The sequence below is a fragment of the Salvelinus alpinus genome, chromosome 23 (assembly GCF_045679555.1).
Source record: "Salvelinus alpinus chromosome 23, SLU_Salpinus.1, whole genome shotgun sequence".
NCBI classification, from domain to species: Eukaryota; Metazoa; Chordata; class Actinopteri; order Salmoniformes; family Salmonidae; genus Salvelinus; species Salvelinus alpinus.
Window position 1 is genome coordinate 19,615,375 of NC_092108.1, and position 66,385 is coordinate 19,681,759.

Consider the following 66,385-nt stretch of genomic DNA (forward strand, 5'->3'; position numbering starts at 1 on the left):
AGGGCAATAAATTACAATGTCTGTACTGTGAGACGCCTAAGACAGAGCTACAGGGAGACAGGATGGACAGCTGATCATCCTCACAGTGGCAGAGCACGTATAACACCTGCACAGGATTGGTACATCCGAACATCACACATGCGGGACAGGTACAGCATGGCAACAACAACTGCCCGAGTTAAACCAGGAACGCACAATCCCTCCATCAGTGCTCAGACTGTCTGCAGTAGGCTGAGAGAGTCTGGACTGAGGGCTTGTAGGCCTGTTGTAAGGCAGGTCCTCACCAGACATCACCGGCAACAATGGGCACAAACCCACCATCGCTGGACCAGACAGGACTGGCAAAAAGTGCTCTTCACTGACGAGTCGCGGTTTTGTCTCATCGGGGGTGATAGTCGGATTTGCATTTATCGTTGAAGGAATGAGCGTTACACCGAGGCCTGTACTCTGGAGCGGGATCAATTTTGGAGGTGGAGGGTCCGTCGTGGTCTGGGGCGGTGTGTCACAGTATCATCGGACTGAGGTTGTTGTCATTGCAGGCAATCTCAACGCTGTGCGTTACAGGGAAGACATCCTCCTCCCTCATGTGGCTCATCCTGACATGACCCTCCAACATGACAATGCCACCAGCCATACTGCTCGTTCTGTCCGTGATTTCCTGCAAGACATGAATGTCAGTGTTCTGCCATGGCCAGCGAAGTGCCCGGATCTCAATCCCATTGAGCACGTCTGGGACCTGTTGGATCGTAGGGTGAGGGCTAGGGCCATTCCCCCAGAAATGTCCGGGAACTTGCAGGTGCCTTGGTGAAAGAGTGGGGTAACATCTCACAGCAAGAACTGGCAAATCAGGTGCAGTCCCTGAGGAGGAGATGCACTGCCATACTTAATGCAGCTGGTGGCCACACCAGATATTGACTTACTTTTGATTTTGAGCCCCCACTTTGTTCAGGGACACATTATTCAATTTCGGTTAGTCACATGTCTGTGGAACTTGTTCAGTTTATGTATCAGTTGTTGAATCTTATGTCCATACAAATATTTACACATGTTAAGTTTGCTGAAAATAAACGCAGTTGACAGTGAGAGGACGTTTCTTTTTTTGCAGAGTTTATAATCGCTGCCAGTGGTGGTTCTACAAAGTATTGACTCAGCGGTGTGAATTCTCACATACATTCGATATTCTCTTTATTTCATTTTCAATACATTACAAAAAAATTTTTTACATATTTTTTGACTTTGTCATTAGGGGGTATTGTGTGAAGATGGGTGAGAAAAAAGTATATTTAATCATTTTGAATTTAGGCTATAACAACAAAATTAATGAATACTTCCTCAAGGCACTGTAGGCCCTGTCCAGAAGAAACCCTAACCCATCCTCCCTAGGCGGCAATTGGGTAGATCTGAAACAACTTGATAGGTGTAAGCAATAGGGTGAATGCACTTTAAATTAAATCTCAGCTCTGTTAAAAGTACACTCAAGAAAATATTTTATTGATCATAGTGATTGAGTATTATTAAAACAGGTTAATATGCCCCACAAACATTAGACAACTACAGATGTAGGATGTTAATTTGAGCCAGTTTGCTACAGCAGGAAAATAATCCTGCAGCTACAGGTATTGAGAATTATTATGTGGATTATAATTAATGGATATTTTTTGTAGGGGTTAATACATTTTACATTAGGGCAAATCAAGTCTGATATTTTTTAGTTAAAATTACAAACTTCAGAAGCCTTTTTAAACCTTGAGTACACAACAAGTTTGCATTTCCTCCTGTGGAGGAAAATTCTCATCAACCAAAGAGGGATCAAATTAAGATCCATCTGTATACAGAAAGCACTTTAATTGCTGAAATTAGTCAATTAAATCAATGATGAGCGAATAGTCAGATTAACTGATACCTGACATGGACATGGTGGTGTAGAGATCGGAGTATTGTGAACTAAGAGGTTGTGAGTTCAAATCCCAGGTGAGTACATGTTTAATAATAATTAATGTATGATTGAACATGCACAATGTAATCATGTATGCCAAATATGTAAGTTAAAAGCACTGTGTGTGAATATCCTTACCAACTGTCACACCCTGACCTTAGAGACTTTTTATTTCTCTATTTTGTTAGGTCAGGGTGTGATTTGGATGGGCATTCTAGGTTGTCTATTTCTTTGTTGGCCGGGTATGGTTCCCAATCAGAGGCAGCTGTCTATCGTTGTCTCTGATTGGGGATCATACTTAGGCAGCCCTTTTTCCCACCTTCAGGTGTGGGATCTTGTCTTTGTATAGTTGCTGTTTAGCATGTTGTGGAAAATTGCAAGATTATGTTATAATGTTTGTATTGCATTGTAATGGTTGTTTTATTCGACAGAATAGAGTATTGTGTGTGTGTTCCACTGAGGATGGGCCTCTATGAGATAGCACTGACAGAGGAGATTTACGATGTCTTTGGGTTATAAAACCTAAAGAGCAGATTGGATGAGGTAATGGTTTTGTACTATGAAGTACCAGGAACGAGATTAGAACCTCGTCTGAGGGACCAAACTCAACGATAATTAATAGTGAATGTTATCTGGCTAAGGGATACTCCTTTCTCAAGAAAAAGTATTTAATTGTGAACAGTTCCTAAGATCTGTGATTCGTCATGTAAGTTGAGAGGGGTGTATCTTGGCTATAAAAGATCTTTGTACTTTTATGTTGGTACTTTTCAATGGTTCATTAGAGATAGCGCATCATTGAAAGTCAAAAAGAGCTATGGCAAAGCTCATATTATTAAAGATATAATTTAAGTATAACTCTGACTGGTGTGTAGTTTGTAACTCTCCTCATTTGGTAAAGCAGAAAAATGCCACCACAAGCGCTACAGAGCTTTACGTTCGTTTTGTTTTTTTGGCATCATTTGATAATAAAGTAAAATGTACGCCTACAACGCTGCACCGTGGTCTCCTAACGACGAACGTAACACCAACAGAAAAAAGCTATCAATGGTTCACTAATCAGGGCAACAGTGATGTGTATAGATGTTTTGGGCAGACACATACATGTTCATGAAACGTGTCTAGAACATTAATATCTTACGTTCTAAGAACATGGCAACCATGTTCTGTGGATGTTGATGGAATATTCTCTTAACCCTCAGAAAACTGGACATGAATGTTCATGAAACGTTCCCATTAAACATGTCTATAACAATATCTTAAGTTCTGAGAACATGGTAACCACGTTCTGGGTGAGTTCTATTTGACATTAAGGGAATGATGTCTTGGAAACATTCCTTGCACGGGAACATTCCTATGAAAATGTTAGTTAAGGACTTAATGAGACTCTTAAGGGAACATTCTCCAGTGTTTGTTGTTAGCTGAGCATGCAGTAACTGTGTCCACAGGGGATAGCCACTTGATTTCCTAGCACATCTAGACACACTGGACAGAGAAATTGATCCTGGTAGAGGAGTTCCTCTGCCTGTGCCATTTCAGAGAGTACAGGAGAAACAGCCAGAGAGAGAGAGAAAGAGAACCGTATTGATTTCTTTTGATAGTGAAAATTGAGGAATTATATTGTACTTCCTGGTTCAACCAGCAGTTACAGGAGGTGTGGTTACTGTGTAACAAAGAAAAAGGAACTTCCGGCCCTGTTCGTGTGTGCGTGAGAGACAGTATGACATTTGTTCATGTCTATTTCGCAACAGACTGGACTTTTGCGCACTGGTGTGCTGTTGCCACTGAGGTTACTTGTGATACTTTTGATAAAAACATACCACAATAAATGTGTTTTAAAAACACAAATGTCAGTGCTATTGATATTGCCCTTAATATGACCATTTCAAATCAACATAATGGGGATGTGATGACAGTCAGATTAGAGAATGGGGGAACAGGATAGACGTTTCTTTTAATTTCACAAGAAGGTATTTGCAGAATTTGCATTGAAAATATTGTACTTTGTTTTGCCAGCAAAATACAAATTATATCAACTCTACAGTAACTAAACTACACTTTAACTCTTCAGTAATAAACAAATACAAACTGGGGTGAGCGACATCTGAGACTATCAATTATTATTAACTTCACCATGAAACTAATTTTCACACATGCTAATGCCTTTCTCTCAGCTGTTATTTCACTTTCATTCCATCTGGCACAATTTAACGAAGACTCCGAAACACATAAACTCAAAGCCAAGATAGAGGGGCTGAGTGAATGTGGTTTGGACTCTATGGAGCAGGGTCATTGTGTCAGAGACGCTGTAGAAACACAGACTTCCTGCCCTGTGATCCAGGTACACTCCTATCCTAGAGGAGGTTGAAGTGGGTATTCTAGTGGCCACGTTATTGTGCCAGATGGTACAACCTTTTCTGGAACAGAACAAACTCCAGGACTTGTCATTGCGTCCAAAGTGGGAGTTGTTGCCCTCTCCTCTCCTGGTCATCTCTTTGTACGCCACAGCCATATTGATGCCACTCCCGCTCCACTCGGCTTCCCAGTAGCAGCGCCCTGACAGGGCCTCAGTACACAGCACCTGGCTCCAGTGATCAAACCTCTCTGGGTGCTCCAGGCAGGAGTGGTCCCTGGCCCTCACTGTCACCACCTTGTTCTCCTCAGACACACTCAGGTCCCTGTGGGCTGTCCGGGGGTCCAGTGTGAGCTGACAGGAATCTACGAGGAAAGAAGATGAAGGGTATGAAAGGAGGAGTCAGTGTACTAAACTATAAGAAAATAATGGTAACAAGAAGATGAATGGAATCCATAGAGCACCACCACGATGCAGATTTAGCCCTGAGCTAAGAGCAGATGTAGCGCTATTAATGGAGTTGAAACTGACTTACAGTATAAGAACTCTGGTCTGATCCGGGGCTCTGAACACTGCAGGAGTTTCACTGTGCCCGCTACAGATGAATACGAATTAGACATTGAAGAGTAGTAATGTTCCATAGAATAATTTTTTTTTTTTACTTTTAAAACAGCTTTAATGCAATATAGAGTGAATTACAGTAAAGTGTCCAGTCTCACCTGCCCTGGATATTTTGGGCCATTCCCCTTTGAACAGGTCCTCCAATCTCTTCTGGAGTGCTGATACCGAGGCTCGAACTTGACCAAAATCCACCAGAGGAACCACTGTGATTCTGGGTGTGTCTGTGAGTTCAGTCGATTTAGAGATTGACTGGCAGTTCTAGAATCCAGGAGAGAGGAAGACAAAGTGTGGGACAGATTACAAGATACAAATAAATAAAAACACTGGACACCTTAATTATACCGAAGCCAGAGCAGCAGTGATGCTACCTGTAGAAAATAGATATGATCCTCTGTGTGTGAAAGCTGCTCCAGCTCACAGTCTTTCTTCCTCAGCTCAGCCACCTCCAGCTCCAGTCTCAGTATGAGCCCTTCAGTCTGACTCACTGCAGTCTTCTCCTGGGCCCTGATCAGCTCTCTCACCTCACAGCACCTTCTCTCTATGGAGCAGATCAGCCCAGTAAAGATCTTCTGGCTGTCCTCCACTGCTGTCTGTGCAGAGTGCTAGTGGGAGACAGTGTGGTCAAGATATAACATTTAGCCAAGTATGAACAAACTCCCAAAACCTCCCCCATCCACTAAAATATTAGCTTATTAATACTTGAAAGTCGCTTCGGACTTGGCCATGGCTGCCATTGCTCTACGGATCTCCACAGTGCATCACCTTTAGTGACTGCAGAGCCTGTCTCAGATCCAGCAGTTCGTTTTCTTTGGCTTGCATTCTCAGTTTGGATTTCTTCCTCGTCTTCCCCAGCTGCCTCTGCAGGGACAAGAACATGCCCACAAGCCTACCTTAGTAAATATTTGGGGCTCATATAAGCAGGGTATTGATCTTATGGCGAGTCGTTCGCTTTGTCAAATTGAATATTTAGCTGGTCAAAGCTGTGAGGTTGTTTAGTCTCCATAACACTCAACATATATTATTTTTTACATTCTACATTCCTCAAATGAAAATAAGCATACTCAAAATGGACACATTGAGTCATAAAATGACCTACACATTCTATAACCCGTAACAGCTAGGCTATGGATGAAGGGAAAATGTATACTTCCCTTAAGAGAATCATGTTACACATTGGCACATCATTTCAGTCATATAGTCAAAAGAGATGAGGTTTTGCATGTGGAAACAGTGTATGGTGCCACATTCAAAGCAACTGACAACCGATGACAGGCACCTGACACGCCTTTTCCAGGATAGGATACCTTCCTCAGATCCCTGGTTACATATAGGCAGGTGTCCGATAGAGTTAACATTTGAATATGGGAAAGGAAGTTCTATTGATAGAAATGTACCTCTAACCTTTAGATTTTATGGCCTCAACTCTGATCATTATCAGGGAAATGTTCACATTGTTCAAATGATATCCATCACTCCCAGTATAGAAGGAACCAAACATACCGCTTCCTTATAGTTATCAGTCATAGGAATGGGCATAAGTATTTTTCATGCACATAGCATACTTTCAGAAATGTACATATTCTGTCATGGTTAAACAACTGAGGTTGAAGGACAAGAGATTGTTTTTCAGTCCTTACCCGTTTCTTGGTGCTTTCTGCTGCAGCTGAGACGGTAGCATGGCTCCTGTGTTCATCCATCACACACAGCAGACAGACACACTGCTGATCAGTACGACAGTAGATCTCCAGTAGTCTATCGTGATGAGAGCAGATCCGCCCCTGCAGTGGCATGGTGGCGTCAACCAGGGTATGCTTCTTAAGGGCAGGAGATTTGTTGTGAGTGTGGAGGTGAGCTGCACAGTAAGAGGCCAGACACACCAAGCAGGATCTGGTGGCTTTGATCTGACCACCGAGGCAGATATCACACGCCACATCTCCAGCATACCGGCAGCGTTGACCAGAGGGTGCAGCTTGGAGTCCTCCTGTATTCAGTTTCTCCACCATCTCAGCCAAAATGGTGTTTCTCTTCACAATTGGTCTTGGAGTGAAGGTCTGTCTGCATTGAGGACAGCTGAAGATGTAAGAGGAGTCATCTTCACCCCAGCAGGCCCTGATACAGCCCATACAGTAGCGGTGTCCACAGGGAAGAGCTACTGGCTCCTTCAGTATCTCCAGACAAATTGAGCAGCACAATTGCTCTCTATCCAGAGGACCTGTTTGTGCCATTCTCTATCAGAGAGACAGGGGGAGATTGTATAAGCGTCTCTGGAGCCGCCTGTGGCATCCCTTTTATAAACCTACATACTGTATACAAAGCAGCAACCCACAACCACACCTCCCATAGCGGTTTGGGGTGTGTGTGTGTGTGTGTGTGTGTGTGTGTGTGTGTGTGTGTGTGTGTGTGTGTGTGTGTGTGTGTGTGTGCGTGTGCGCACATTTGAGAGAGATCGAGAGAGAGAGAGATTGAGAACACCTAAATGTTAGTTTATTTTATTCAATTAACAAGGACAAAGACAGATATACATAGGCTATAATTCAGGGATCATCAACTACATTCAGCCGCAGACTGTAGACTGCAAGAAGCCCAAACAGATAACATTTGACTCAAACATAATAATTTTAAACTTAGCTTACATGTGTATACAATCACATTACTCGCTCTGTTATATGTGGAAATCATTTTGGAACAGATTTCCAAAATTAAAAAACAGTTGAAGTTGATTTGCTGGTGTTTTTAGTCCTTTATGTCAAATCATTTAAATTTGGTGGGGGGGGGGGGGTTTGCTCAGAAAACTTGGGGGCCAAATAAAATTTGACCCGTGGGCCCCCAGTTGACAAATCCTGCTATAATTTATCACATTGCTTTTACTGAACACTGGATTGTATGTTCCCATAACACTGATGTGGTATGCACAGTCTCAACAGGCACAGCGGAATAAAAACATGTCATGTTTAGTAACAGCAGGAAGTAGTGAGGACGATGCAGCAAATGGATGTCTCCCTCTATGACAAAGTGGACATTCTCATCCACAAGAGCAGACTGTTACAGCAGTACAAAGCAATGGGCCAGATTAAGAAGAATACATTTTCCTAACGTTTTGTTTTTATTCTAAGATGTTGTTTTTGGAGACGCCATAGCCTACAGAGAACGGGTTATAACAAAACACATAAGTGTCAAACAGTAAGTGTTCATTACACAGTGAGTTTTAATTCAGTTACCTTATGCATATATTATTTCAACATACAATATACTCCTGACATGTAGCTTGGCAGAATATGAAAATATTTAAAAAAGTGTAAAAACAGGAATGTAAAATTAGCAAAAAACCTACACTAACAGAGTATATCTTTACATTAATTCAAACACAATTTGTTTTACATCATGTCTTGAAAACATTTGGAGCAGTGTACCAATCTTCTAAAAATTACTCAGGGGTTTGATTGAATTACTTGTATCCCTTCGTAACTCATCTTAAACAAACTAGGAAGGTGTGAGTTGTTCTGTAAAATCTACCTACAGTTTTCCATAATGTAAAAAGTCATGCTTATTAAAAGACCATTGAAAGTTGTAAGACTTTACATGATCTATAGTAATGTCAACATTCTCAGCAGATCCATCCTGTCTTTGGAATACTGCATTTATGTGTCAGATAATCAGAGCTCAAACCTAGAAAACATCTGGTCCATCTGATCATAGTTCTTGGGTCTATAAAATCATCATTGTGTAAGGACTTTTCCTTTTGCATGAAATAAGAAATAATTTAGTGTCTGTGTGGAGGTGACTAATGGCTGAACATTGATATATAAATGACACAAAATACAGTAAGCAGTTTCTTTGTTTCTCCCTCTTTCTTCACCTCTTCATTTCTACTCCTCAACTTCTTTCCATCCTACTCAAAATCACCTACCTCTTCTCGTTCTTCCCCTCTATACCTTTTGCTCACACAGTAATAAACACCAGTCGGGCAGAGTAGATCAGGTCTGCCAGGTAGAGCACAAAGTTGACTGCAGTGAGCACAGCCACAGCCATCTGCTTGTCCCATGCACACAGCCCTTGACTGTTACCACAGAAAGTGGGCCTGGAGGAAGTGCCCCCGTGCTTCCTGTCAAATGTAAAAATGGGCCAGATGATGGTAGCGGAGAGGTACATGATGACAGCGAGTAGGGCGTAGGCAGACAGGAAGCGGGCGAAGGGGAAAGGCAGGCAGCCGGTGCACTCGCAGATACACAGCACAATGATGGCCGCCGACAGGATGAAACAGATGCAGTAGACGGCCAGGCACCACCTCAGTGCATCGTGAGAGTTGTAGGACACCGGGTCGCTGATGAAGACAAAGATGACGCAGGCCACGAAGGTTTCACACACTTTCAGCAGACCCGGGGCAGTGGCCATGTAACCTGCTACCTCACCTGGCCGGGCTTTGCTGATGCTCACCTCACTCATGTAAGCGATGGTGGCCAGGCAGGAGAAGACGGTGGCCACGATGCGGTAGTTATGAGTCTCGTTGCGGGAGGTCTGGCCCTTGAGGAAATAGAGGGGGAAGATGATTGAGGCGGAGAGGCAGAGCAGGGAGGCATAGCAGGCGAAGGTGATGGGGAAGTTTTTCCAGGAGACGGGGGCACGGGTCTGCAGGCCAAACAGCTCTACCAGCAACACCAGCAGGGTCCCAGCGAAACTGAAGGCCCAGCAGAACACACACCAGTCCCCTGTACCGTGCTTGAGGTCGGCCCCATGGATGGTCACAGCAAAAGCCACACAGGAGAAGACCAGAGCACACAAACGCACCCAGAACAGGGGGTTGGAGTGCACCACCACTATCGACATGATGGGATATGGATGATGCTTGACAACTAGGACGGGTTAGACTGAAGTGAAGGGCTGAATTGGCCGGAGATGTAGGTGTTTCTGTGAAATACCCTAGGCCTACAGTTCTTGGTGCATCTGTGGCAGAAGGATCTATAAGGAGACACAGAATAGAGAGCAGCTGTCAGTAACAAAGAACAAATTGACAGCATGCATTCATATAAAAGAAATCTCATAGCAAGTATTGATTCCATTATGATTTTCAACGTACATTCTTGATGATATATCATATTTGGACTCATGAGGGCAACAGTAGCAATGTGTCATTATCTCCATCTCAACATGTAAGTAAAAAAAAATTAAAAATCATATGTTGATACCTTGTACAAGGAGAATCAAAAGTATAGGTTCTCTTCAGTTTTATACTCTGAGTGCTTTATCAGCTGAGGGATTCCTGTTCTGTGAGTCAGTGAGTTCATGTCACTGGACATTCCTTCACCCCCCCCTTTCAGACAGAGGTGGTGCTGAGACCTCTACCCAACCTCTCAGCCAATCTGTCACCAGCCTCTGCGGAAGGGCCTCATCCACTAACAGTCCCAACATCCAGAGACACTCAGGGCTGCTCACTCACACTATCCCCCACAAGTGATAGTGAGTCCATGTTCCCAGTTTACATACTGTTGAAGGACTCAGAGACACATGTTTACATTAATAAAATAAGTTGTTCAAACAGCAGGGGACAGAGAGTGGGAGGGATATGGAGAGAGAAAGAGAGGAAACAGACAGATGAATTAAGATTTGAAAAATGGACAAACTCAAAGTGAGAGTGACCAAAGGAGTCAGTCAGAAAAGGCTAGCTGAAGTAAAAGGAGGAAAAAAATTAGAAAAAAAAAAAGATAATAAAAAGGGGGAAAGCCCTGTGCCTTAACCTCAGAAGGACACATTTTAAACACGGTGAGGAATAGCAGAGCAGTGAGTCACCTCCCTCCCTCTCTGCCCCTCCCTCATTCTCCCTTTCTCTTCCCTGTAAGATTTTCCAACTCGTTGAGTTATCCCAGATGTGCAGACTGCTGCCGAACTGCAAACTGAGTTAAAGGTGCCAAGTCCCTTCTACCTCTCTCACACACACACACACTAGAAAAACCATATGGAAGGCAGAAATGGAAAATCCATCCCCTCCCTGCCATTACTTGAATGTTAGGAAACTTGGTAAAAGACCATAAAGTCCCTGAATGGAAAGCCACCTTATAAGGGGTGGCATGGAAAAGACTACATTATCATCCAAACAGAGGGACTTCCCTTTAGAGATACACTCACAGTCCCACACTCAGCCTGGACAGGAGAGAAAACAGGATATTACAGTCAAATTAACTCCCTCCCTCCCACACACACACACTTGAGGGTGAGGAGGCTCAGTGTTTGTTTGCAGCCAGGGTCACGAGCGTTGTTATGACAACATGGTTAACTCGATTTCACCCATAATTCAGTTAAAGAGCTATGGGCTCCCAGGCTGGAGATGTTCACATGTTGTTTCATCATGCTCCATAGTTCAGCTGCAATAATAAGGGGAACTATTTGCTTCCACGTGTTCTGATCAATAGTAGACTATATTCACACAAAATACACTAATATATGTATGTATATGTAAAGTTGAAGTCGGCAGTTTACATACACCTTGGCCAAATACATTTAAACTCAGTTTCACAATCCCTGACATTTAATCCTAGTAAATATTCCCTGTTTTAGGTCAGTTAGGATCACCACTATTTTAAGAAATGTGAAATGTCCGAATTAATAGTAGAGAGAATGATTTATTTCAGCTTTTATTTATTTCATCACATTCTCAGTGGGTCAGAAGTTTACATACACTCAATTGGTATTTAGTAGCATTGCCTTTACATTTTTTAACTTGGGTCAAACGTTACGGGTAGCCTTCCACAAGCTTCCCACAATAAGTTGGGTGAATTTTGGCCCATTCCTCCTGACAAAGCTGGTGTAACTGAGTCAGGTTTGTAGGCCTCCTTGCTCGCACACGCTTTTTCAGTTCTGCCCACAAATTTTCTATAGGATTGAGGTCAGGGCTTTGCGATGGCCACTCCAATACCTTGACTTTGTTGTCCTTAATCCATTTTGCCACAACTTTGGAAGTAAGCTTTGGGTAATTGTCCATTTGGAAGACCCATTTGCGACCAATCTTTAACGTCCTGACTGATGTCTTGAGATGTTGCTTCAATATATCCACATCATTTTCCTGCCTCATGATGCCATCTATTTTGTGAAGTGCACCAGTCCCTCCTGCAGCAAAGCACCCCCACAACATGATGCTCCCACCCTCGTGCTTCACAGTTGGGATGGTGTTCTTCGGCTTGCAAGCCTCCCCCTTTTTCCTCCAAACATAACAATGGTCATTATGGCCAAACAGTTCTATTTCTGTTTCATCAGACCTGAGGACATTTCTCCAAAAAGTACAATCTTTGTCCCCATGTGCAGTTACAAACCGTAGTCTGGCTTTTTTATGGCGGTTTTGGAGCAGTGGCTTTTTCCTTGCTGAGCGGCCTTTCAGGTTATGTCGATATAGGACTCATTTCACTGTGGATATAGATACTTTTGTACCCGTTTCCTCCGGCATCTTCACAAGGTCCTTTGCTGTTGTTCTGGGGTTGATTTTCACTTTCGCACCAAAGTGCGTTCAGCTCTAGGAGACAGAACGCGTCTTCTTCCTGAGCGGTATAACGGCTGCATGGTCCCATGGTGTTTATACTTGCGTACTATTGTTTGTAGAGATGAACGTGGTACCTTCAGGTATTTGGAAATTGCTCCCAAGGATAAACCAGACTTGTGGAGGTCTACAATTTTTTTTCTGAGGTCTGGCGGATTTCTTTTGATTTTCCCATGATGTCAAGCAAAGAGGCACTGAGTTTGAAGGTAGGCCTTGAAATACATCCACAGGTACACCTCCAATTGTCTCAAATTATGTCAATTAGCCCATCAGAAGCTTCTAAAGCCATGACATCATTTTATGGAATTTTCCAAGCTGTTTAAAGGCACAGTCAACTTAGTGTATGTCAACTTCTGACCCACTGGAATTGCGATACAGTGAATTATAAGTGAAATAATCTGTCTGTAAACAATTGTTGGGAAAATAACTTGTCATGCACAAAGTAGATGTCCTAACTGACTTTCCACAAATTTCTTGTTAACAAATTATAGTTTTGGCGTGGTTGAAAAACGAGTTTTAATGACTCCAACCTAAGTGTATGTAAACTTCCGACTTCAACTGTATGTATGTATGTATGTATGTATATACACACACAAAAGTACAGTACTAGTCAAAAGTTGACACTCATTCCAGGGTTTTTCTTTATTTTTACTATTTTCTACATTGTACAATAATAGTGAAGACATCAAAACTATGAAATAACCCATATGGAATCATGTAGTAAACAAAAAAGTGTTAAAACAAATCTAAATATTTTATATTTGAGATTCTTTAAAGTAGCCACCCTTTGCCTTGATGACAGCTTTGCACACTCTTGGCATTTTCTCAACCAGCTTCATGAGGTAGTCACCTGGAATGCATTTCAATTAACAGGTGCGCCTTGTTTTAAAGTTAATTTGTGGAACTTATTTCCTTCTTAATGCGTTTGAGCCAATCAGCTGTGTTGTGACAAGGTAGGGTTGGTACACAGAAGACAGCCCTATTTGGTAAAAGACCAAGTCCATAACATGGCAAGAACAGCTGAAATAAGCAAAGAGAAACGACAGTCCATCATTACTTTAAGACATGAAGGTCAGTCCATGTGGAAAATTCCAATTCCAAGAACTTTGAAAGTTTCTTCATTTGCAGTTGCAAAAACCATCAAGCGCTATGATGAAACTGGCTCTCACGAGGACCACCACAGGAAAGGAAGACCCAGAGTTACCTCTGCTGCAGAGGTAAAGTTTATTAGAGTTATCAGCCTCAGAAATTGCAGCCCAAATACATGCTTCACAGAGTTCAAGTAACATACACATCTCAACATCAACTGTTCAGAGGAGACTGTGTGAATCAGGCCTTCATTGTCAAATTGCTGCAAAGAAACAACTACTAAATGACACCAATAAGAAGAAGAGACTTGCTTGGGCCAAGAAATATGAGCAATGGACATTAGACCGGTGGAAATCTGTCCTTTGGTCTGATGAGTTAAAATTTGAGATTTTTGGTGTAGTTCCCACCATGAAGCATGGAGGAAGAGATGTGATGGTGCCTTTACAGTGACACCGTCAGTGATTTATTTAGAATTCAAGGCACACTTAAACAGCATGGCTACCACAGCATTCTGTGGTGATACGCCATCTCATCTGGTTTGTGCTTAGTGGGACTAACATTTGTTTTTCCAACAGGACAATGACCCAACACACCTCCAGGCTGTGTAAGGGCTATTTGAGCAATAAGGAGAGTGATGTAGTGCGGCATCATATTACCTGGCCTCCACAATCACCCGACCTCAACCCAATTGAGATGGTTTGGGATCAGTTGGACCCCAGAGTGAAGGAAAAGCAGCCAACAAGTGCTCAGAACAGGTGTATAAAATCGAGCTCACAGCCATGCAATCTCCATAGACAAACATTGGCAGTAGAATGGCCTTACTGAAGAGCTCAGTGACTTTCAACGTGGCACTCTCATAGGATGCCACCTTTCCAACAAGTCAGTTAGTCAAATTTCTGCTCTGCTAGACCTGCCCCAGTCAACTAAGTGTTATTGTGAAGTGGAAACTTCGAGGAGCCACAACGGCTCAGCCGCGAAGTGATAGGCCACACAAGCTCACAGAACAGAACTGCTGAAGTGCGTAGCGCATAAAAATTGTCTGTCCTCGATTGCAACACTCACTAGTTCCAAACTTCCTCCGGAAGCAACGTCACCACAAGAACTTCGAGAGCATCATGAAATGGGTTTCCATGGCCAAGCAGCCGCACACAAGCTTAACATCATCATGCGCAATGACAAGTGTCGGCTGGAGTGGTGTAAAGCTCGCCACCATTGGACTCTGGAGCAGTGGAAATGTGTTCTCTGGAGTGATGAATCACACATGGTCTGGACGAATCTGGGTTCGGCGGATGCAAGGAAAACGCTACGTGCCCTAATGCATAGTGCCAACTGTAAAGTTTGGTGGAGGAATAATGCTCTGGGGCTGTTTTTCCATGGTTCGAGCTAGGCCCCTTAGTTCCAGTGAAGGGAAATCTTAACGCTACAGCATACAATGACATTCTAGACGATTCTGTGCTTCCAATTTTATGGCAACAGTTTGGGGAAGGCCCTTTCCTGTTTCAGCATGAAAATGCCCCCCCGTGCACAAAGCGAGGTCCATACAGAAATGTTTGTTGAGATCGGTTTGGAAGAACTTGACTGGCCTGCACAGAGCCCTGACCTCAACCCCATCGAACACCTTTGGGATGTATTGGAACGCCGAGTGCGAGCCAGGCCTAATCGCCCAACATCAGTGCTCGACCTCACTAATGCTCATGGCTGAATGGAAGCAAGTCCCCACAACAATGTTCCAACATCTAGTGGAAAACCTTCCCAGAAGAGTGGAGGCTCTTATAGCAGCAAAGGGGGACCAACTCCATATTAATGCCCATGATTTTGGAATGAGATGTTCGACGAGCATGTGTCTACATACTTTTGGTCATGTAGTGTATATCAGAGCCCTCATATTCAAAAGAGTCAGCTATAATCGGTTTACATCTTCCCCGTTATTCTGGCAGCTGTTGCCTACCGTTATCCTCCCGTCATTCTGGTTGGCCATTGACAACCACAGTCCGAGGTGATGCGAGAAGTGCAAATTGTGCCGCGCACTGGAGTTTCTCAGTGTTACAAAAAAACGAGTGTATCCACCATCAAGTCATTCATAGAAAGCAAAAACATTTCAATGTCAAACAAGTTTAACAACAACGCAGCAGTTATTTTCTTGACTATCCTATCTTGTGTCCCAAATACTGCTAATAATAAGCAATTTTCTTGATACCGTGCAAAAGTGATGTTTTATTTCCAGCGCTCACGGTGAAAATTATTATTTTCAATAGACTGTGTTAAAACTATAGAAAAGCATGCAGGTAGGGAAAGTTTCAACTGTTTGTAGAACATGCTGTAGACAACATGTATAAAAACTACGCTAACCCTCGGATAGACCAGTATTCTATTACACAATCTCAAATATAACTCTGAAACAAAAAGGTTTTACCTTTTCGTTAGTTTTGGGACTGCAAAATCCTTCGTTCTCTCTCAGGATCTCTAATCGAATCGGAATTTACACTGGTAGCCTTCCTAGTCCTGAATTTAACACAGCCGTAGTCAGAAAAAACCCTCCCCCCAGCTTCCCGCCCATTGCAACCAAATTAGGTATGAAATGTCTCAAGCGTTATTTCCACATATTTCTTTCTACTGCGCGTCATCCCAATCCACCCTCATCCATTTAGATGAATAATCTTTGTATTAACAACCTGGTATAAATTAATTAAATAATGTCAATGAAATTATTACAGTTTAATTAATTTAATTGATTGTCATTTGGTTATTATTGTTTAATTTGGCGTGATGGTTCCAATTTAAAGCAGCAACGTCCTACTATGGGATAAGATAGAGTGGTGAGGGCTACAGAATGATGTCATCATTGGCTAGGCTACCAAGATAATAAATTATTTTGCATGTACTACTATTCTTTTTTTGTTGCTCACATTATTTGTATTATGTTGCTAAGAAACAGAGGCAGTTCCCCTGGAAACCACTATTTATTTACTTATAATGTGATTTAAGTGACTCAGAAACATCCGTTTCCGGACCTGGGTCAAAGATTGAAGGCATACGAAGTTGCACAAAGCTGCACCAAAAGTGTTGCGCTCCAGCGTGACAAGCAGTCAAACACACACACACACACACACACACACACACACACACACACACACACACACACACACACACACACACACACACACACACACACACACACACACACACACACACACACACACACACACACACACACACACACACACACACACGATTCAGAGGGGTTGGGTTAAATTAGGAAGACACATTTCGGTCGAATGCATTCAGTTGCAAGTAAAAATACTTAATTAAAGTACTAAAGTCGTTTTTGGGGGGGTATCTGTTATTTACTATTTCTATTTTTGGAAACGTATACTTTTACTTCTCTACATTCATAAATAAAAGAATGTCCTTTTTACTCAATACATTTTCCCTGACACCCAAAAGTACTCGTTACATTTTGACAGGAAAATGGTCCAATTCACACACTTATCAAGAGAACATTCCTGGTCATTCCTACTGCCTCTGATCTGGTAGACTCACTAAACACAAACGCTAGATTTGTACATTTGGTCTGAGTGTTGGAGCGTGCACCTGGCTATCCATCAATAAAAAAATACAAAAAGGAATTTGAAATTATTCATACTTTTACTTTTACTTTTGATTCTTAAGTATATTTTATAAATTCCATTTACTTTTGATACTTAAGTATATTTTAAACCAAATACTTTTAGATTTTTACTCAAGTAGTATTTTACTGGTTGACTTTCACTTTTACTTGAGTCATTTTCTAGGATAGGGGGCAGCATTTTCACTTTTGGATAAATAGCGTGCCCAATTTCAACTTCCTTCTACTCATCCCCAGAATATAAGATATGCATATTATTAGTGGATTTGGATAGAAAACACTCTGAAGTTTCTAAAACTGTTTGAATCATGTCTGTAAGTATAACAGAACTTATGTAGCAGGCAAAACCCCGACGACTAACCATACATTTTTTTTTTTTTAGGTCACTGTCTGTTCAATGAGTTTTCATTGGGATACTGGATTTCTAATCACCCTGTTTTCAGTTCCTACCGCTTCCACTGGATGTCACCAGTCTTTGGAAATAGGTTGAGGTTATTCCTTTGTGCAATGAAGAAGTAAGGCCACCTGGAAACAGTGTAACGTCATGTGTACTGTTTGAGAGTTGCGCAAGACTAGAAACGTAGCGTTAGTTTGTTGATCTCCTGTATTGAAAACAGATAGACCCGTCTAAAATTTGATCGATTATTAACGTTTACAAATACCTTAAGTTGTATTACAAAAGTAGTTTGAAATGTTTTGGCAAAGTTTAGAGGTAATTTTTGAGATATTTTGTAGTGACGTTGCACAAATTGGAAACAGTTTTTTCTGGATCAAACGCGCCAAATAAATGGACAATTTGGATATATATGGACGGAATTAATCGAACAAAAGGACCATTTGTGATGTTTATGGGACATATTGGAGTGCCAACAAAAGAATCTCGTCAAAGGTAAGGCATGATTTATATTTTATTTCTGCGTTTTGTGTCGTGCCTTGCAGTGTTGAAATATGCTACTCTCTTTGTTTACTGTTGTGCTATCATCAGATAATAGCATCTTATGCTTTCGCCGAAAAGCCTTTTTGAAATCTGACATGTTGGCTGGATTCACAACGAGTGTAGCTTTAATTTGGTATCTTACATGTGTGATTTAATGAAAGTTTGATTTGATATAATTCTTTTTTTTTGACTCAAGTATGACAATTGAGCACTTTTTCCACCACTGTTCAGTTGTGCAACTGACTAGGTATCCTTCCCATTCCCCTTCCCATTCCCCTCATTCTCATTTTCTCTCTCTCGCGCTCACACACACACACACACACACACACACACACACACACACACACACACACACACACACACACACACACACACACACACACACACACACACACACACACACACACACACACACACACACACACACGCAAACAGGCACCACTGTGTGTGTGTGTGTAACTACGGACATGTAGCCTAACATTCTGAATATTCAAAGGGAAAGTGTTTAGCCTACCCTGCATTCATGTCCTTGATCCCACAAGAACACCTGGTAGTACCATTTTTATTTATTTTTTATTTAACCTTCATTTAACTAGGCAAGTCAGTTAAAGAACAAATTCTTATTTACAATGACGGCCTACCAAAAGGCAAAAGGCCTCCTGCGGGGACGGAAGCTGGGATGAAAATATATATATATAGGACAAAACACACACCACGACAAGAGAGACAACACAACACTACATTAAGAGACACCTAAGACAACAACATAGCAAAGCAGCAAGAAATGACAACACAGCATGGTAGCAACACAACATGGTAGCAGCACAAAACATGGTACAAACATTATTGGGTACAGACAACAGCACAAAGGGCAAGAAGGTAGAGACAACAATACATCACGCATAGCAGCCACAACTGTCAGTAAAAGTGTCCATGATTGAGTCTTTGAATGAAGAGATTGAGATAAAACTGTCCAGTTTGAGTGTTGTTGCAGCTCGTTCCAATCGCTAGCTGCAGCGATCTGAAAAGACGAGCGACCCAGGGATGTGTGTGCTTTGAGGACCATTAACAGAATGTGACTGGCAGAATGGGTGTTGTACGTGGAGGATGAGGGCTGCAGTAGATATCTCAGATAGGGGGGAGTGAGGCCTAAGAGGGTTTATAAATAAGCATCAACCAGTGGGTCTTGCAACAGGTATGCAGAGATGATCAGTTTACAGAGGAGTGTAGAGTGCAGTGATGTGTCCTGTAAGGAACATTGGTGGCAAATCTGATGGTCGAAGGGTAAATAACATCTAGCCGCTCGAGAGCAGCCACCTGCCGATCTATAAATGATGTCTCCGTAATCTAGCATGGGTAGGATGGTCATCTGAATCAGGGGTTAGTTTGGCAGCTGGAGTGAAAGAGTAGCGATTACGATAGAGGAAACCAAGTCTAGATTTATCTTTAGCCTGCAGCTTTGATATGTGCTGAGAGAAGGGCCGTGTACCGTCTAGCCATACTCCCAAGTACTTGTATGAGGTGACTACCTCAAGCTCTAAACCCTCAGAGGAACTAAAAACACCTGTGGGAAGTGGGGCATTCTTCTTACCAAACCACATGACCTTTGTTTTGGAGGTGTTCAGAACAAGATTAAGGGCAGACAAAGCTTGTTGGACACTAAGAAAGCTTTGTTGTAGAGCATTTAACACAAGATCCGGGGAGGGGCCAGCTGAGTATAAGACTGTATCATCTGCATATAAATGGATGAGAGAGCTTCCTACTGCCAGAGCTATGTTGTTGATGTAAATTGAGAAGAGCGTGGGGCCTAGAATCGAACCCTGGGTACTCCCTTGGTGACAGGCAGTGGCTGAGACAGCAGATGTTCTGACTTCATATACTGCACTCTTTGAGAGAGGTAGTTAGCAAACCAGGCCAAAGACCCTTCAGACACACCAATACTCCTTAGCAAACCCACAAAAATGGAATGGTCTACCGTATCAAAGGCTTTGGCCAAGTCAATAAAAATAGCAGCACAACATTGCTTAGAATCCAGGGCAATGGTGACATCTTTGAGGACCTTTAAGGTTACAGTGACACATCCATAACCTGAGTGGAAACCAGATTGCATACCAGAGAGAATCCTATAGACATCAAGAAAGCCAATCAGTTGATTATTGCCAAGTTTCTCCAACACTTTTGATAAACAGAGCAAAATAGAAGTATGCCTATAATAGTTAGGATCAGCTTCATCTCCCCCTTTAAATAAAGGATGAACCGTGGCTGCCTTCCAAGCAATGGGAACCACCCCAGAAAGGATAGACAGGTTAAAAAGGTCGGAGATAGGCTTGGCGATGATAGGGGCAGCAACCTTTTATTTATTTATTTTTTTTATTTAACCTTTATTTAACCAGGTAGGCAAATTGAGAACACGTTCTCATTTACAATTGCGACCTGGCCAAGATAAAGCAAAGCAGTTCGACACATACAACAACACATAGTTACACATGGAGTAAAACAAACATATAGTCAATAATACAGTGAAAAAAATAAGTCTATATACAATGTGAGCAAGTGAGGTGAGATAAGGGAGGTGAAGGCAAACAAATATATGTATAAATAAATAAAAATATAAAAAGGCCATGGAGGCGAAGTGAATACAACACAGCAAGTAAAATAAAAACTAAAAACACTGGAATGGTTGGTTTGCAGTGGAAGAAAGCGCAAAGTAGAGACAGAAATAATGGGGTGCAAAGGAGCAAAATAAATAAATAAATAAATACAGTAGGTAAAGAGGTAGTTGTTTGGGCTAAATTATAGATGGGCTATGTACAGGTGCAGTAATCTATGAGCTGCTCTGACAGCTGGTGCTTAAAGCTAGTGAGGGAGATAAGTGTTTCCAGTTTCAGAGATTTTTGTAGTTCGTTCCAGTCATTGGCAGCAGAGAACTGGAAGGAGAGGCGTCCAAAGGAAGAATTGGTTTTGGGGTTGACTAGAGAGATATACCTGCTGGAGCGCGTGCTACAGGTAGGTGCTGCTATGGTGACCAGCGAGCTGAGATAAGGGGGGACTTTACCTAGCAGGGTCTTGTAGATTACCTGGAACCAGTGGGTTTGGCGACGAGTATGAAGCGAGGGCCAGCCAACGAGAGTGTACAGGTCGCAGTGGTGGGTAGTATATGGGGCTTTGGTGACAAAACGGATGGCACTGTGATAGACTGCATCCAATTTATTGAGTAGGGTTTTGGAGGCTATTTTGTAAATGACATCACCGAAGTCGAGGATTGGTAGGATGGTCAGTTTTACAAGGGTATGTTTGGCAGCATGAGTAAAGGATGCTTTGTTGCGGAATAGGAAGCCAATTCTAGATTTGACTTTGGATTGGAGATGTTTGATGTGAGTCTGGAAGGAGAGTTTACAGTCTAACCAGACACCTAGGTATTTGTAGTTGTCCACATATTCTAAGTCAGAGCCGTCCAGAGTAGTGATGTTGGACAGGCGGGCAGGTGCAGGCAGCGATCGGTTGAAGAGCATGCATTTAGTTTTACTTGTATTTAAGAGCAATTGGAGGCCACGGAAGGAGAGTTGTATGGCATTGAAGCTCGCCTGGAGGGTTGTTAACACAGTGTCAAAAGAAGGGCCAGAAGTATACAGAATAGTGTCGTCTGCGTAGAGGTGGATCAGAGAATCACCAGCAGCAAGAGCGACATCATTGATGTATACAGAGAAGAGAGTCGGTCCAAGAATTGAACCCTGTGGCACCCCCATAGAGACTGCCAGAGGCCCGGACAACAGACCCTCCGATTTGACACACTGAACTCGATCAGAGAAGTAGTTGGTGAACCAGGCGAGGCAATCATTAGAGAAACCAAGGCTGTCGAGTCTGCCGATGAGGATGTGGTGATTGACAGAGTCAAAAGCCTTGGCCAGGTCAATGAATACGGCTGCACAGTATTGTTTCCTATCGATGGCGGTTAAGATATCGTTTATGACCTTGAGCGTGGCTGAGGTGCACCCATGACCAGCTCTGAAACCAGATTGCATAGCGGAGAAGGTATGGTGGGATTCGAAATGGTCGGTAATCTGTTTGTTGACTTGGCTTTCGAAGACCTTAGAAAGGCAGGGTAGGATAGATATAGGTCTGTAGCTGTTAGGGTCAAGAGTGTCCCCCCCTTTGAAGAGGGGGATAACCGCAGCTGCTTTCCAATCTTTGGGAATCTCAGACGACACGAAAGAGAGGTTGAAGAGGCTAGTAATAGGGGTGGCCACAATTTCAGCAGATAGTTTTAGAAAGAAAGGGTCCAGATTATCTAGCCCGGCTGATTTGTAAGGGTCCAGATTTTGCAGCTCTTTTAGAACATCAGCTGACTGTATTTGGAAGAAAGAGAAATGGGGAAGGCTTGGGCGAGTAGCAGAGGGGAGGGCAGTGCTGTTGTCCGGGGTAGGGGTAGCCAGGTGGAAAGCATGGCCAGCCGTAGAAAAATGCTTATTGAAATTCTCAATTATAGTGGATTTGTCGGTGGTGACAGTGTTTCCTATCTTCAGAGCGGTTGGAAGCTGGGAGGAGGTGTTCTTATTCTCCATGGACTTTACGGTGTCCCAGAACTTTTTTGAATTTGTGTTGCAGGAAGCAAATTTCTGCTTGAAAAAGCTAGCCTTGGCTGTTCTAACTGCCTGTGTATATTGGTTTCTGGCTTCCCTGAAAAGTTGCATATCACGGGGGCTGTTCGATGCTAATGCAGAACGCCATAGGATGTTTTTCTGTTGGTTAAGGGCAGTCAGGTCAGGAGAGAACCAAGGGCTATATCTGTTCCTGGTTCTAAATTTCTTGAATGGGGCATGCTTATTCAAGATGGTGAGGAAGGCATTTTAAAAAAATGTCCAGGCATCCTCTACTGACGGGATGAGATCAATATCCTTCCAGGATACCCCGGCCAGGTCGATTAGAAAGGCCTGCTCGCTGAAGTGTTTCAGGGAGCGTTTGACAGTGATGAGTGGAGGTCGTTTGACCGCTGACCAATTACGGATGCAGGCAATGAGGCAGTGATCGCTGAGATCTTGGTTGAAAACAGCAGAGGTGTATTTGGAGGGCAAGTTTGTTAGGATGATATCTATGAGGGTACCCGTATTTACGGAATTGGGGTGGTACCTGGTAGGTTCATTGATAATTTGTGTGAGATTGAGGGCATCAAGCTTAGATTGTAGGGTGGCTGGGGTGTTGAGCATGTTCAAATTTAGGTCGCCTAGCAGCACGAGCTCTGAAGATAGATGGGGGGCAATCAGTTCACATATAGTGTCCAGAGCACAGCTGGGGGCAGAGGGTGGTCTATAGCAGGCGGCAACGGTGAGAGACTTGTTTTTAGAGAGGTGGATTTTTAAAAGTAGAAGTTCAAATTGTTTGGGAACAGACCTGGATAGTAAAACAGAACTCTGCAGGCAATCTTTGCAGTAGATTGCAACACCGCCCCCTTTGGCCGTTCTATCTTGTCTGAAAATCTTGTAATTGGGGATGAAAATGTCTGAATTTTTGGTGGTCTTTCTAAGCCAGGATTCAGACACGGCTAAAACATCCGGGTTGGCAGAGTGTGCTAAAGCAGTGAACAAAACAAACTTAGGGAGGAGGCTTCTAATGTTAACATGCATGAAGCCAAGGCTATTACGGTTACAGAAGTCATCAAAAGAGAGCGCCTGGGGAATAGGAGTGGAGCTAGGTACTGCAGGGCCTGGATTCACCTCTACATCACCAGAGGAACAGAGGAGGAGTAGGATAAGGGTACGGCTAAAAGCTATGAGAATTGGTCGTCTAGAGCTACTAGAGCAGAGAGTAAAAGGAAGTTTCTGGGGGCGATAAAATAGCTTAAAGGAATAATGTACAGACAAAGGTATGGTAGGATGTGAATACAGTGGAGGTAAACCTAGGTATTGAGTGATGATGAGAGAGATATTGTCTCTAGAAACATCATTGAAACCAGGTGATGTCATCGCATATGTGGGTGGTGGAACTGAGAGGTTGGATATGGTATAGTGAGCAGGGCTAGAGTCTCTACAGTGAAATAAGCCAATAAACACTAACCAGAACAACAATGGACAAGGCATATTTACATTAAGGAGAGGCATGCTTAATCGAGTGATCAATAAGGGTCCAGTGAGTAGAGGTTGGTTGGGGTCACGGCGATCCAGACAGTAGGCCGGGTAGAGGCTATCGGTAGCAAGATAGCATAGGATGGAGGTCTAATTGTAGATACCTCGTGCGTTTCCGTCGGTAGGTTAGTGGGGTTCCGTGTGGTAGAGGGGATCAATCCAAATTGGCAAAATAGATATAGTGGCCCAAGAAAAAATAAATAATAATTATAATAATAATAATAATTGTCCGATATACTTATTCAGATAGCAGCCGATAAGACAGCTAACGATTAGCGGGCCCCAGATGAGCGTTCAGGTAACGTCGGGACGGGGGTGCCAGTTGGATAACTCCCTCGGGCAGATAACGTCGGCAGTCAGTCGTGAAGGCCCGGTGGGGCTCCGTATCTGCAGCAACAACAACAACAAAAAAAAAAAACGGGTCCGGATAGGTGACTGTAGCCCAGGAATGGCTGATGGAGCTCCTCAGCTAGCTCCGGAATAAATTACGTTTGCTCCGGGATCGACGTAAGCCAATAGACACACGGTTTGCAGCTAGTTTTAAGTTCCTCGGTGTACACATCACGGACAAACTGAATTGGTCCACCCACACAGACAGCGTTGTGAAGAAGGCGCAGCAGCGCCTCTTCAACCTCAGGAGGCTGAAGAAATTCGGCTTGTCACCAAAAGCACTCACAAACTTCTACAGATGCACAATCGAGAGCATCCTGTCGGGCTGTATCACCGCCTGGTACGGCAACTGCTCCGCCCACAACCGTAAGGCTCTCCAGAGGGTAGTGAGGTCTGCAGAACGCATCACCGGGGGCAAACTACCTGCCCTCCAGGACACCTACACCACCCGATGTCACAGGAAGGCCATAAAGATCATCAAGGACAACAACCACCCAAGCCACTGCCTGTTCACCCCGCTATCATCCAGAAGGCGAGGTCAGTACAGGGGCATCAAAGCAGGGACCGAGAGACTGAAAAACAGCTTCTATCTCAAGGCCATCAGACTGTTAAACAGCCACCACTAACATTTAGCGGCCGCTGCCAACATACTGACTCAACTCCAGCCACTTTAAAAATGGGAATTGATGGAAATTATGTAAAAATGTACCACTAGCCACTTTAAACAATGCCACTTAATATAATGTTTACATACCCTACATTACCCATCTCATATGTATATACTGTACTCTATATCATCTACTGCATCTTGCCATCTTTATGTAATACATGTACCACTAGCCACTTTAAACTATGCCACTTTATGTTTACATACCCTACAGTACTCATCTCATATGTATATACCGTACTCTATACCATCTACTGCATCTTGCCATGCCGTTCTGTACCACCACTCATTCATATATCTTTATGTACATATTCTTTATCCCTTTACACTTGTGTGTGTGTATAAGGTAGTAGTTGTGGAATTGTTAGGTTAGATTACTTGTTGGTTATTACTGCATTGTCGGAACTAGAAGCACAAGCATTTCGCTACACTCGCATTAACATCTGCTAACCATGTGTATGTGACTAATAAAATTTGATTTGATTTGATTTTAGCTAGCTGCGAAATCAAGGTGAAATGTCCAGAGCCTGCGGCTGAAATCCGGTGATGAAGTAGAAGAAAAAAAAATCCGGTGATGTGGTAGTGAAAAAGCAGTCCTATATGCTCTGGGTTGATATCGCGCTTGCAGACTGGCAGGTATTGGCCCGAGCTGAAGAACCTTAAAGAAGAAAGGGTCTCAACCATCTGCCCCAGATGTTTTTTTGGGGTCAAGTTTCAGGAGCTCCTTTAGCACCTCTGACTCAGTGACCGCCTGCAGGGAGAAACATTGTAGCGGGGCAGGGGAAAAAGAGGGAGAAGTGTCGGGGCTAGTCGCATTAGAAGGGGTGGGAGATCAGGAAATATTGGATGGGCAAGGAGGCATGGCTGAGTCAAATAGGAATCCTGACTTAATGAAGTGGTGATTAAAGAGCTCAGCCATGTGCTTCTTGTCAGTAACATCCGCATCATCAACATTAAGGGACATGGGCTGCTGTGAGGAGGAGGGTTTTTTCTCCAGGTCTTTAACCGTTTTCCAGAACTTCTTGGGGTTAGACCCAAAGAGAGAGAACTGCTCCTTAAACTAACTAACTTTGGCCTTCTGGATGGTCTGAGTGCACTTATTTCTCATTTGCCTGAACGAGAGCCAGTCAGCCTGAGTATGCGTGTGCCGAGCCTTTCGCCAAATGCAATTCTTGAGGTGGAATAAATCTGCAAGATAACGGTCGAACCAGGGGCTGAACCTGTTTTTAATTCTCATTTTATTTATGGGGGCGTGTTTTTGACCAATACCACTGAAAATATCAAAAAATAAGGTCCAAGCGTCTTCGACATAGGGGATCAAGCTGATTCTATACCATTTTACAGAGACCAGTTCATGAAGGAAGGCTTGCTCATGAAAGTTTTTTAGCAAGCGTTTATGACAAATCAGGACATGTCGTTTCACTGAGCAGCCATTATGAACACAAGCTGTAAAACAGTGATCACTAAGGTAATTACAGAAAACACCAGACTGATAGCTATCAGGATTATTTGTGAGGGTAACATTGAGGACAGTAGCCCTTTCTGAGTGTTTGGAGTCATACCTTGTGGGATTGGTAATAATCTGAAAAAAATGTAGGGAGTCCCATTGCTTTAGGACTTGGTCAGGTGGTTTAAGTATGTCCCAGTTTAGGTCACCTAGCAGGACAAATTTAGATTTAGTGTAAGGGTCCAGGAGAGAGCTTAGGGCAGGTAGTGCACAGGCCAGTGCTGATGGAGGACGATAGCAGCCAGTAACAGTCAACAAAGAGCTATTTTAAAGTTTAATGCTTAGAACCAGCAAATCAAATTTTTGGGGGACAGACTTGGTGGAGACAACCGAACACTGAAGATGATCCTTGGTGAAGATTGCCACTCCCCCACCTTTGGAAGATCTGTCTTGCCGAAAAAGGTTATAACAAGAAATGTTAACATCAGTATTCAAAACACTCTTCCTTAACCACGTTTCAGCAATGACCAACACATCTGGATTGAAGCTGTGAACCAACACCTTCATTTGATCCATTTTAGGTAATAAGTCCAGTGTTTAACGTGCAGAAAACCCAGGCTTTTACGAGAGCAGAAATCAGTGAAGCAGATATCAGAGCACAAGTCAGAATTGGGGCTAGCAACAGTAAATGAGCCAGGGTGTACATGCACATTTCTAGATATCATCAGCAGTAATACAATCAAGGCACTGCAGAATACAGGGAGAGCTCTGTAGTGCGGATTTATGACATCTGAATGTGCATTAGATGGCAACAAGATCATATTATACAGCAATTTCATCAGGTAACACGAATACAAAGCCGGCGAGAGGTGGTTAGAATAGGATGGGAGGCCAAAAGTCTGTGTAACCAATAGATAGTCAGTGTCCCGAATGTTGGAATAAACATAGTCTGTCCCATGGTTGGGTAAACAAGAAAGTTCATAGTCAACAAAGAAAGCAGGAGTCATGAGGCAAATAGCAAAATAGCAAAATGCACAAGAAAAAAAAATATATATAATGACTTGGGGCTAGCCATTGTAAGTTCAGAGTCACTCGTCACAACAGTGCGTGTGTGCTGGATGCGAGCGAAAGCTCGGGAGAGATGGGGGGAGTGTGGTGGGGTACCTATACCAGACAGGGGGAGACAGGCCAGGGCAGACAGTGAACAGATCGCCAGGTGGAATCCAAACAGCAGTGCAGCAGGCAACGGGAGTAGGTGTCACATCCACTTGGGACATTAAAAACTGTCATATCTTATGTTTCACTGAGCTGTGGCTGAACGACGATATTAAGAACATACAGCCTCTGGTAAGACACCGATATTGGCTCTAAAACCGCACTCAATGAGCTGTATACCGTCATAAACAAACAGGAAACGCTCATCCAGAGGCAACAGTCCTAGTGGCCGGGGACTTTAATGCAGGGAAACTTAAATCAGTTTTACCTAATTTCTATCAGCATGTTAAATGTGCAACCAGAAGGGAAAAAATTCTAGACCACCTTTACTCCACACACAGAGACGCGTACAAAGCTCTCCCTCGCCCTCCATTTGGCAAATCTGACCATAATTTTATCCTCCTGATTCATGCTTACAAGCAAAAACTAAAGCAGGAAGCACCAGTGACTCGGTCTACAAAAAAGTGGTCAGATGAAGCAGATGCTAAACTACAGGACTGTTTTGCTAGCACAGACTGGAATATGTTCCGGGATTCTTCAGATGGCATTGAGGAGTACACCGCATCAGTCACTGGTTTTATGAACAAGTGCATCGAGGACGTCATCCCCACAGTGACCGTACGTACATACCCCAAACAATGAGACAGCCTATAGGGAGGTCAGAGACCTGACCGTGTGGTGCAAGGACAACAACCTCTCCCTCAACGTGATCAAGACAAAGGAGATTATTGTGGACTACAGGAAAAGGAGGACCGAGCACACTCCCATTCTCATCGACGGGGCTGTAGTGGAGCAGGTTGAGAGCTTCAAGTTCCTTGGTGTCCTCATCACCAACAAACTAACATGGTCCAAGCACACCAAGACAGTCGTGAAGAGGGTACGACAAAGGTTTTACAGCTGCACCATCGAGAGCATCCTGACGGGTTGCATCCCTGCCTGGCTATAGCAACTGCTCAGCCTCCGACCGCAAGGCACTACAGAGGGTAGTGCATACGGCCCAGTATATCACTGGGGCCAAGCTTCCTGTCGTCCAGGACCTCTATAGCAGGTGGTGTCAGAGGAAGGCCCTAAAAATTATCAAAGACTCTATCATAGACTGTTCTCTCTGCTACCGCACAGCAAGCGATACCGGAGCGCCAAGTCTAGGTCCAAGAGGCTTCTAAACAGCTTCTACCCCCAAGCCATAAGAACACATAATCAAATGGCTACTCAGACTATTTGCATCCCCCCCTCTCTTATACGCTGCTGCTTCTCAATGTTAAATATCTATGTATAGTCACTTTAGTAACTCTACCTACATGTACATATTACCTCAATTACATCAACTAACCAGTGCCCCCGCACATTGACTCTGTACCGGTACCCCCTGTATATAGCCTCGCTATTGTTATTTTACTGCTGCTCTTAAATTATTTGTTCATTTTATTTCTTTTTTTCTTGGTATTTTTCTTAAAACTGCATTGTTGGTTAAGGGCTTGTGTCACGGCTATCGTAAGAAGAGGACCAAGGTGCAGCGTGGTGAGCGTACATACTTTTAATAGTAGATGTCGCCAACAAAACAATAAAAAAACATTCCGTGACGCTTAAGGCTATGTTCCACCAAGACAGGTGGAAAAAAGGGATACCTAAGTTTGGTTCTCAATCAGAGACAACGATAGACAGCTGCCTCTGATTGAGAACCACACCCGGCCAAACACAAAGAAATAGAAAACATAGAAATAAAGAAACTAGAATGCCCACCCTAGTCACACCCTGCCCTAACCAAAATAGAGAATAAAAGCCTCTCTATGGCCAGGGCGTGACAGCTTGTAAGTAAGCATTTCCCTGTAAGGTCTACACCTGTTGTATTTGGCGCATGTGACAAATAAAATATGATTTGATTTGACACTCCAACACACACAGAGTAGAATGCAGACACATTTATACTGTCTTTTCATACACGCACACACAATCACATACAATCAATATTTACGCTGCTGCTACTGTTTATCATATATCCTGATGCCTACTCACCTTACCCCTATACATATGTATCTACATCTATTACTCCAGTATCCCTGCACATTGTAACGCCGTAGCCAGTATACACTTCCTCAAAAGAGTCACATGCCCCGGGACAAGACCTGTGACTTGCCTTGCTCTCTAGAGCAGGGCTCCTTCGAATTGAGTGATAACTGGGGTGATGTTAATTGTTTAGGCGGAGCAATTGAAATGGAAGATTCCCTGAGTCTGTGACGCCCGCTGTTTGGTGCAATGCAGACCCGGTGGCGAGCATGATGAAACTGTCGCCATACGACTAATGAATTAAGTGCCACATTTTAATGTTATTTAACATAGCTTTTTGTATTATAATAATTACTGTCGGTCCTTTTGAGTTTCACCTGACAAAGTCATGTTAGAATATGTCAGTTATCCCGAGAGAGCTTTTGTGCCGAACCCACTAAGGTGTTTCAGATGCCAAGCTTATGGTCATGTTGCAGCAGTGGGTAGGAGGGTGATTCTGAGATGTGAGAAGCGTGCAGGAGGGCATGAGACAAAGGAATGTGTAGTATCAGTGGGAAAAACTGTGTGTCAATTGAGGGGGAAGGGGGATACCTATGCCGCGTCCACATCCTAGTCGGAACAAGGAAACTCAGAAATGTAAGACTTGCTGATTAGTTGAACGCATCACGTGTATAACTACAACCAGCTAGCATGTTGGAAATTTCAGAGTTCCGACTAGCACGTGAATGCAGCACTAGTCAGTTGCACAACTGAATGCATTCAATCAAAACGTGTCATCTGAATTTGACCCAACCCCTCTGAATCAGAGAGGTGCGGATGCCCATGTTGCTGGGGATCAGAAGTGTCCAGTGCAAGAGAGACAGGTTGAGGTTGCCAGGGTCAGAGTAGAACAGGTGTTGTATGCTGAGGCAGTGGAGAGAGTAGAGGATGATGGGTCAAGGGTGAGTAGTAGGCCTAAGCCAATACAGTGATAGAATTTGTGCTTCAGTAAGGTTGGCTTCTTAGCATTCATTGACATGTTTATCAACTGTACCGCAGAAATGGAACGTAAATCACAGAAAATAGATGTTGTGGTGGCAGCTGCAGAGAAGTAATTGGGTGTACAATCTTTGAACAAAATAATTTTGTCCTCCCAGGCCGTTGGCCTGGTGTAGGATCAATTAGGGTCAAAGTTGTGTTTTTTTATATTAAATAGTGGTATATAGGTGTAGGGTTATTTGGTGGTGCAATTTTTTATTTTCCCCCTTCCTTTTTATTTTTGTATCACAAAATGCTACTTGTGGCTTACTTAATCAAATAGAAGTTTCGTAATGCTTAGGTTGTTACGAGTGTACTGATATAAGTAGGACACATGACATCCCGGCAACTTCTTCTTCGATGAGGCTTAATGGCGGCTGCCATCCAATAAATGTTGCATTACCACCACCAACTAAACTGGAGTATAACTCCCTTATAATTTGCTTGAAAAAAATGGAAAATGAATCCACAAATGACCAAAAACAAAAGCTAACTCTACACTCGTTACCCTACTCCACAATAATTTAAACCTATCTAGTCCTACCTCAGGCCAACAGGCTGAAAGGACGGGACATCACCACTCAACACACCCTGTAACTCTTCTGACGTCACACCCAAATACTTCTCTGCAGCTGCAACCACAACCTCTATTTTCTGCAACTTACATTTAATCTCTGCAGTACAGTTGATAACCATTGCTATGAATGCCAAAAAGCCAATCTTACAGAAGCATATATCACTCGTTGGCCTATCCCTCTGTACTGATACAGATCTACTACTCACATGAATCCTCTCAGGATCCCTCCCCCTTTTTATTTTTATTTTTTATTTTACCCCTCTTTTTCTCCCCAATTTTGATCTTGTCTCATTGCTGCAACTCCCCAACGGGCTCGGGAGGTGAAGGTCGTCCTCTGAAACATGACCTGTCAAACCGCACTTCTTAACACCCGCCCCCTTAACCCGGAAGCCAGCCGCACCAATGTGTCGGAGGAAACACTGTTCACCTGACAACCGAGGTCAGCCTGCTGCCACATGCCCATAAGCTTGACACCGGTGACAATGTAATGTATTCGGCACATAAGCTCGTACGGGATAACTGAAATATCCTAACATCACTTTATCGTACAGAGACTCAACATCAAAACTCAAAAGAACAGACAATGACTCTTCTCTTCATCCACTCACACCATCCTGTCTGCGTTGCACCAAATGACGAGCTTCACAAACACAGGGAATCTTTCCATTCAGTTGGTCCACTTTCACATTTACCGCTGGCCACTACTCCTTTCAATGGCAACCTTTTCTTGAGAGGAAAAAAAGTCACATCTCTTGTCCTAATTCATTTGGGGCGAAGTGCCTGCTCCTTCTGACCAGCAGAACCACAAACAATTATCACAAGACCACTTCGAGTTACCTTCATCGATTTCACAGCACCCAACTCCGTTTCCACGTACCCTGAAACCACAAATGGATCAGCCAAAAGGCATAGGCCCACTTTCTCCAAAAATGTCACTCCTACCATTACAGAATCATCTTTTCCTGACCACCGGTGCAAGCCTCGGGCTCCGAGGACTTCACCACACCTGCCACCTCCGATAATTTGTTCTCATCACTTCCATTTCTCCTCCAGACCTCGATTCAGCATACGGCTCACTACCTACACTTTCTACCATTCTTCTTCGACAAAGCATCTCCATTTTTCCACCATTTTTACCAGACTCAATCTCACCGTCTTCCCCCTCCCTCTCTATCTTAGACCTCTGCCTCTCTTTTCCCCTTAATTCCGCCTCCGTATTCCAAGTACATGTACAGTTGAAGTCGGAAGTTTACATACACTTAGGTTGGAGTCATTAAAACTAGTTTTTCAATCCCTCCACAAATTTTTTGTTAACAAGCTATGGTTTTGGCAAGTTGGTTAGGACACCTACTTCGTGCATGAAACAAGTAATTTTTCCAACAATTGTTTACAGACGGATTATTTCACTTATAATTCATTGTATCACAATTCCAGTGGGTCAGAAGTTTACATACACAAAGTTGACTGTGCCTTTAACAGCTTGGAAAATTCCAGAAAATGATGTCATGGGTTTAGAAGCTTCTGATAGACATAATTTGAGTCAATTGGAGGTGTACCTGTGGATGTATTTCAAGGCCTACCTTCAAACTCAGTGCCTCTTTGCTTGACATCATGGGAAAATCAAAATAAAACAGCCAAGACCTCAGAAAAAAATTGTAGACCTCCACAAGTCTGGTTCATCCTTGGGAGCAATTTCCAAACACCTGAAGGTACCACATTCATCTGTACAAACATAGTACGCAAGTATAAACAGCCGTCATACCGCTCAGGAAGGAGACGCGTTCTGTCTCCTAGATATGAACGTACTTTGGTGCGAAAAGTGCAAATCAATCCCAGAACAACAGCAAAGGACCTTGTGAAGATGCTGGAGGAAACAGGTACAAAAGTATCTATATCCACAGTAAAACGAGTCCTATATCAACATAACCTGAAAGGCCGCTCAGCAAGATGAAAGCCACTGCTCCAAAACCGCCATAACAAAAGCCAGACTACGGTTTGTAACTGCACATAAAGATCGTACTTTTTGGAGAAATGTCCTCTGGTCTGATGAAACAAAAATAGAACTGTTTGGCCATAATGACCATCATTATGTTTGGAGGAAAAAGGGGGAGGCTTGCAAGCCGAGGGAACACCGTCCCAACCGTGAAGCACAGGGGTGGCAGCATCATGTTGTGGCGGTGCTTTTCTGCAAGAGGGACTGGTGCACTTCACAGAATAGATGGCATCATGAGGCAGGAAAATGATGTGGATATATTGAAGCAACATCTCAAGACATCAGTCAGGAAGTTAAAGCTTGGAAGCAAATGGGTCTTCAAAATGAACAATGACCCCAAGCTTGCTTCCAAAGTTGTGGCAAAATGGCTTAAGGACAACAAAGTCAAGGTATTGGAGTGGCCATCACAAAGCTCTGACCTCAATCCTATAGAAATTTGTGGGCAGAACTGAAAAAGTGTGTGCGAGCAAGGAAGCCTACACACCTGACTCAGTTACACCAGCTCTGTCAGGAGGAATGGGCCAAAATTCACCCAACTTATTGTGGGAAGCTTGTGGAAGGCTACCTGTAACGTTTGACCCAAATTAAACAATTTAAAGGCAATGCTACTAAATACTAATTGAGTGTATGTAAACTTCTGACCCACTGAGAATGTGATGAAAGAAATTAAAGCTGAAATAAATCGTTATCTCTACTATTATTCTGACGTTTCACATTCTTAAAATAAAGTGGTGATCCTAACTGACCTAAAACAGGGAATTTTTACTAGGATTAAATGTCAGGAATTGTGAAAAACTGAGTTTAAATGTATTTGGCTAAGGTGTATGTAAACTTCCCACTTCAACTGTATATGTCTCCTTATGATAATATTGTACTTCTTCTAACATACAACATCTTGTTCTTGCCCTATCAAGCGACACCATTTTAAGCTCCTCTCCTTGGATGGACACCTTTCTTCAAACTGCCTTGAAATGGATATTCCAACTTGCTGCTGGTTGTCATTTAATTTAAATGTAGATATATAAATAATTTCCTCTGTAATCAATAATGGTTTATGGAAATTGACAGAATATTTCTACATCTCACACTAGAGTTGCCAACTGTCTATCCCGGTAACTTTGAGAACAAAATATACTGAACAAAAATATAAACGCAACATGCAACAGTTCATAGAAGGAAATCAGTCAATTGAAAAAAAAAAGATTAACTTTTTGTGCATATGAAACATCTCTGGGATCTTTTATTTCAGCTCATGAAACATGGGACCAACACTTTACATGTTGCGTTTATATATTTTTTCAGTAGATATCGGAGTTGTGCCTGTTGTTCACACAGTTGTTCACACAGCCCTCTCATCGGCTAGAATGGTCCCACCTGATCTTGCCTCCCAACGACTGACTTCCATTTTTGAATAAATGTATTCTCATTGCTGGTGCCATGTGTAACTGCATACTTTGAGTCTGAAAGTGGACGTTGCAAAAATAATTGAGTGGATCAACGGAGATGGGTGTAACATCAGCGCTTCATTATTGGTTATACTGGCCATAGCCAGCTGCACAGCGGGTCAGCTTAATGTTTACATAGCAGGTTAAGCTAACTAACATAGAGGGTTAGGAGAATTAACACAGCAGGTTAGGAGAATGAGGTTAAGGTTGGGAAAGGGTTAGGCTTAGCTAAAATGTGTACCAGGTTAGGAGAATTAACACAGCAGGTTAGGAGAATGAGGTTAAGGTTAGGAAAAGGGTTCGGCGTAGCTAAAATGCGTAGCAGGTTAGGATAATTAACGTGGCAGGTTAGGATAATTAACATGGCAGGTTAGGAGAACGAGGTTAAGGTTAGGAAAATAGTTCGGTTTAGCAAAAATGCTACAGTTGTCAACATTGAACTCGTTGTGCAGCCCAATCAGCCATGCAAAACGGTCTTGAGTGGCAACAAATCTGCCCTATTAGCTCCATATGTGCAGTTAGTTATCGTTAACCTCATCGATGAAGAAGATTCGTTAGAGCGGCCACTTGAGTATCTGGTCAATATAATAAATAATCTGTGAAGAAATCCATCCCAGAGTGACGCACATTCCGCGTCGATTTGATACGCATACGTCATTTTACTGCGTCTACAGTAAATTTGTTTGGAGAGAGAAAATGGCGTCAGAATCCGCGGAAACGTTAGCCGAACAAGACACAGAACTGGACGAGTTATTGGACAGTAAGATTTGACATTACTCCCGAGTGAAGTGTGATTGTCATTAATCCTGCCAATACATTAATTCATACAAAGAATTGTGTCAAACCTGGCGCAGCGGAGCAACGCGCCTTGTTAGCGAGTTAACGTTAGCTAGTTTAGCCTAGTTGGTGGAATGTGGTTGGTCCTGCCTGGCAAGTCCAAAACCAAAGTAAGGCATTCTCTTACAAAATTTCCTGCTTTTGCTGTTTACATAAAGGTCACCATTAGCATTACAACGCTGCAGCAGATGGCTCAGTGGGGATGTATAGCTATAATATCATTTTCGTCGTCAACTTTGACGCCGATTTGACAAAAATGTAACATAATGTGTTAACAAGCTAAACTGCTCTTGAAATGTATATCATTTTTTTAATGGATGAAGCGCTAGTATGACAGTTAGTGAGATCTGGATTTACAGACCTATCTGTTATTGTTTCTGTCAACTGGCCTGCCGATTTAAATTCATAATAGTATTGCGTACTAGTAGTCAATGTCACTTGTGTATTGTAACGACCCTGGGTTTAGAGGCGCGGATATCGACTCTGCTGCTTGAGCAAGCTTTTGCTGCACAGTCGATAGCGCGCTGGACTTCGGGATAGAAGGTCGAGGGTTCGAGACCTGCTCCCTGCTGTTTCATTACAGTATTATTAACTATGGCCTACCAGACTACTATTATCTTGATAGCAGGAATTTAATGGAGATGATCATAATCTGTCGTTTTTAATATTTCAAGTAGTTCGGTGAAGTTGTACTCCCAACATCAGAGATGGTAATGGTTTCTAAAGTAGAAGTAGTGACCTCATCATACTGATAATCAACTAATGCATGACTGAATTGCACATTGACCCAGACTTTGAAGAGTTTACCTTTGACCTCTAACTACCTGCTCAATCCCTTCACCTTGCCTTGACCATGCTTCCACCTGCTCCTGTGAAATGCTGCTATCTGTGCCACTGCATTTCAGCTTTTACTGACTTTCCTCTACTAAAGGTGCACTCGATGACTTTGAAAAGACAAACCCGGCACCCCCAGCCCCAGTTCCTGCTGCTGCCGCGGCTCCCCCGTCAGCCAAGGGCAGTGAGGAGAAAGTGAGTGAATCTTTTCCCTGGTTTCTAGAATGTCCCTTAACTTAACCAATTGCCTGGAGCTTGCATATAAGAAGCTGTAGTTTTTAGTGTTCAGATTGTGGTACAGACGTTATCTTTCAGTGTCTCAAGTCTGCCAACCCTTTCCATTTCTGTCTGTATATGGAGGAAGATCAATTTAACAGTTTGTTTACTTGTTGATGCACATCTCTCTCTAGCCCCCTCTACTGGAAGACAGTCAGTTCTTTGAGGCTCTGTTTGAAGGGGAGATGGCCTCTCAGGCGAAGGAGGAGTGGGAGAAAGCCATGACTGAACTCGCACAGGAAGAACCTGAGCTGCTGCAACACTTTCACAAATTGTCAGAGGCAGCAGGGAAAGTTGGTAAGCATCCACATATTTTCAGTTCTGTTCTTTTGTGCCTGTCAATGTACTACCTCGTACCTCTGCACATTGTTCTCAGTACCGGTACTCTTTGTAAATAGTCTCATTTTAGTGTGTTATTATTTCCTTAATTTTTTTGCTAATTTAGCTCTGCATTGTTGGGAAAGTAAGCGCTTCACGCACAGGAGGCTGGCTTATAATATAATGAGCAAAGTGAATAAAATGTCATCAAACACCTGGTAACCTTTTAGTCATTTAGCAGACGCTCTTATCCAGAGCGACTTACAGGAGCAATTAACGTTAAGTGCCTTGTTCAAGGGCACATCTGCAGATTTTTCACCTAGTCGGCTCGGGGATTTGAACCAGCGACCTTCCAATTACTGGCCCAACACTCTTAACCGCTAGGCTACCTGTCACCCAATGTTTGATGTATTTGATACCATTCCACTCTAGCTATTAACACAAGACCGTCCTCCCCAATTAAGGTGCCACAACCTCCTGTGATTTCATGGTAAAGTCTACACCTGTTGTATTCGGGACATCTGACAAATAAAATTTGATTTGATAATTGATTTGAGCTGGGGGGGGTTTTCATCTCAGTATTTTTTGCGCTGTGTTTTGCAGGGAAAAAATTCATTCAAACTGTCCTCCTTTTGAACAGGTACTGATGTAGCCTCCCAACAGGAATTCACTTCCTGTCTCAAAGATACCCTCAGTGGATTGGCGAAAAATGCAGACAACTTACAGGTAGTTCAGATTGTATTTTTTTTTTTAGAAGTTATGGAAGGTTTGGTTGTCACCACCCTTGGACAATGTTCTGAAAATATTGAAACTTTGGACCATTGGCAGAATGTCTGTTTCTTTGGCCTTCGATGCATTTCAGAATTTTCTCTTGTTTTTATTCATCAGAGTGCAGGTTTGGCTGGAGAGGATCTAGCAAAGACTCTGGAAGGGCTGGGATTGGATGAGGGTGGACAGGGGGGCGGGGAAGATGGAAACATCTTGCCGATTATGCAGTCCATCATGCAGAATCTACTCTCCAAGGAAGTGCTCTACCCATCTCTCAAAGAGATCACTGAGAAGGTTAGTGTTTTTTCTGTCCATATGTTTGGGTTTTCCCTAAAAATGTATATAGTTAACAAGCCACTAGCAGATGTTGATTCCTATTTTTATAGATCTTTCCCTTGTATGCCCTTTACACAACTTTCTAACTGGATAACTGACTGTTATTCATTCCTCATGCAGTATCCTGAGTGGCTGAACAGCAATCGTCAGTTCCTCCCGCCAGATCAGTTCCAGCGCTACGAACAGCAGCACAAGGTCATGGGAGAGATCTGCAGCCAGTTTGAGAAGGAGGGAGAGCGAAGTGGAAGGGATGGGGAGAATCGCTTTGAGAGCATTCTGGAACTCATGCAGCAGGTGAGACAAAGAGGACTGTTTCTTACCTGCATGAATTGTTGGTTGTCATTCATACTGACTGATGGTTTGCTATGCATGGATATTGATTGAGTTATTGTCTGAATTTTCAGCTACAAGACCTGGGCCAACCACCCAAAGAGCTGGCTGGTGAATCGGTATGTTTCTCCTCTCACTTGCTCTCTCTTTCTCCTTCATCTACCAACTTTTTGTTATTGCAGCTGCATAGTACGTTTCCCTCCTTGGACAGGGTCCATCTGGTAAAATAAACTATCTAAATGTGCTATACAGAATGAATTCAAATCAAATGAAACCCACTCTGTTTCCCCCCCCATCAGCCACCTGGCCTGAACTTTGACCTGGAATCCCTGAATCTCCCAGGCGCCTCTGGGGCTGGAGCAGCAGAGCAGTGCTCAGTCATGTGATGTCAGAGCAGCCAGATCAATGGATGCACAGGCTAGGAGCTGTGTGCGAGGGGGGGGATGATGAGAGAGGACGATCGATCACAAGACAAGGAGGAGAACGAGACTGTTTGCACTGCTCACCTCGCAACAGATGTTTCTGTGTCTAAATAGAAGGCACAGTCAAGGGTGGCACAACAAACCAATGTTACCACCCTTCGGTAACTCACTGAGCATCACTTCACTGATTTTAAGTTAATTGCTTTGGTTTTTCATAAGCTCTTCCAAGTCATTCATAGTACAGGTAGTAGCATACCCACACACACAGCTCAACTGACTAGCACTTGACTTATGAGTCCGTTTTTACACTCACCATTGTTTAGCCTCATGGTAGAACTGGTTGAACTGCCCTATTGGTTAAAAGGGTGCCTTGCATTATTGTTAGAAACCTTACAGCAAGGATAATAGGATTCTCTGTTGTGAGAGTTGCTGAGTGATGATTGAGTTGTTTCATAGCTGCAGTATCATCATGGGGCTGCGTGCCCAACAAAGGGTGTTGAGTCAGCGTCACAGTTCCACTCATCAATAAAGTAACACCAACACCCAAGGGGTTGATTAGGTTGTTTCTGACCACTAGTTTAGAATGATAAATTTAGCCATTTTCATCATTAATACTGTTAATGTAACAGATGTGTGTAGATTAATATTGTTGGTTGCTTAACCAGTGTACATTTGTGAATTATTTAAAGAAAATCGAGGAGTTAAACTTACCTCGTTCTAATTTCATAATCATAAGACAGCTAACTGATTTTTAGAGACCGACTACCTTGGTTAGTTACACAGTATCTTCCCAAAAGCTGCTATGTTGTACCAGAGACTGTAGATGGCTGTGCACTTGATTTGACCTCTAGTTTGCTTGACGTCGGTTCAAACATTGTTACATCCACAAGATGTAAGAACCAGTCCTGTGGCCAATTATGACATATGTTTATAACTGACATTATTCAAGTTTTTAACAGGTTAGCGAGGTTGGTGCTCTGGTTTGCGCATTGTAGCTCGGTGGGGCTAGAGCCAAAGTCGGTCAGTAACCATCGGGATTAAGACGGTCCCCTGAATCCCGGGGCGTCTGTCCAGTAGTGGGACTCTTTTGTGACTGTGGTTATAACCCTCTTAGCTTTTTATGCACTACAAGTTATGGAAAAAAGGTTTCTGACACCGTGACCACAATGTCGAAGTTGGATTTGGGCCATAATGAGAAAATACTGTTTTGCATGATTATATCGAAACCAGTACCACTACTGGTATGTGACCCTGCTGTTTTTCTTGTGATCAAAATCAAAATGATACGAATATATAGCATTTATTTAAGGGACAGACACAAGTAGTAAAACAGTTCAAATAATTTCATAGAATCTTTACAAGTGTTGAAGTGATGTGCAGTAATGACTTTTCCCAGTGGCCTTTGCTGTGGGCACAGTGATTAGTAGAGTTAAAATTACTGTGAATTACCCCTCGTGTTTGACAGTGGTCTGCTGTTCCTTTGGAGTGAGTGGAGTGGAGTGACATTCTTGATATTTCATATGCCAACATATGCATTGACTGAATCTTGGGGAGTACCGCTGTAGTTAGTAATGATTTTCATTAGTCAAATTGGGTGCTACTTCATTAGGATACAGTATGTACTCTTTCATACCCTACATCCAGACATGTTCTGGTTGTGTAATTTATTGGCAGCTGGCATCTAGAGCAGTCACCTTATCACCTCAAACATTGGGATTTACTTCACTTGTGGTAAACATACAGTACCAGCCAAAAGTTTGGACACACCTACTCATTCAAGGGTTTTTCTTTATTTTTACTATTTTCTACATTGTAGAATAATAGTGAAGACATCAAAACTAACCAAAAAAGTGTTAAACAAATCAAAATATATTTGAGATACTTCAAATAGCCACCCTTTGCCTTGATAACAACTTTGCACACTTGGCATTCTCTCAACCAGCTTCACGTGGAATGCTTTTCCAACAGTCTTATGCTGAGTACTTGTTGGCTACTTTTCCTTCAATCTGTAGTCTAATTCATCCCAAACCATCTCTATTGGGTTGAGGTCAGGTGATTGTGGAGGCCAGGTCATCTGATGCGGCACTCATCACTCTCCTTCTTAGTCAAATAGCCCTTACACAGCCTGGAGGTGTGTTGGGTCACTGTCCTGTTGAAAAACATGATAGTCCCACTAAGCGCAAACCAGATGTGATGGCGTATCGCTGGATAATGCTGTTGTAGCCATGCTGGTTAAGTGTGCCTTGAATTCTAAATAAATCACTGACAGCGTCACCAGCAAAGCACCATAACACCTCCTCCTCCATGCTTCACGGTGGGAACCACACATGCGGAGATCATCTGTTCAACTACTCTGCGTCTCACAAAGACATGGTGGTTGGATCCAAAAAATCTCATATTTGCAATCCAGACCAAAGGACAAATTTCCACTGGTCTAATGTCAATTGCTCGTGTTTCTTGGCCAAAGCCAGTTCTCTTCTAATTGGTGTCCTTTAGTAGTGGGTTCTTTGCAGCAATATCGACCATGAAGGCCTGATTCACGCAGTCTCCTCTGAACAGTTGATGTTGAGATGTCTGTTGTTTGAACTCTGAAGAATTTATGTCATTTCTGAGGCTGGTAACTAATGAACTTATCCTCTGCAGCAGAGGTAACTCTTGGTCTTCCTTTCCTGTGGCGGTCCTCATGAGAGCCAGTTTCATCATAGTGCTTGATTTTTTTTGCAACTGCACTTGAATAAACTTTTTCAAAGTTCTTGAAATTTTCCTGAATGACCGATATCTTAAAGTAATGATGGACTGTTGTTTCTTTGCATTTTTTTTTTCTTCTATGAGGTTTAACGGCGGTTGGCATACAATTTGTTGCATTACTGCCACCTACTAGACTGGAGTACCTTATACTTTACTTGAACAAGAAAAATTTACTAAACAAATACCCTACCATCTAACACTATACTCACTAATTTCAAAATTATATCAAATAAAATTAACACCCCCCCTACTCCACTAATTAAATGTATTTATTCCTACCTTATGCCATCACCCTGAAAGGATGGGACATCTTCACTTAACACATCCTGTAACTCTAAGTCTCGTACACCCAAATACCTCTCTGCAGATGCCACCACAACCTCAATTTTCTGAGACTTCCGATCCATCCCTGCAGTACAATTAATAACCATTGCTATAAATGCTAAAAATCCAATCTTACTGAAACTTATTTTACTTTTTGGCCTATCCCTCTGTACTGGTATATCTCTACTACTCTCACCACTCCTCCCCCTTAACCTATGTTCCTCTACTTTCTTCACTGCCTCAGCATATGACAACTTCTGCACTACTCTAACCCTGGAAACCTCAACCTGCCTCTCTTGCAGGTTTCTGATCCCCAGCTCCATGGGCACCCCTACAATTAACACATTCCACTACTTTCCCCAATACTACACATTCCTTTGTCTCATGCCCTTCTGCACAATTCAAACACCTTGGACCCTCCCTCCAACACACTGCTGCCACATGCCCATAAGCTTGACACCTGTAACATCTTCATATATTCAGCACATACGCTTGTACAGGATAACTTATATATCCTAACTTCACATTGTCAGGCAAAGACTTATCTTCAAAACTCAAAAGAACAATGACTCTTCTGTTTCCCCACTCTCGCCACCCTGTCTGCATCGCATCAAACAACGAGTATCACATACACCAGGAATCTTTGCACTCAGCTGGTCAACGTTTATATCTACTGCTACCCCAGTTATCACTCCATTCATTGGTGCCCTTTTCTTGAGAACGAAACAATTCACTTTTCTTGCCCCCATTCATTTTCCCTCGAGCGCATTCTTCCTCTGCCCAACAGAAACACAAACAATTATCACTAGACCACTTCTAGTTAGCCTCACTGATTCCACATGTCCCAACTCTTTTTTTTACCCACCGTGAATCCACAAATGGATCGGCCAAAAGGCAAGAGTCCACTTTTTCCATAAACTTCACTCCTACTGTCACGGACTCTTGTTCATCCTGATCCTCGGTGCATACCTCGGTCTCCGATAACTTTACCGCACCTACCACCTCCGATACTTCACCCTCATTCACTTCCATTTTTCCTCCTGTCTTCAGCTCCCTCTGCTTACACTTTCTACCATTCCTCTTTGACAACCCATCTTCCTTTTCCCACCATTTTTATCTGACTCAAGCTCACCCTCTTCTTCTCTCACCCTCTTAGACCTCTTCTCCCTCTCTTTTCCCCTCCATTCCTTCTCCGTTTTCCAAGTACACATCTCCTTATGATAATACTGCCGCTCCACCCCTGACACTCATCTTGTACTTGCTTTCTCTAGGGACTCCATTTTCCCCTTCCGGAGTTCTGCTCATGTCCCCAATAACGTGCCTACAACAGCGCAGCTGCTTTTTGCGTATTCTTGCCATAATATGGATTTAGTCTTTTACCATCTAGGGCTACTGATTGGCCTCAAATGCATTAAAAAGATAAGAAATTCTAAAAATGAACTTAACAAGGCACACCTGTTAATTGAAATGCATTCCAGGTGACTACCTCATGAAGCTGATCGAGAGAATGCCAAGAGTGTGCAAAGCTGTCATCAAGGCAAAGGGAGGCTACTTTGAAGAATATCAAATATATTTTGATTTGTTTAACACTTATTTGGTTACTACATGATTCCATATGTGTTATTTCATAGTTTTGATGTCTTCAAATAGTAAAGATAAAGAAAATCTTTGAATGAGTAGGTGTGTCCAAACTTTTGACTGGTACTGCATATCAGGCTGATAGACTCGTGAAACAGCAGATAAGAGGAGTGTGATAGAAATAGCGGAGAACGTATAGGCTTACCATTGACATATGTCAGTAATGGCTGTGGAGAGGAGATGAAGGTAGCCTATGTATTGTCAGAGTTACTGCCGCATGTTACAGCAAAAGGAAAATTATCAGTCCATGTAACTGTCGGAGCTGATAGCCTCTGCTCTCAGGACTGGTGTCGTTCAACCAATTAATTCTACTCGATTAGCTACATGTCTCTTTCCACTGTCATTAAATTATCAGCCTGAATATATTGTATAAATCAACTATGTGGAATATGTAGGCCTATTAAGAAATAAATTAACAATGTTTATGAAATAAACAAACTCAGTGCTGTCTTCCTTTTGTTTTATGTTCTGTTCAGATCTCAATAAATACCATTGCTGGTTGAGAAATTGGGAACCGGTAGTTGTTGAGGTTTTGTATTCGTATTGAACCTTTATTTAACTAGGCAAGTCCGTTAAGAACATATTCTTATTTACAATGATTGCCTACTAGAAGGCAAAAGGCCTCTTGCGGGGATGAAGGCTGGGATTAAAATAAAATAAATATAAAGGACAAAACACATCACGACACTACTCAATCACTTTTTATAGCTACTGTTTACAGGCCTCCTGGGCCGTATACAGCGTTCCTCAATGAGTTCCCTGAATTCCTATTGGACCTTGTAGTCATGGCAGATAATATTCACATTTTTGGTGACTTTAATATTCACATGGAAAAGTCCTCAGACCCACTCCAAAAGGCTTTCGGAGCCATCATCGACTCAGTGGGTTTTGTCCAACATGCTTCTGGACCTACTCACTGCCACAGTCATACTCTGGACCTAGTTGTGTCCCGTAGAATAAATATTGTGGATCTTAATGTTTTCCTCATAATCCTGGACTATCGGACCACAATTTAATTACATTTGCAATCGCAACAAATAATCTGCTCAGACCCCAACCAAGGGTCATCAAAAGCCGTGCTATAAATTCTCGGACAACGCAAAGATTCCTAGATGCCCTTCCAGACTCCCTCCACCTACCCAAGGACATTAGAGTACAACCATCGGTTAACCACCTAACTGAGGAACTTAATTTAACCTTGCGTAATACCCTAGATGCAGTCGCACCCCTAAAAACAAAAAACATTTGTCATAAGAAACAGAGCCCTAAAGCAAGCTTCCAGAAAATTGGAACGGAAATGGCACTACACCAAACTGGAAATCTTCCGATTAGCTTGGAAAGACAGTACCGTGCAGTATCGAAGAGCCCTCACTGCTGCTCAATCATCCTATTTTTCCAACTTAATTGAGGAGAATAAGACCAATCCTAAATGTATTTTGATACTGTCGCAAAGCTAACTAAAAAGCAGCATTCCCCAAGAGAGGATGGCTTTGCATGTCAGCAGTGATAAATTCATGAACTTCTTTGATGAAAAGATCATGATCATTAGAAAGCAAATTACGGACTCCTCTTTAAATCTGCGTATTTCTCCAAAGCTCAGTTGTCCTGAGTCTGCACAACACTGTCAGGACCTAGTATCAAGGGAGAAACAAAAGTTTTTTAATACTATATCTCTTGACACATTGATGAAAATAGTCTTGGACTCTAAACCTTCTAGCTGCATACTGGACCCTATTCCAACTAAACTACTGAAAGAGCTGCTTCCTGTGCTTGGGCCTCCTATGTTGAACATAATAAATGGCTCCCTATCCACCGGATGTTTACCAAACTCTAAAAGTGGAAGTAATAAAGCCTCTTTTGAAAAAGCCAAACCTTGACCCAGAAAATATTTTAAAAACTATCGGCCTATATCAAATCTCCCATTCCTCTCAAAAATGTTCGGAAAAATATTTGCGCAGCAACTCACTACCTTCCTGAAGACAAAATATGTATACGAAATGCTTCAGTCTGGTTTTAGACCCCATCATAGTACTGAGACTTTACTCATGAAGGTGGTAAATTACCTTTTAATGGTGTCAGACCAAGGCTCTGCATCTGTCCTCATGCTCCTAGACCTTAGTGTTGCTTTTGATACCATCGATCACCACATTCTTTTGGAGAGATTGAAAACCCAAATTGGTCTACACGGACAAGTTCTGCCCTGGTTTAGGTCTTATCTGTCGGAAAGATATCAGTTTGTCTCTGTGGATGGTTTGTCCTCTGACAAATCAACTGTAAGTTTCGGTGTTCCTCAAGGTTCCGTTTTAGGACCACTATTGTTTTCACTATATATATTTTACCTCTTGGTGATGTCATTCGGAAACAGAATGTTAACTTTCACTGCTATGCGTACGATACACAGCTGTACATTTAGATGAAACATGGTGAATCCACAAAATTGCCCTCCCTGGAAGCCTGTGTTTCAGACATAAGGAAGTGGATGGAGGCAAATGTTTTACTTTTAAACTCGAACAAAACATAGATGCTAGTTCTAGGTCCCAAGAAACTAAGAGATCTTTTGTTGGATCTGACAATTAATCTTGATGGTTGTACAGTCTTTTCAAATAAAACTGTGAAGGACCTTGGCATTACTCTGGACCCTGATCTCTCTTTTGACGAACATATCAAGACTGTTTCAAGGACAGCTTTTTTCCATCTATAGAACATTACAAAAATCAGAAACTTTCTGTCCAAAAATGATGCAGAAAAATTCATCCATGCTTTTGTCACTTCTTGATTAGACTACTGCAATGCTCTACTTTCCGGCTACCTGGATATAGCACTAAATAAACTTCAGTTAGTGCTAAACATGGTTGCTAGAATCTTGACTATAATTTTTTGGGGGGATCATATTACTCCTATCATCTCTTCAGTAGGTCCTATGATTGAGTGTAGTCTGGCCCAGGAGTGTGAAGATGAACGGAAAGGCACTGGAGCAACAAACCGCCCTTGCTGTCTCTGCCTGGCCGGATCCCCTCTCCACTGGGATTCTCTGCCTCTAACCCTATTACAGGGGCTGAGTCACTGGCTTACTGGTGCTCTTCCATGTCGTCCCTAGGAAGGGTGCGTAACTTGAGTGGGTTGAGTCACTGTGGTGATCTTCCTGTCTGGGTTGGCGCCTCCCTCGGGTTCATGCCGTGGGGGAGATCTTCGTGGGCTATAGTCGAGCTTGTCTCAGGGTAGTAAGTTGGTGGTTGAAGGTAACCCTCTAGTGGTGTGGGGGCTGTGCTTTGGCAAAGTGGGTGGGGTTATATCCTGCCTGCTTGGCCCTGTCCAGGGGTATAGTAGGACTCCTCTTGTCTCAGCCTCCAGTAATTATGCTGCGATAGTTTGTGTCGGGGGGCTAGGGTCAGTCTGTTATATCTGTCTTATATGGTGTTCTGTGTGAATTTAAGTATGCTCCCTCTAATTCTCACTCTCTCTTTCGCTTCTCTCGGAGGACCTGAGCCCTAGGACCATGCCTCAGGATGACCTGGCCTGATGACTCCTTGCTGTCCCCAGTCCACCTGGTCGTGCTGCTGATCCAGTTTCAACTGTTCTGCCTGCGGCTATGGAACCCTGACCTGTTCACTGGACGTGCTACCTTGTCCCGGACCTGCTGTTTTCGACTTTCTCTCTCTACCGCACCTGCTGTCTCTAATTCTGAATGATCGGCTATGAAAAGCCAACTGACATTTACTCCTGAGGTGCTGACCTGTTGCACCCTCTACAACCACTGTGATTATTATTTTTTGACCCTGCTGGTCATCTATGAACGTTTGAACATCTTGGCCATGTGTAACGGATGTGAAATGGCTAGCTAGTTAGCGGGTACGCGCTACTAGCGTTTCAATCAGTTACGTCACTTGCTCTGAAACCTAGAAGTAGTGTTGCCCCTTGCCCTGCAAGGACCACGGCCTTTGTGGAGCGATGGGTAACGATGCTTCGTGGGCGACCGTTGTTGATGTGTGCAGAGGGTCCCTGGTTCGCGCCCGAGGTCGGGGCGAGGGGACGTACTAAAGTTATACTGTTACACATGTACTGTTATAATCTCCACCCGGCACAGCCAGAAGAGGACTGGCAACTCCTCAAATCCTGGTACCTCTCAAGGTTTCTTCCTAGGTTCCTGCCTTTATAGGGAGTTTTTCCTAGCCACTGTGGTTCTACATCTGCATTGCTTGCTGTTTGGGGTTTTAGGCTGGGTTTCTGTATAGTACTTTGTGACATCGGCTAATGTAAAAAAATGCTTTACAAATAGATTTGATTTGACCTAAGACAACAACATAGCATGGCATCAACACATGAAAACACAGCATGGTAGCAACACAACATCACAACAACATAGTAGCAACACAACATGGTAGCTGCACAACATTGTAGCAGTACAAAACATGGTACAAACATTATTGGGCACAGACAACAGCACAAAGGACAAGAAGGTAGAGACAATAATACATCACGCAAAGCAGCCACAACTGGCAGTAAGTGTCCATGATTGGGTCTTTGAATGATTATATAAACGAGAATTTGGTAGAAAGGTGGATTCTACATATAATTAATTCAGTACAACTCATTAGGATTCCAGCCAGCCCCATCCATAGACTGTAGTCAAAGATGGTCTAATCTGTGGCGGTTCCATTCTATCATCACTGTGCCTTGGAGTTTTTTTGCTATTAGGCTCTATGCATTATACCGCCTCCAACGTTCTAATTTACTTCTGACCGAGTTGATGACTTCCGGAGCGAGTTCTGCTATTGTTTTTATCATTAGCTTACTAGCTATCATCGATGCATTTCTGACTGAAATAGTTCGCAATGACTACGTTTAAATTACAGCCCCGCGAAGGAGGTGCTGTTAGTAAAACGTTTACTGGAGACAGGAGATCAAGTAGAGACATAGGACGAGGTGGATAATTATATAATAAGGCCGTTTAATCAGATGCAAAGATATCTTAGTAAATCGTGCAGCACGGCTCCTTCTGTCTGACTCGTATGGAATCGTCGGAAGAGGGCCCTCTAAACAGTACATACAGATTATATAGGCAACAAGCAAAGTAGGTTGATCTTGTCGTCTGGCCTTCCGATTGGTCGATCTGGGTCGTGGGTAGTCCTGTTCGGCCTGATGTCGACATTCCATTGGCTTTTCACACAGTTCTTTGTCCTAGTCACATCCAAAGGCATCCTGCATGTGCGTTTGTTTTCACAGGCCCTATTCATGGGGGAGGGGATGTGTGTGTGGGTCTGACAAAGTAGTGGGGATGGGTGCATGTTGTGCCAAGTTATAGCTTATGTTGAGAAGTGGTTAAAACAAGTTACCAGTATCTTATACAATTTCTTACAGTGCTAATGAACATTGTTCATCTGTGTTCAGTTTCTTCCAAATGTAATGGTATTGTGAGCTTCCATCGTTTCCCGGCCGATGTAACGTAGAGCTCAGAAAAAGGTGGTTGGTGGCAGTACGTCGTGACAACTTTACTGTCACCAAACACACAAAGGCGTGTAGTACACATTTCGTCGAAAGTGACTTTGTTGAGGGAAAAATTGGGGGGCGACAATACCTAAAAAGAGGTGTTGTTCCTACTGTCTTCGCGCGGAAACTGGCACATTAAAAAGAGACCTGGTGTTTGGGAAAGAAGACAAACCTCCTGCTCCGACTGAGGGGGATGAAGAACAAGGTGCGCTGCCTATGGACTGTGCCGTCTCTGATGCGGTCCAGACCCTCATGGCAAACCATGAGCACGTAAGAGAAATTGAGGAGCTTCGAGCCAAGCTGGAGAAACTGACCACCCAACGCGGCTTTGGTCTACAGCGATTTGCTGGTTCTGACGAGGATATACGTTTTTACACAAGGTACAGTAATGATTTATTATTATCCAGCATTACTATTGTTTATTATTTACTATTAATTATTAGTATTATTATCCCAAAGTCCATCTTACCTTTAAGTACATGTTCATTGTTATTTGAAACTAGGCTAGCATATCTTAGTCTAAGTAGGCACATTGAATGTACACTGCTCAAAAAAATAAAGGGAACACTTAAACAACACAATGTAACTCCAAGTCAATCACACTTCTGTGAAATCAAACTGTCCACTTAGGAAGCAACACTGATTGACAATAAATTTCACATGCTGTTGTGCAAATGGAATAGACAACAGGTGGAAATTATAGGCAATTAGCAAGACACCCCCAATAAAGGAGTGGTTTTGCAGGTGGTGACCACAGACCACTTCTCAGTTCCTATGCTTCCTGGCTGATGTTTTGGTCACTTTTGAATGCTGGCGGTGCTTTCACTCTAGTGGTAGCATGAGACGGAGTCTACAACCCACACAAGTGGCTCAGGTAGTGCAGCTCATCCAGGATGACACATCAATGCGAGCTGTGGCAAGAAGGTTTGCTGTGTCTGTCAGCGTAGTGTCCAGAGCATGGAGGCGCTACCAGGAGACAGGCCAGTACATCAGGAGACGTGGAGGAGGCCGTAGGAGGGCAGCAACCCAGCAGCAGGACCGCTACCTCCGCCTTTGTGCAAGGAGGAAGAGGAGGAGCATTGCCAGAGCCCTGCAAAATGACCTCCAGCAGGCCACAAATGTGCACGTGTCTACTCAAACGGTCAGAAACAGACTCCATGAGGGTGGTATGAGGGCCCGACGTCCACAGGTGGGGGTTGTGCTTACAGCCCAACACCGTGCAGGATGTTTGGCATTTGCCAGAGAACACCAAGATTGGAAAATTCACCACTGGCGCCCTGTGCTCTTCACAGATGAAACAGGTTCACACTGAGCACATGTGACAGACCTGACAGAGTCTGGAGACGCCGTTGAGAACGTTCTGCTGCCTGCAACATCGCGCCCTGTGCTCTTCACAGATGAAAGCAGGTTCACACTGAGCACATGTGACAGACGTGACAGTCTGGAGACGCCGTGGAGAACGTTCTGCTGCCTGCAACATCCTCCAGCATGACCGGTTTGGCGGTGGGTCAGTCATGGTGTGGGGTGGCATTTCTTTGGGGAACCCGCACAGCCCTCCATGTGCTCGCCAGAGGTAGCCTGACTGCCATTAGGTACCGAGATGAGATCCTCAGATCCCTTGTGAGACCATATGCTGGTGCGGTTGGCCCTGGGTTCCTCCTAATGCAAGACAATGCTAGACCTCATGTGGCTGGAGTGTCAGCAGTTCCTGCAAGAGGAAGGCATTGATGCTATGGACTGGCCCGCCCGTTCCCCAGACCTGAATCCAATTGAGCACATCTGGGACATCATGTCTCGCTCCATCCACCAACGCCACGTTGCACCACAGACTGTCCAGGAGTTGGCGGATGCTTTAGTCCAGGTCTGGGAGGAGATCCCTCAGGAGAACATCCGCCACCTCATCAGGAGCATGCCCAGGCGTTGTAGGGAGGTCATACAGGCACGTGGAGGCCACACACACTACTGAGCCTCATTTTGACTTGTTTTAAGGACATTACATCAAAGTTGGATCAGCCTGTAGTGTGGTTTTCCACTTTAATTTTGAGTGTGACTCCAAATCCAGACCGCCATGGGTTGATAAATTTGATTTCCATTGATCATTTTTGTGTGATTTTGTTGTCAGCACATTCAACTATGTAAAGAAAAAGTATTTAATAAGAATATTTCATTCATTCAGATCTAGGATGTGTTATTTTAGTGTTCCCTTTATTTTTTTGAGCAGTGTATATTGTCTTTACATTAGTTTTCAGTTAACCCCCAAAAATGCTCCCAGGTCGTTGCTTCAAATAAGATTTGGTTCTTAGTCCACTTTCCAGGTTAAATAACAGAACATTTAAAACAAATTCACTGCTGTGATGATAGCTGCTGTGAATTACAGTACGAATTGCAGTAACAAGAAAACAGGCTACAATAGCAGCTAGGTCATGTCTAGTGCTAGGGCTTAGAGAAGATGGGCAATAACAGTAATGAGCTTTTTTGGTATTCAAATACTCTGGGTCCATCTTTAGATTTGCAAGCTACACCCACCTGATGGCCTTCTGGCACTTGATTGAGCGGGCAGCAGAGACCAAGTTTATAAGAGTCACAAGCACCAATCCATCTGAAACAAGTGTTACTCTAAGAAAACCGGTAAGGGACAACTTCATTAAATACTTGAGTATATTATTTGATCTTACTGTAATTGTTAAACATTGTTTACTTTTTGTTATGGACCAAATATAAGGACTATTGTACTAAAATGGGTTTCTTTACGTTCAGACACTGCCATCAATCGACGAGTTCTTCTTGTTTATGACTCATCTGTCGCTGGGTCTGAAGCAGAAGGATTTAGCCCATCGGTTCAGCATCCACCAATCGACAGTGAGCCGGATTATCATCTCTTGGGCCAACTTCCTCTACTGTCTGCTTGGATCAGCAGTAGAGGAAGTCACCAAGAAAACCATCAAAGCCCACCTGCCACCTGAGTTCAAGGACTATCCAAACACCCAGGTAGTGATCGACTGCACTGAACTCCGCTGCCAGACACCATCTTCACTACTACTGCAGAGTGAGGTGTTTTCTTCCTACAAGTCACACTGTACCTTTAAGGGCATGTTCAGAATGTCACCACATAGAGCTGTCACTTTTGTGTCATCGTTGTATGCTGGATCTGTGAGTGACAAGGAGATCTTCAAGCAGTCTGGAATTATTTCCTTACTCACCCCTGACATGGCCATTATGGTGGATAAGGGCTTTCTCGTAGATGATATTGTTCCGTGCAAAGTCTACCGGCCAGCCTTTCTGTCAAGACGCACACAGATGCCAGCGCATGAGGTTAGGGAGACCCAATCCATTGCCAGGCTGAGAGTGCATGTTGAAAGAATGATCTGCAGAGTAAAGGAGCACAAGCTGTTTGACACAGTCATCCCCCTGACCATCTCAGGCAGCATCAACCAATTATTTGCAGTGGTGTGCCTGTTGGTCAACTATCAAAACAGACCTTTGGTCAGAGCATGGGCCAAGCCAGTGTAAATGTACATGTTTATTTGCTAGCAGCAAAATAATAATTTGTTTATCTATGACATGTATCAATCATTTGTGTTGTAGTGAATATCAGTTTGTGTGGAGCTTGTATTGGCTTTAATTAGGCAATGAGTAACAGGGGTGGGGTAAAGAAATCAAGTAAACACAGAATACCTAGAATGCAAGATTGAATACAATGTTGGAGATGTATAATTGATTAACTGAACTGTTGAACATTTGCTGAAATAAACTTTTTTTAAACAAATCTATTCTACTGTAGATTTCTTCACAAGAGCATCAATACTTATTTTTCATAAAACCACTAAATTTGGCACCCATGCAGGGGATCCATTCAGGTGCGAGAGACACTTCTGCAAGTAGTGGTAAAAATAAAAGTGGTCAACCTTCTCTCTTAGTTTTTGAAACCTGTAGATCTTTATATATCCTTTCAACTAGGATGTCCTCCTGTGCACAGCTGACAAAGTCACACCAGCTACAACCTGTGAGAAGGATTTGACCTTGCACCTGCCAGTAGTAGGCATGAGATCTCTTCAACTTCAGCTCTCCATTCTGTATCTTCAGGTAAGGGCAGTCAACATAACATGGTACATTTGGGCACTTGACCTCTAAGAGTCCAAAGTGTGGTCTTACACTGGGATCAAATATGATTCCATCTGGAGAGGATCCTAACCACGGAGCATCTGGGTGCACTACGAAGCCACACGGAAAGAAGTTAACATTCTTCAGTGTGCAGTACTCCTGTACAGCCACTGGCTCCATGGCTAGCCCCCTCTTCATCTCCATGGTCTGCATACACAGACCACTTCCTGCAACACAGGAGCAGTGGCTTTGGACCACTATCACTGGTATGGAGTGCTTTAACACCATCTGTGAAGATAAGTGTGATGAAAGACTGAAGTGAGAATTAATAACAATAAATATAGTAGTGTCTAGTCTTCTTAACTAGGGGCTCATTTAACTATACAGGAATACATCGTGTTTCAATAACAAAACTACCAAACACTGCATCAACAGATCTTTACCAAATAACCTGTTAAGTGGGCATTTCTAAATTGGGATTGGGACCCATCATTAAAATCTATCTACTGATAAGATTAAACGTTGACACTGTCTCCAACGCATTTTGACCATGATCACAGGAGATGTTTAACAAGGTCCCTAGTAGCTATCTATAACCTTTCCCTACTCTCATGCTGTGCGGCTAATCACTCTTCCTCACGGTGATCTCCCCTGTCAATGTATCTTTGTTAGATACTGTGTAGAAGACATGAATAGCAATTATTTTTAGTTAGCAAATATAGGTAGCAAGCATAACTTAACCAAGCTAACGAAAATACACACACTCAGGTAAATTCTGTCAAAGTTACATCATTTTACGAAGTAACTAGTTAGCTACAGTTAATAGTTAAATTAGCTAGCTAATGATTGTAGCTAGCTAACGTTATATCTGTCACTGACTTGGTACTCACCTTCATAGTTGTCTATGTAGCTTCCTACATACATCTTGAACCCCTTTTCATTCTTGCTAGCTGGAGTCTCGGAGGCTGATATAACAATTCGATGTACATCATTAATATTAATTTGAGGCAAGTCCTGAAGACACCTAGTAAAAAACTGCGACATAATGGTAGTAACGTTATATCGTCGATAACAACTAGACTGACCGGAAATTGATAGGAAGTGTGTTTAAAACGTTCTATCATGGAATGTGCATAAGGGCTATTGCTGCATTCAAAACAGCTAGAAAACGGGCACTCAGAAAACTCACGACTTTCAATGTGTTCAAGACAACTGGGAAGTCGTGCCCCGCCTCCGAATGGGAAAAAAAATGTTTTCAACGGTCATTCAACTCGGAATTCCATGTTAGAAACTCGGACATCTTTCTCGAGCTCTGACTTTCCGACCTGAAAATCATTGACGTCATGATTTGACCTCGTTTTTTCCCGGGTTCCCAGTTGTCTTGAAAGCACCATTAATATGAACTTTATTGTTCCCAAGCAGGAAGACATTGCACCAACACAGGTCGACGTGTCAGGAAATACTCGGGAGAAGTAAATGGGCTAAAGAAGCAGTTGGGAGACCAGTCTGCGAAAAATAAGAGTTTTATATTTTCAGAGTGAATTTGACACATTCATATATAGTTATCATTGCTTTCCTGTGATGTTGACCAAATTCGAGACGAAGTCGGCCCGTGTGAAAGGTAACGTTACGTTAGCAGCCTGTTAGCTAGCTAACGATGTTGCCCATGTAAAATGTTGTAATTTTTTAGTGGTAAATTGATAAGACCAAGTTATTGATACGATTAGCAATGTCATGTCAAACATTTTTTTTATATCATTCATGACTTTACGTTAGCTGCTACCAAGGAAACGTATGCTATCTCAGCTAATGTTAACTAGCTAGCCAGCTAATGTTAGCAAGGTTTAGTTAACAAGTTAGCTAGCCAGTCAATCACTTCATACCTCCGCTAGTTTTCAATCTCATTCATGTGATCTGCATGTGTATCATTGATGGTTTACTTGATGAAACTTTTGCCATTCATTGGTGTCTAACTTACTAACGTTAGTAAGCCAACTTTCTGAAACAATTTCTATTCCATAGGGCTGAGTTTCCACCCTAAACGGCCCTGGATCCTTGCTAGTCTTCACAATGGAGTCATCCAGTTGTGGGACTATCGGATGTGCACACTGATTGACAAGTTCGATGAGCATGATGGTAAAAATGTGTTTTTCACATTTCTTAACATGAAAATGTAATTGACTTTGATTATTGACAATGATGATTGTGATTTTATTGTGAAGGACCTGTAAGAGGAATTGATTTCCACAAGCAACAGCCTCTGTTTGTGTCTGGAGGAGATGACTACAAAATCAAGGTTAGACATTCATACACCCTCACATTCTCCTTTGTACATGTTTTAATTGCAGAGAATACATTCTAAAACTTACTGGAAAACTGTCATAATGATGTCACTGAACCATTTACTATTTATCTCCCTTTACCAGGTGTGGAACTACAAGCTGCGGCGTTGCCTCTTCACTCTTCTTGGACACCTGGACTACATCCGAACCACCTTCTTCCATCATGTGAGTCCTTCTTATTTTTTCACTCTCAAAATGGCTAGCCTACATCTATTCTGTTGTCACTTACATGAAGACCCAACCTTTAAATGTCATGTTTATCCCATAGTTTCATGTTCTTGCATAGAATTCCATATAGGCCTAATAATGCATCCTGAACCTCATTCCTTTCCTTTCTCCAGGAGTATCCATGGATTTTGAGTGCCTCAGATGACCAGACCATCCGTATCTGGAACTGGCAGTCCAGGACCTGTGTCTGGTAAGTCGGTGCCTGAGCCAAGTGTTGGCACCTCACTGAAACACTTGTCTATTGTTTTTCTAATGGTAAATTCTGATGTAATTTCTGTGTTTCTGTCCTGCAGTGTACTGACAGGGCATAATCACTATGTGATGTGTGCTCAGTTCCACCCCTCTGAGGACCTAGTGGTGTCGGCCAGCCTGGACCAGACCGTGCGCGTGTGGGATATCTCCGGTGAGGGCGTGGGGATGGGACTCAGGGTTGAGGGTGGGCAGTGAGGTTTGGGGATGGGGCTGGGTGGTATGGAGTGGAAGGCGGAGATACATCCTTAACCCCCCCTTCCTCTCCTCCTTGTAGAGAATTAATCTCGGCTTTTTGCAGAAACACCTCTCCTTGGTTGAGAGACAGTTGAATAGAGTGAAAATGATAGTTTTAGAATAGGGACAACTGATGAAGAGAGCCTAGTTATGAAAAGAACTTAAGACCTTTCACTGAAGATTTGTAGAGGGGGTTAAAATGAGGTAAGAAAGGTAACACTAGATGACGTGAGAAATATGGAGAGCGAGAATATGGGAGAGGTGTTTCTGTGCTTCTGCATGTTTTAATATCTACTTTTCTTTGGTGTTTCTTACCTGTCTTTCTGTCATTCTTTCACTCTTCTCATTCACTGACCCATTTTAGGTCTCTAAGTGTCCTACCTCATTCTCAACACACACACTATACATAATCCTGTTGCCAAGCTGTTGGCCATCACAATTGCACCGCTCAAATACCCCAATTAAACTGTATTAGCCATCAGCTCTGTGCTACCACTCACTACTAACTGCTCTCATTGATGAGAAGAACACATACCTCACAAACGTACTAATTAAGCAATAAGGCCCTAGGGGGTGTGGTATACAACCAATATACCACAGTAAAGGGTTCTTATGCGCAACGCAGAGTGCCTGAATACAGCTCTTAGCTGTGGTATATTGGCCATATACCACGAACCCCAGAGGTGCCTTAATACTATTATAAACTGGTTATCAATGTAATTAGTGCAGTAAAAATAAATGTCTTGTCATATCTGTGGTATACGGTCTGGCTGACAGCCGTGGTATACTGTATCAATCAGCATTCAGGGATCGAACCACCCAGTTTATAATAAGTAATAAACCTGCACGATATAATGCTCAATCTGTGCAGCGCACAATGTCTCCATGGCACAGTCATTAATACTGTAAGTAGCCATAACATCCCTGCTTTAGATTACTTTGACTGGTAAATGATAAGCTTGTTGGTCAGGAAGCATGAACTCTTGGCATGACAGAAACCTCACAGCAGCAGTAAATGTTTTGTTTGTAGCAGTATCTAACCCAAGCATGGACTCAAATACTACTCACCCTCCTGGCATTCAACGCCCCATCAGAGCACCTCTTCACAACCCCAACCACCACCTCCACCAGCCCATCGGTCAAATCCACCTCTTCCCACTTCCGCTTGTCACCTGTCCCCATGCTCCCCCAGGAAACATCCACACCTGCACATGGGTTCCTAGTGCAGTTCTCCTTCATGAATCCTCTTCTTGATCCTGTTGGGTTATCTGTTCACCACGTGATTTCTCTGGGCTGGAGACACTGACGCAGACTGTTCTCTCTAGATTAAGTGTGTGTTCTGACTCGAGTCCTGGGTGTCATCTCTTTTGTGATTTGATTAATTTAGGGCTGTCCCCGACTGGGGGAAAAAGTCTTGGTTCGACAGAAAGTTGTCTGTTCTTTCGACCAATTGTGGTATTTTTAAATATGTTTTTCCATATATCGACACCCTATGTGTTTTAATAAACCAACTAAATATGCATTGAGCTTGTCTGATGCGTAAAGCTCACTGTTCGCTGAAATAAGACACAATTGACTCGACCATCCTCCCGCTCATACTGGCTTTCGCAGATTCTGCTGTTACACTCCTGAAGTTGCTGGTAATAGGCTACACGAGGAGTCTGCAAACTTTTTCGTGTAGATTGCCAATTTCTCTTACCATTTCTACCGGTGTGCCAGTTATGGTTTTCATATGCACATTTGTCTTTGTCAGGTGGTTAGTCAAAATGCTATCCAAATCTAAATGACAAACATAAAAATAACTTCTAGTGCCAACTATGAAAAATAGCCAATAAAGCCAGCAAACATTTCATGATGAAAATATCCGGATAAAAATAAATATCCTATAAATCACAGTGGCTAGCGTGGCCTGTCTGCAATGAACTTGAAACATATCAACATAACTTGGGCCCAGCCTGAAACTCCTTGCAACATTGTATATCATATTCTGGGCCAGTTGTAGGCTATTTGTGCAAGGGATGAGAAGAAATCAGGTAGGCAATTTTATGACGTTTCTACTGGATCAGAGCATGACATTTTTCCCTTTCACGCTGAGTGGTTATCAAAAGGGAGAGAGCTGGGGGGGATCAAATACATTGAGGAATTATTGTCATTCTCAAAGCTCCACAGCTCATTAGTGGTGGTGCATTAAGCCAATCAGAAATACTATCAGATCCCCAAATGGGTAAATTTTACACTGAAAACAAAACATGTAAACGCAACTTTTAAAGTGTTGGTTCCATGTTTCATGAGCTGAAATAAAAGATCCCAGAAATGTTGCATATGCACAAAAAGCTAATTTCTCTCATTTTGTGGACAAATTTGTTTACATCCCTGTTTGTGAACATTTCTCCTTTACCAAGATAATCCATCCACGTGACAGGTGTGGCATATCAAGAAGCTGATTAAACAGCATGATCATTACACAGGTGCACCTTGTGCTGGGGGCAATAAAAGGCAAAGTCCATATTATGTCAAGAACAGCTCAAATAAGTGAAGAGAAACAACAGTCCATCATTACTTTTAAGGCATGAAGGTCAGTCAATCCAGATAATGTCAAGAACTTTGAAAGTTTCTTCAAATGCAGTCGCAAAAACCATCAAGCACTATGATGAAACTGGCTCTCATGAGGACTGCCACAGGGAAGGAAGACCCAGAGGTAACTCTGCCTCAGAGAACAAGTTCATTAGAGTTACCAGCCTCGGAAATTGTAGCCCAAATAAATGCTTCACAGAGTTCAAGTAACGCGACAGCGCTCAACATCAACTGTTCAGAAGAGACTGCGGAATCAGGTCTTCATGGTTGAATTGCTACAAAGAAACCACTCATAAAGGACACCAATAATAAGAGACTTGCTTGGGCCAAGATACACGAGCAATGGACATTAGACTGGTGGAAATCTGTCCTTTGGTCTGATGAAGCCAAATTTGAGATTTTTGGTTCCAACCGCCGTGTCTTTGTGAGACGCAGAGTAGGTGAACGGATGCTCTCTGCATGTGTGGTTCCCACCTTGAAGCATGGAGGAGGAGGTGTGGGGGTGCTTTGCTGGCGATGCTGTGTGTGATTTATTTAGAATTCAAGGCACACTTAACCAGCATGGCTACCACAGCATTCTGCAGCAATACTCAGTCCCACTAAGCGCAAGCCAGATGGGATGATCATTTGTTTTTCAACAGGACATTGACCCCAAATACACCTCCAGGCTATGTATGGGCTATTTGACCAAGGAGTGATGTCGTGCTGCATCAGATGACCTGGCCTCCACAATCACCCGACCTCAACCCTATTGAGATGGTTTGGGATGAGTTGGACCCCAGAGTGAATGGACAAGCAGCCAACAAGTGCTCAGCATATGTGGGAACTCCTTCAAGACTGTTGGAAAAGCATTCCAGGTGAAGGGGGTTGAGAGAATGCCAAGCGTGTGCAAAGCTGTGATCAAGGTAAACGGTGGCTACTTTCAAGAATCTCAAATATAAAATATCTGTTTTTGTTAAACACATTTTTGGTTACTACATGATTCCATGTGTTATTTTATAGTTTTGATGTCTTCGCTATTATTCTACAATATAGTAAAAATTAAATAAACCTTTGAATGAGTATGTGTCCAAACTTTTGACTGGTACTGTATTAATGGGGGAATTGACAGACCGTAGCAAACAATTCACACTACGAAGTTATGAAAAAATGTACGTGGCTCCGCAATGGCTTATTCGCGATAGATTAGTCTACTGCTCAACTTTTTTTTATTTTTATGGTCAACCAACAGCCTATCGACCAGTCGAATAATTTGGGTCAGCCCTAGATGAACTATAATCCAATGACAGGAGAACTGTGATGCTCTTTGTGTGTTACAATCAACTCAATGACTGTTTGATGTGCTGAATATGGTGATAGTGTTCCTCCTGTACTTGAGTTAGGACCACACCGAGAACACTGGTTGTGTCCTTGCTCTTCAGCGTGTGTGTTTTCGGTAATTCAACAGCTACGTTTGTGTGTTAGTATGATCAGAGATCTCTATCTTTGCCTCTTGTTGATGGTATCTATTTTAGAGTGTATTAATGTATCATGTTCTTTCTCCCTGACCTGTATCTGGGTGCCCCTGTGTAACACATATATGGATTCCCCTTGTGCGTGGTGCTATGCATGTTGGTTCCAGGTCTGAGGAAGAAGAACCTCTCTCCCGGTGCCGTGGAAACTGATGTGCGAGGCATCTCTGGTGTCGATCTGTTCGGAGCATCCGATGCCGTTGTCAAACACGTACTCGAGGTAAGAGTCTGTTTTGAGTCTCTGTAAGACATTGATGTCTATTGATGGTACTTTAGTTGTGCTTCAGAACTGCTATAGGCAAAGATCTGTATAAGGAGAGTGTTGTGAGCACTGCGCAGATCAGTGAAATGAATAGTAATGTTATTGGTAGGCCCAGGAGTTTGTGCTTACTAAGAAAAAGTCTGGGCCACATGATGGCCAGTTGTGAGCCATGTGAGTTTCTCTCTCTCCCTGCAGGGTCACGATCGTGGGGTCAACTGGGCCGCCTTCCATCCCACCATGCCTCTCATCGTCTCAGGGGCTGACGACCGACAGGTCAAGATCTGGAGGATGAACGGTAAGTAGAATGGGTTATTCCATGAAATTAGTCCCTTTGATATTTCAGGTAGGAATTGTGCACCAATATTGAATTTTAAAAGCCTGATATATTAAATGTAGTGCTCTTTATTATTGACCACATGGAAAATTCAATAAATCTTGCAATTCAATACATTCATATTTTTTTTTATATGAATAAAGACTCGCTAAACTGCCAAAATTCTGTATTTCGACATGTCCCTCTGTGCACCCTCTATGACATAGGAACATTTTAACCACTTAATTAAACCTCTTTGGGCTAGCATCCCACCTCGACAATATCCGGTGAAATTGCGGAGCGCGAAATTCAAAATACAAAAATCGTAATATTAAACGTTCATGAAAATACAAGTGTCTTACATTGTTTAAAAGCTTAACTTCTTGTTAATCCAACCGCGTTGTCAGATTTCAAAAAGGCTTTACGGCGAAAGCATACCATGTGATTATCTGAGGACAGCTCCCCGCATACACCAGCATTAAAAACATTTTTCAAACCAGCGGAGGCGTCACAAAAATCAGAAATGGTGATAAAATAAATCACTTACCTTTGAAGATCTTCCTCTGTTTGCAATCCCAAGGGTCCCAGCTACACAACAAATGGTCATTTTGTTTGATGAAGTCCTTCTTTATATCCCCAAAAAGTCTGTTTAGTTGGCGCGTTTGATTCAGTAATCCACCGTTCCACTCGTTCAACATGCAGACAAAGGAATCCCAAAAGTTACCGGTAAACTTCATCCAAACAAGTCAAACAATGTTTCTAATCAAGCCTCAGGTACCCTAATATGTAAATAAATTATAAAATTTAAGACGGAATGTAGTATGTTCAATACCGGAGATAAATAACGAAGTGCGCGCCCTCATTCACGCGCGCCACAAGACTAGAGTCCGAATGAGAGACACCTTGAAAAACTACAACTACTTGCTCATTTTTCAGAAAACAAGCCTGAAACCCTTTCTAGAGACTGCCATCTAGTGGAAGCCATAGGAACTGCAATCTGGGAGATATTTATTTGTATATCCCCATAGACAAGCATTGAAATGGCCTGTGACCTCAACAACAACAAAATCTGGATGGATTTTCCTTGGGTTTTCACCTGCCATATTAGTTCTGTTATACTCAGACATTATTTTAACAGTTTTCTATCCAATGCTACCAATTATATGCATATCCGAGCTTCTGGGCCTGAGTAACAGGCAGTTTACTTTGGGCACGTCATTCATCCGAATTTTCAAATACTGCCCCCTAGCCCTAAAGTTTTAACCCCAACATTTTTTCACCATCATTAACACCGTATCCATCCACAGTTTTTATGTGAGTTAAGTCGTACAGTATAAAGAAACAAATCACGTCAGCTGCGATGGAAAAAGGAAGTTTCTGTACATTTTTTATTAATGCTGACAGAATTTGTTCGTTTGCCATGGTGGGATCTTTTTGTGTCTGTAAAATGAATTATGCGAGAAATGGCGGTGGAAACATGGATAATAATCATCATACCTAAGTAAACTTGGAGTCACGATAATAAGGTGTGTGTGGTATTCCCACTACGACTCGGGAAACCATTCAGTTTATTAGGCTTCAAATTAAATAAGTAATGGTGAACGTGCACAGTAATGTTGATGCTCCTTTCCAAAAAATATATAGGGTCTTATTCTGGTGACATGGAGATTGATGTTTGACAAATATTCTCGCTTATCCATAATAATCTCATGTTGACTAGCCTACCAGCACCGTATCTGCGAGCTGTTGGCTAGTGCGCACGTGCGAAGACTAGAGTAGTCATATTTGCTATTTAACGCAACAGTTGAAAATGCGATGGAAACATTGAACTTTAGAATTTTATTTGGTACATGAAAACTTAAGCGGAAAAAATATGTTTTGTGTGCACCTCTTCATCACGCACCTATTTTTATCCGCAACAAGTCAGTTTGGTGAAAACACTACAACATTTCTTTATGCGGATTCTAGAATATTCGCATGAAACTGTCGCTAATTGGATGGAAACCTAGCTACTGTAAAGCCAGAGTTATTTTGTTGCTTTGACAGTCATTTCTGAACATTATTTATTTCATGTGATTCATTTTAAGGTCAAACGAGGTACAGGTTGTCTTTTTAAGGTCAACCCTGTTACATAATCTGAACTCTTGTTTTAATAAGGTGAAACTATTCCTTTTTTAACAATAAAAAGAAACATTGAACATCTAATAGTCAAATCATACTGTAAGATCAGGTGAGCTGATTCTACTCTTTGGCCATTTTCTGTTTTGTGGTGGAAAACTTGAGTGGGTCGAGCATAACACGTCAACCCTGTTACCCATAGATGGGCTAGAAATGTTTTAACAATTTCATATTTTTTTGTGACGCTTTCATTGAATTGTCACTCACTGTTGCACACAAGAAGCGTCCATTCACCCTGTTACTTTATTTGGCACTTAATAGGCACTTGCTATTGTCATTTTTATTATTTAACCTCTTGAGATGGGAAGACATGTTTTTTATTAAGTTGAACATGTGCTCTTTATGACAGAAGGGTAGGGTTATTTATTTTTTACACTATCCAAAAGGGACTCATTTCGTGGAACAGCCCAGATAATGAATTGTCTTCACTATGTACGTGTTTATAAACTGTAGATAATTTTTTTAAATAAAGGTACAGTGCTATTTAAAGAACATGCTTGGTTGCTGATTTTTTTTTTAAGATCCTAGCAATTTTCTAACTTGCTTGTCTTACTTTCTCCCCTTCCCCAGAGTCCAAGGCGTGGGAACTGGACACCTGCAGGGGCCACTACAACAACGTGTCCTGTGCTGTCTTCCACCCCCGCCAGGAGCTCATCCTGTCCAACTCTGAGGACAAGAGTATCCGTGTGTGGGACATGTCCAAAAGGACCGGTGTCCAGACCTTCCGCAGGGACCACGACCGCTTCTGGGTGCTGGGGGCTCACCCCAACCTCAATCTATTTGCTGCTGGTAAGTGACTTACACATAATGATAACATTATGGGTCTTTTTAATGTGCTCAAAGTAGATTACATTGTAAGGCAGTTGGAGCTGATAGTCTTGAATCTTGACCCACCTCATATGCAGATAGACAAACATACTGAATATTGCTGCACTTCATTTCACTGTCTTTCAGTGACCGTGTGTTGGAGGCATTTGTTAATTAGAAGTGGAGTGTGTAACCAGGCTGTTTGTCCTCCAGGTCATGACAGTGGTATGCTGGTGTTTAAGCTGGAGCGTGAGCGTCCGGCCTATGCTGTGTACGGCAACATGCTCTACTATGTCAAGGACCGCTTCCTGCGCCAGCTCGACTTTAACAGCAGCAAGGACACCGCTGTCATGCAGCTGCGCAGGTGTGTGTGCGTATGCATGCTCATATAATACTGCAACGTCTTTATTGTCCTGAAACTGAGTTCTGAAGAATGAGTGACTGCTTGCCATTTTGTAATATAATGCGAGAGGTCAGCTGGTTTTGTCATTATGTGGAATCTAACCACGTTCTGTTTTTCTACTAGTGGGTCAAAGTTCCCAGTGTTCAGCATGTCTTACAACCCCGCAGAGAATGCTGTCCTGCTCTGCACTGTGAGTCTCGCTCTTAAAAATAAGTGCATATACATAATAGGTTATACAGTACAGTCATGGCCAAAAGTTTTGAGAATGACACATATTAATTTTCACAAATCCTGCTGCCTCAGTTTGTATGATGGCAATTTGCATATACTCCAGAATGTTATGAAGAGTGATCAGATAAATTGCAATTAATTGCAAAGTCCCCCTTTGCCATGCAAATTAACTGAATCCCCAAAAAACATTTCCACTGCATTTCAGCCCTGCCACAAAAGGACCAGCTGACATCATGTCAGTGATTCTCTCGTTAACCCAGGTGTGAGTGTTGACAAGGCTGGAGATCACTCTGTCATGCTGATTGAGTTCGAATAACAGACTGGAAGCTTCAAAAGGAGGGTGGTGCTTGGAATCATTGTTCTTCCTCTGTCAAACATGGTTACCTGCAAGGAAACATGTGCCGTCATCATTGCTTTGCACAAAAAGGGCTTCACAGGCAAGGATATTGCTGCCAGTAAGATTGCACCTAAATCAACCATTTATCGGATCATCAAGAACATCAAGGAGAGCAGTTCAATTGTTGTGAAGAAGACCTCAGTGCGCCCAAGATGCGCCAGGACCGTCTCCTAAAGTTGATTCAGCTGCGGGATCGGGGCACCACCAGTACAGAGCTTGCTCAGGAATGGCAGCAGGCAGGTGTTAGTGCATCTGCACGCACAATGAGGCGAAGACTTTTGGAGGATGGCCTGGTGTCAAGAAGGGCAGCAAAGAAGCCACTTCTCTCCAGGAAAAACATCAGGGACAGACTGATATTCTGCAAAAGGTACAGGGATTGGACTGCTGAGGACTGGGGTAAAGTCATTTTCTCTGATGAATCCCCTTTCCGATTGTTTGGGGCATCTGGAAAAAAGCTTGTCCGGGGAAGACAAGGTGAGCGCTACCATCAGTCCTGTGTCATGCCAACAGTAAAGCATCCTGAGATCATTCATGTGTGGGGTTGCTTCTCAGCCAAGGGAGTGGGCTCACTCACAATTTTGCCTAAGAACACAGCCATGAATAAAGAATGGTACCAACACATCCTCCGAGAGCAACTTCTCCCAGCCATCCAGGAACAGTTTGGTGACGAACAATGCCTTTTCCAGCATGATGGAGCACTTTGCCATAAGGCAAAAGTGATAACTAAGTGGCTCAGGGAACAAAACATCGATATTTTGGGTCCATGGCCAGGAAATCCCCCAGACCTTAATCCCATTGAGAACTTGTGAACAAACTCCAAGCATTGATTATACAAGAATGGGCTACCATCAGTCAGGATGTCGCCCAGATGTTAATTGACAGCATGCCAGGGAGGATTGCAGAGGTCTTGAAAAAGAAGGGTCAACACTGCAAATATTGACTCTTTGCATCACCTTCATGTAATTGTCAATAAAAGCCTTTGACACTTATGAAATGCTTGTAATTATACTTCAGTATTCCATAGTAACATCTGACAAAAATATCTAAAGACACTGAAGCAGCAAACTTTGTGGAAATTAATATTTGTCATTCTCAACTTTTGACTGTACACGCACACACACTCAATTTAGACACGGTTTCTTTAGTTGTTGAAAATGTAATGCCGTGTCTCTTGCAGAGGGCAACCAACCTGGAGAACAGCACCTATGACCTGTATGCCATTCCCAAAGAGAGCGACTCTCAGAACCCAGATGGTAAAGCTGCACCCTTATTCTCTCGTA

At 42.8% G+C, this 66,385-nt stretch overlaps 4 protein-coding genes across 4 annotated transcripts in view; 2 read left to right on the forward strand and 2 right to left on the reverse strand.

The window, feature by feature from the left end:
- Positions 1-2,279: 2,279 nt before the first annotated feature.
- Positions 2,280-7,301, reverse strand: ftr66 (finTRIM family, member 66). Its single transcript, XM_071361383.1, has 6 exons — positions 6,545-7,301; positions 5,670-5,765; positions 5,276-5,509; positions 5,006-5,165; positions 4,822-4,881; positions 2,280-4,651 (listed from the first exon to the last, which is right to left on the reverse strand). Exons 1-6 carry the CDS (start codon positions 7,130-7,132, stop codon positions 4,122-4,124), a joined length of 1,668 nt encoding a protein of 555 aa, XP_071217484.1. The 5' UTR covers positions 7,133-7,301; the 3' UTR covers positions 2,280-4,121.
- A 79-nt stretch (positions 7,302-7,380) lies between these two features.
- myadmb (myeloid associated differentiation marker b) lies at positions 7,381-16,088 on the reverse strand. The gene is made up of 2 exons (XM_071361384.1): positions 15,932-16,088; positions 7,381-9,863 (listed from the first exon to the last, which is right to left on the reverse strand). Exon 2 carries the CDS (start codon positions 9,729-9,731, stop codon positions 8,847-8,849), a length of 885 nt encoding a protein of 294 aa, XP_071217485.1. The 5' UTR covers positions 9,732-9,863; positions 15,932-16,088; the 3' UTR covers positions 7,381-8,846.
- Positions 16,089-35,557: 19,469 nt separating this feature from the next.
- On the forward strand, positions 35,558-44,235 carry LOC139550524 (peroxisomal biogenesis factor 19-like). The gene is made up of 8 exons (XM_071361463.1): positions 35,558-35,714; positions 36,723-36,820; positions 37,036-37,198; positions 37,860-37,945; positions 38,108-38,281; positions 38,444-38,617; positions 38,728-38,772; positions 38,953-44,235. Exons 1-8 carry the CDS (start codon positions 35,651-35,653, stop codon positions 39,037-39,039), a joined length of 891 nt encoding a protein of 296 aa, XP_071217564.1. The 5' UTR covers positions 35,558-35,650; the 3' UTR covers positions 39,040-44,235.
- Positions 44,236-54,782: 10,547 nt separating this feature from the next.
- Positions 54,783-66,385, forward strand: part of LOC139550523 (coatomer subunit alpha) — a 17,090-nt gene continuing 5,487 nt past the window's right edge. The window contains exons 1-12 of the mRNA XM_071361462.1: positions 54,783-54,994; positions 55,396-55,509; positions 55,596-55,669; positions 55,800-55,880; positions 56,057-56,133; positions 56,237-56,346; positions 60,625-60,734; positions 60,972-61,071; positions 63,838-64,056; positions 64,288-64,438; positions 64,601-64,667; positions 66,283-66,358. Of these exons, the coding sequence (XP_071217563.1) occupies positions 54,955-54,994; positions 55,396-55,509; positions 55,596-55,669; positions 55,800-55,880; positions 56,057-56,133; positions 56,237-56,346; positions 60,625-60,734; positions 60,972-61,071; positions 63,838-64,056; positions 64,288-64,438; positions 64,601-64,667; positions 66,283-66,358 (1,219 nt within the window). The 5' untranslated portion in view covers positions 54,783-54,954. The remainder of the gene's footprint in view (positions 54,995-55,395; positions 55,510-55,595; positions 55,670-55,799; positions 55,881-56,056; positions 56,134-56,236; positions 56,347-60,624; positions 60,735-60,971; positions 61,072-63,837; positions 64,057-64,287; positions 64,439-64,600; positions 64,668-66,282; positions 66,359-66,385) is intronic.

Coding starts and splice junctions, on each gene's coding strand:
- ftr66 (XM_071361383.1), bottom strand. CDS start 7,132: ATGGCACAAACAGGTCCTCTGGATAGAGAGCAATTGTGCTGCTCAATT. Junction 4,882..5,005: donor GCCCAAAATATCCAGGGCAG/GTGAGACTGGAC, acceptor ATTCATCTGTAG/CGGGCACAGTGAAACTCCTG. Junction 4,652..4,821: donor CAGACCAGAGTTCTTATACT/GTAAGTCAGTTT, acceptor CTTTCCTCGTAG/ATTCCTGTCAGCTCACACTG.
- myadmb (XM_071361384.1), bottom strand. CDS start 9,731: ATGTCGATAGTGGTGGTGCACTCCAACCCCCTGTTCTGGGTGCGTTTG.
- LOC139550524 (XM_071361463.1), top strand. CDS start 35,651: ATGGCGTCAGAATCCGCGGAAACGTTAGCCGAACAAGACACAGAACTG. Junction 38,282..38,443: donor TCAAAGAGATCACTGAGAAG/GTTAGTGTTTTT, acceptor TTCCTCATGCAG/TATCCTGAGTGGCTGAACAG. Junction 38,773..38,952: donor AAGAGCTGGCTGGTGAATCG/GTATGTTTCTCC, acceptor CCCCCCCATCAG/CCACCTGGCCTGAACTTTGA.